The 72,089-nt window shown below is 39.6% G+C and overlaps 1 protein-coding gene and 1 long non-coding RNA gene across 3 annotated transcripts; both read left to right on the forward strand.

Moving 5' to 3' along the window:
• The first annotated feature begins 22,048 nt into the window (after nucleotides 1–22,048).
• Nucleotides 22,049–31,545, forward strand: UFM1 (ubiquitin fold modifier 1). 2 transcript variants are annotated; one of them, XM_075420775.1, is made up of 6 exons: nucleotides 22,049–22,152; nucleotides 22,232–22,288; nucleotides 22,457–22,514; nucleotides 27,764–27,803; nucleotides 28,212–28,244; nucleotides 30,199–31,545. In XM_075420775.1, coding segments are annotated over exons 1-6 (258 nt in total). In that variant the 5' UTR covers nucleotides 22,049–22,150; the 3' UTR covers nucleotides 30,267–31,545. The 2 variants fall into 2 exon arrangements, with proteins under 2 accessions (XP_075276890.1, XP_075276895.1); XM_075420780.1 differs by lacking the exons at nucleotides 22,049–22,152; nucleotides 22,232–22,288; nucleotides 22,457–22,514 and adding an exon at nucleotides 22,531–22,728.
• Nucleotides 31,546–40,517: 8,972 nt separating this feature from the next.
• Nucleotides 40,518–52,891, forward strand: LOC142361402 (uncharacterized). Its single transcript, XR_012763988.1, has 3 exons — nucleotides 40,518–40,603; nucleotides 51,899–52,018; nucleotides 52,789–52,891. It is a non-coding gene; the product is annotated as an uncharacterized LOC142361402 (long non-coding RNA).
• Nucleotides 52,892–72,089: the final 19,198 nt, after the last annotated feature.

Consider the following 72,089-nt stretch of genomic DNA (forward strand, 5'->3'; position numbering starts at 1 on the left):
CCCACCCTATAAGCTTTTTTTTCCCCTAATTATATATTTTTAAAAGACTTTGTGTATGCCTTATGTACCGAGTACTAAGTAGCCAAATTATGTTCAAATTATAGGCGACTTTTTTATTTCTTCACAAAAACTACATAAATATGGAGTGAAACATATCTGATGAGCATATAATTTCACACATTTCTCAGTATGCTCAGAGAAAAGATTTAAATTTCCCTATGACCCCTTCAATTGATGAGAAGGGAGAAGTTATGTGGGCTTTTCACTTGTATTTTTCATAACAGTACATTGCCAAAAATATTCCAGTCTCCCAAGGGCTCTAATGAAAGGCTATGTGTAGGTTAATGGATTATATTGAAAATCCAGCGTGTTCAAATGTGAAAGAAGGGGGTGTGGTTTTTCTCTTTCAAATTCTTCACATCTTTTATTCTCTCTGAACCTAATGGCTCACTAATGCATGTAGAACCCTCTCCTGTTAAAAACAGCTGTGGCTCTAGCTGTGAAACAGCCCAACCTACTCAACACAATGTGTGCCCTTCTCCCACCTACTACTTCTGCCACCCTTTCCTTCCCACCTGGCTGCACACAGAAGCCTGAAAGTGTTTGGGGCCGGTCTTTCTAGCCTTCCTGGCTAGAAAGATAAACAATAACCTACAGCCTCCCCAGAGGTCTGAAAGTGCAGAACAAAATTCCTGTCCTCAGTTTGCTTGTGTTTCATAGCAAAGAAGCAGGAAAAAGCCAAACCTCCTGCAAGTCAGGAGGATTTCTGAGGAAACTGAGGAAGGAAAAGGCAGTATTTAAATGCCAGCAAAATACAGAGGAAGACACAGAATCCTTTTCTGGAGGACTAATGCACCAGTCCAAATGCATACAGCCTCCCCAGGTCAGCTGTCCAACATACTGCAGAGCGAAATCATTTCTTCCAGAGCAGCTACGTGGTACTTCACCATTTCCGTGCAAGTTGTTCTAAGTAGGTTCAGACCCAATGCTCCTGAGGGGTCTTTCTTGAGGAATTAGCTGAAGATATAAACTACAGAGAGCATATATTCTTGAAAGGCTGCCTAAGCAATTTGGAAATCCCTTCTCAAGATTTTATCCTGACTACACCTTGAGGTAGCCAGTAAGATTCGTCTGAAGAAAAGCAGAAAGATTAACTTCTGAAAGACACTTTCAATGTTTGTTTATACCAATGATCAAAGCAGTAACTGTGGGATAAAACGATCTTTATGTATCTTCAGTAATACGCCCGTTAAATAAAATTATTATTTTCTAAGTGATGTGGAAATTTCAACCTAGTAATTTGAAGTATAATGTACCTATTTATCTCTCATTCCCTATGGCTTTTTGTCCAGGATTTACAATGTTTACTTGTGAAAACAGAAACTAAATTCCCACAAACACCCAGTCGAAACCTCTCCCTGGGAAGCTCTTTAAACAGATTGACAAACACTGCACTTGTGTTCCAAAACTTGGTTAAAACCAATCATCAGTGAAATGCTTCTCAGTGAGGCAGTTGCCTTCTTTGGTAATTTATCCTTCTCAAAGAACCACCTAATGAAGAAACTGCCTGACCGTGTCCTGGACATACTCCTTTCTAAATGCAAGCTTTTTCAAAGGGCTGTTATGTACCGGGGACCTGTGATCAGATCTGAACGAGGGCAAAACTATTTCCACAGAAAAGCATCTAAAATATAATGCTATGCAGACACTGACCTCCTTCTTGAGATCTGCCAGATTATTTGCCCTGAAGCATTCTCCACTTGCAAAATGAGTGAGTTGGAAGAGCCACACTGTAGCGTAAAAAGATACAATTCTTTATGAAAGGCATTGCATGTTTGTGAAGAACGGCATGTCGGAATGGTTTTAATAAATCACCTGACAATCCTGGAATTTGGGAGGTGGTAATTTTCAAAATACTGGAAGAAATATCTTAATGAGGTTCAAGAAAACAAATCCTGGACAGTTCTGAAATGGTAGATAACGTCCTATTTCAGCTGCCTTCTTTCCTTCTCCCCACAATCTCCTGCAAAGAAATAAAATGGAGTTGAAAAGTTTTGAGCCTGGGTATCTGTATATAGGGTAGATATTGAACTGACTGCTAAAAATAGCTTGCTAAAACACACTCTACTTGCACATACTTTAGATGCTGAGTAATTAATTGCTATTTGAAACCCCATTATCACGTTTAACAACAGAAGGAAAGCTGGACATTAAATCACTTAAGTAAAGACACTGTCAGTGATTCTATACAGGACTTAAAAAATGGACAATAATTAAAATGGGGGAAAAAATGAGTTGGGGAAATTATTTTCAAGGTGTGACCATGGGAAGAGTGCTGTATTCTCTGATGAAATTCAGTAACATATTTGGCGTGCTAGGATGACCCTTATATACATGTGAGCTTTCTCATTATGATTTGCAGTACTACAGGATATTTCAACATGCCAAGCTGTTATAGACAGGCCTGAAGAAATCCCAGCTATCATTTGAACATTAGGGCTATTTTCCCCCCACTAGCTGGATGACTGAGCATTCCCCTGCCCTTTTTTTCACATAAAATATTTTCAATGTAATGATCTTCAAGAAAACAAAACAAAACCAGGTTCCTTCTATAAAATGATTGCATTTATGTGCAAACTTTACTGCACTATAAACAGCATTTGATTTAACATTCATTCTGGTTGTTGTTATCCTTACTGTTCTATATAGCTACCTCACAAATTTTCACTTCCATCTGGACACACAACTCCAGTGTCTGTTAGATAAGTGATACTCCCCACAGAATACACTCAGAGGGGCTAAGTGTCTTCCCAGGTTCTAGCAACTTGGAAGGATTAACAGGCAAGGGATTAACAGGCAAGGATTAACAGGCAAATTTGCTGTCCCTGGAGATACGACTTTGGATGCGTTCCATCAGTTGTACCTTCAGCAGCATGTTTTGGAAGATGACATTTTAACAAAACAGTTGTTTTTTGGGTTTTTTTTTCTGATTCAGTCCTTCACAAACTTTCCCACTATGTTCTGGCTTTTTGAAACAAGTGATTCAAATCTTCTGTCATAAAGAATTCTTTTAAGTACTCCAAACTCACTGGTCCTTTGATTTAGTCTAACATTTCTCCCTAAAAATCGTGGTTGCTAAGATATGTCTGTCTAAAACACACACACTCAAGCTGCTCTCCCTTAGACTATATCCCTTACTGCAGTAGTTACCAGGAAGCCAGACAGAATCTAAAGAACCCATTTTGTTCTCTTCCTTATTCACTCTATTCCCCACGTCTTTCATTCCCTTCTGCCACTCAGGCATAATTCCAGTCTGCATAATATGCTCTATTGTATTTTGTTATTATACACGACATCGTGAATTTATCACAATGAATCTTGCATTTTACTAAGATCTGCTAGATTTTCTTGATTTTTAGAAAAGGTTGTCTACGGCTCAGTGACATATATTGTGATATTCATATAGAAGATATCCTATTCTATTCCTGTCGTAGTTGGTTCCTTGTGTTGTTAACACCAGTGGCAAAACCAGGCTCTGTGGGTCTCTCTACTGCCATTTCTTCATGATGAATCATTCGTTTGCAATAAAACAAAACCGTTCCACTCCTGCTTGGAAGATTTTGCCCTGTGAAAACTTTTTCATTAGATCAAAGGCTTTCTCTGAAATAAAAGAAACAGCTCTTGGTTCCTTTGAACAGAGAGATTTTTATTTTTTCAGTTGCACTTTATGTGGGATAAATCCAGTGGATTAGGTCAGAGAGAACTGGACTGCATTAATTTTTGACACAGACAATGATATAAACAGGATAATATCTTCAGATGTTTAACAACAGACACAAGAAGCTTGAATTTCAGGCTGGAAAAGAGCCCAAGAGTTGTGTATAAATTTCAGGTATGTTATTTTGACTAGACTCTAAAAAAAAAAAAACAACCGAAAAAAAGAAAAAAAGATCGGGCAAACAAGCCAGTAAAGAAAAGCTGATAGGTTCAGCTTAGCCTTGCATAAGTTACTCTGCAGCATCACATAACAACTGAAGTTGTAAAGAACTCTGCATGTCATCTGGTACAAAGCCCATGGAGAGCAGGGTCAGCTAGCTCAGAGAGCCCAGGACTTTGCCCCACTGAGTTTGGAGCATCTCCAATGACAGAGATTTCTCAGTCTTTCTGCATATGTGCCAGTAGTCAATCACCCTCGTGTTGAATTCTTTTTTTCCACTATCTGGTCAGAATTTCCCTTGTTGCAGCTTGTGGCTTTTGCCTTCTGTCCCATAGCCACACTCTTCCGAGAAGTCTGGGTCCATCTCCCCTACACCCTACCATTAGGTAGTCATAGGAAGAAACAAGGTCTCCTTTTCACCTTCTCACCTCATGGCTGAACAAACCCAGGTCTCTCAGCCTCTCCCTGTACATCAGGCGCTCCAGCCCCTAACCGTCTTGGCAGCTGTCCACTGGACTTGCTCCAGTGGTAAGTATTTTTCTTGTTCTAGGGAGCCCAAAAGCAAAATATTGCCATGTCACACATTGGACAGAGGGGAATGATCACTCCGCTCAACCTGCTGGCTATACTACTGCTCACACAGCCCCAACACTTCCCCTTCTCCCTTTCTATAAAATCGGTTTAATGATTATTCCTTTCCAAATTTCAAAAAAAAGTTCAAGTAACAGTTGTCTCATGATTTTAAGCATAGGATATACTTTTGCATTGAAATACCTGGCTATGATAAGTGAGTGATATACAGAGTTGATATATTCAAGATGGAACTGGACTAGCTTAATTTGTATCTTATTTTTTTTATATGAGGACATATGGAGAGGTGAAACTGGAAGGACGCTAATGGAAGACGAGCTTTGGTGGATAGAATGCCAAATCAAACATTTTTTAATAATGTAACATTTTTCTAATAGCACACAATTTGAAAAGAGTTCCAGTGCCAAATCATCCAGTGAATGAGAAAAATATGAGAAGAACCTTATTCATGCTTACTGCTACTAGGAATGTGACTTCTAATGTAGAATAATTTGTGAAATTGAAATATCTCAGAGAAGGTAGTTGTAACAAAAATCACAGTTCCATTGCATTGCGGAGACACTGTGTTTATGTACATTATCCACAATGCAACACAACTATAATTTTTGCTTTAATTGATCATTCAGGACATATACAGACTGATTTGATAATATTTGTGAGCTTAAAGAAACAAAGATATGATAGCAGTGCGAAACTTTGCAACCAGCACATGTTCTAGTGAAAAGTTTGACTTTCTACATACAAAAATAGTTACTAAAAAGATGTATTTTGCTTTGTCTAACACAACTAGTTTCAAAATGTAGCGTCTTACATGTAACTTCAGATGTGGTATCACCAAAATGAATAAGGTCATTTTAATTTCATTTTGGTAATAGACCACCTTTGTTCTCAGCTCCTTAACCTGTTAATTGCTACTCACATGATGAGTAAATAAAATTTCTAATCAGAATGACCTGAACATGCTTCACTTATATTTCAATAAATATTTCAACAGGAATGCAGGATTTAAATGCAGTTAAATTAATTAAGACACATTTATATTCACTCACAACAATATAGAGAAAGAAATAAATGTGTTGGTGCAGGTTTGAAAGAAATCACAGTCCCTTTTATGCAAATAGCTTGGAAAAAAATAAGCCACTACAGAAGAATGAGGCTTTTCATTTAACCTAACAAATTCAATATTGCCAATGGGAATGAAGAAATAAAAAATGATCAAGCAGCCTCTGCAATTTGCAAATGTGGATTTTTTTTTTAAAAAGCTCTGCAGAGAATGATGTACCACTCAGCCCAGAGTTTACCTTGGAACTATCTATGCTTAAAGCATCTAGGTTAAAATAAGGCAACGAGACAAAAGCTGGGAAGGTCTTTTCTTACTTTTAATGTATTAGAACAGAGGCTGAAGGTCCTGGAGCTAGACAACTCCAACTTTAAGTAGTTCAAGGAAGGACATGCTTAACTACCCAACTGTAATCCACAGACTCGCTGAACTGGCAGCACTCAGAGGCTGCAGGTTTTGGCGCCTAAGCCAGCTCTGCACACGTCAGGCTAGATCTGTACCCTAGTTGTCATTTTGTCTTCATGTCACGGAATCCCACTGAAGAGCAGGGCAGCTGATATTTCATCATATGACAAACGCATGCTTTCTGCATCAAACTGGAGTAAGAAGTTGATCTCAAAGGTGTTTCAAATTTCTCTGCCATTAAAAAAGAAGTAATTTTTATAAAGGCCATACAAAACTACCACTTTCAGGATTGCCAGTCTCAGATTTTAGAATAAATCTAAGTCTCAGCTCAGAGTAATTTTCTGATTCATAACAAGCAGCTATGGTGTTGATGTCAATTTTACTCCTTAGGTGACTTTGCTTAGAATAACTGCAGATATAAAATAACAAACGAACTTTAGTAAAACTAAGCCCTCCCTGTGGATTCATGATACTCCACCGTTATGTCTCAGTTTCTGTCCTCCATTCCATATTAGTATTCTCCAGCTCAGGGAAATAGCACTATAATGATTCTTGAGTTTTATTGTACTAAAATGTCGTATCTTGTTCTCTGTTTTGAGATTTCAGTGATCAATAATATGTCAATGAAAAAAAGACACTGCTATTTAACTTTCTGTATACAAAGAAAGAATATGAGCTGTTACTGGATTTCTCAAAGGCTAAACAGCAGGACATGAAGGAAGTAGCCCATGATTGTGGGGAGCCTTAGCGAGATCAAATGGGACAGACAAGGCAGAGATAACATACATTTGTAGATGAAGCAAGAAAATAAAGTTGAGGAAAATGTTCTTATCAGCTTAGGGCTTCTATGGATATTCAGAATGTTTTTCTCTCTTACATTTCAAGATGCAGTAAAAGAGGAGGCAGTTCTGGTCATATTGCTGTAACAACTAAGCTTTGATGCTTTCTTGCTTTTTACCTGGGTTGTCCATACCCAACTTTCCAAAAGTTTGGGACACAGGCAAAAACAACTGCCTAAATCTGCAGTTTATACAAGCTAGAGTTATCTGTCAATTCAAAGAAATATTGAATTCCTGTTCAAGAAGGCCATGTTATGATCCATGGTCCAAACATCCTCTTGGGTTTCTTTGCTGCTAGCATGATCAGGCAAAAGTCACATCCAGAGAACTTGCTTTTCCCATCTCTGTTCAGCCTGCCTTTGCTGGTGCAACAAAATGAAATTTCCATCTCTGATGCTTCCAATTGCATTGACATTAGAGCATCCCGTTTCTCTGTGAAGACCGCTCATGACAAAATCAACTGAGACTGTTGATTTTCAGGCAAAGAGCATTAAGGCATTTTATACGTACGCCTTCCAGTCTCTCGCTGTAAATCAGAATTTTGGGTTTGATCTTTAGAGTTAGGTTCTTTGCTACTTCAGATGTCAACAGTAAAATAAACCATGTGTGTGTGGCTCCGACAACCTGATGTCCCATTCCTTTGCTGTTACAGAAATATTGCATCACATGCTCGCCAAGGTCAGTGAGTCCTTGGGAAAGCAGCCAGTGAAACGGGGCCCTGGGAGAGGGAGAGACCTTTCCAACTCCATCCACAGAATAAAAAGGTAGCAGCAGAGCTCCTTTGTTACATGTTCACCACTGTAGCTTACAATGGAAACCTGGTTACACTTTTAAAATACGCAGCTTTGTGGGGATTTGCTTCTTTCCTTAAACAATAATTGCACCGTATCATTATTCACTCTTTTACGACGTTCTGGATGAGCCTTCTCCATTTCCATAGCAGATTTAGGGCATTATGCACGATAAGTCTGTTTTGTTCTAATTTTATTTACTTAAGATACTGTTTTCCATTAGAAATTTAAAGGAAAGCAAAATACACAGCATTCAACCAGAATTCTGTCACAAAATTGTTATGCTAACTGATATAAATGGTCTGAGTGTGTACACATGTATTGGTTAAATGATCCTGAGCACTGGCAAGTGGGGGAAGATTGGTGTTTGGAAATGGGCTGGGGAAATGAATTCAGCTCAAACACAAATCTGTGTTTCCTGTCTTTATTCTTACTTGGTTTCCATTTCTAATAGAGTAGGATGTGTTTCTTCATACAGCGTTTTCTTCTTCAGCTTCATAACGATGTTCTGCTCTTTTGACTACTGGCAAAGTTGATAAATTAAAACCTGTGAATAAACTTCATATCACAAGGTACATATAAATTTTAATTATTTTTCCACATGCCGAGAATATCTTCAGGGTGACTAGTATAATTTTGTTCCATATAAAATCAAGCTAATGAGAAATAATATCTTTCTCAGGCTTTCCACATGGAGAATGTAAGTCCTTACTAATAAAATGAGAAAAAAAGCTTTTACTTCAGAGTAGGATTACTAAACCGAATAAAAATCACAGCAGTTACATATATATCAGAATCCATTTGCACATTAAGAAACTTACAAATCCTAAATAAAACTGGAGCACGTAGCTACATCTAGATATTTCATATTGTCTTATAAAGAACAAGAAAAGTTGGGATATTGACTCCTCTCACACTCTTCTAGATTATTATGGTGGTTTTAGCTTTTAAATGCAGGTATCTTACACTCAGTTCTCTGGATCTAGAAATTTAACAGCTAAGATTCAGGTTCTTAATGTTTGGCATTTGAGCAAGGATTTTTCAATTTTTAATTTCTATTCTTCTTTACTTCTTTTTCAGTCCTCTTCAGCTAGAGGGAAGGGCTATTTTACTGGAACATCCACATTTACTTTATTATTATGCTGTACAATATCATAATTAAGGTGTGCTAAGTAATAATAGAAAAACATTATCAAAAAACCTGGAATTCTTTTAAATCCACAAAACATGCAGGTATGTTATGACAGACTCTCTTTTACTCATTATTTGGAAGACAATTAATTTGATATATCACGCAAGGGGAATTTGACAGTAAGATTGAATCCTTTCTATGCCAAAACCAGTCCGCATTGTTAAGCTGCACCACTGAGCCATCAAACACAAATGGGGTGGAATACACAGAACTCAGACACAGGTACCTGCATGTAGCATACATTTTAAGGATGTAACTCATCTTCAGGTAAACATTTCAAATAGTGCAAATGAATCTTACTTTACAAGAGTTGTCTTCTCTCTATTGACCATAATGGGAGTCTAGGCAACCACAGTGGGATTCAGCCAGAGATTATGACCACCTAAATCTAGACAGTCAAGCTGTTGTACTCTGCAGAGATCCAGACAGTATGCCAGGAGCCTAAAGAGTGGTTCAGCAGACCATCCACCAGGTACAGGATTCAGATGCGCAATGCTGTCAGTCAGGGCTATTTTAACTGCTGTTAGGTACCCTGGGTATCACACACTGAGAAGCAAGAAGGGTGCAAATCTCTCTGAAGTGTCTCATATTTGCCAGCCCCATTAGTTGGCTTAGATCAACAGTGAGTATTTCAAATGGCAGTATCAAAAATATTTTTAGGAAACTGAATCCTCTCCTATACGAACACCACTGCCCTGCAATGATCTATTTACATGAACAAGGACAGCACAGCAAAATCAGATGCTTCAGTGGCTGTCACATCCTTTTTACAGTGAGAAAGAAGTGTGTGTGCTAGACCATTCTGAGGAATTCTTTGACACTCCGGAAAAGGTCTGGAGCCACTTCCATAAGAAACACCACAGCTAAGAAATTTGGCTTTCCAAGCAGGGGTTTCAGAGTGACTGACCAGACATACCTGAGATCCACAAGAAGGAAGTCCGTGCAGACATGAGATGACATGAAGATGGCACACACCACACTTCTCCACGATAAAAGGCCCTTTGCCTCACTCTCCTTGCCTAATTCCTCCTTGCTAGGTAGCAAAGCAGGAGCTATTGCGTCCTAAAGAACACTTGATGAGAAAGTCATACCATTGCTATAAATCTTTATGATATTGGGGTACAGGATGAAAAAAATTCCCTGGGTTGATCAGGCAAGCGTTAATATAGGGTAAAACAAGTATTATTTGAACAAGTAAAGCAAATATTAAAAAATTGGTTATAAATATGCATTGCAGAATTGAAGTTCAAAAAAAAACCCCAAACCCTAACTGAACTGTTGCCAACAGCAAAAATAACTCTGCCCAACTAAGAAACCTGCAAATATTAAAAGTAGGATGTGTTCATTTTCAGCTTCTGTTAAACAGACTGGATGAAGAGCCTATTTGCTCAAGCATAATAATTTCCATGTCTTTTTAAATGAGTTCACTATTTCATGTGGATCAAAACTAATACTTTCCTTTTTAAATGGGTTTGTAGAAGCATGCCTCCTACTTCAGTAAATGTGACAAGTGAAGTATATATTTAGAAAATGCTTTTCTTTCTTTTTACAGAAACTTAGTAGCGTCTAGCTTGAGTATTAACCAAATAAATTTTCTGCTCCTGCGACTGTCTTTGGCTCTGCCAACTGTCGTTATATACCAGTGAGAAAACTGTCTCTCTCTTAATTAAGTTTTCCACCAATTTTTTTGATCTTCTACTTTCACTGTCTATTACACTGATCTTCATTATACTGAGGCAGTGAAGACATTCACATCTCCTTATTCTAATGTGCTGAAGGTTATCACATCTGCTGGACACTATTTACTGCAACCTCTTTGTCTCCAGTGAGATAGTTTAGGTGTAGACTCACATACAAAAACTGCCATAAATTGGCTGATATTCTCTTTCTTACACCAAGTGGTTCAGTGCTTAAATGTGTTTATATTCTTTAATGTGTGCATATCATTTTATCATCTGAATAGACTCTGTACACTTCTGATTGCATAAGTCTGGCCAAATAAAAGGTTTGCAAGCACTAAGCTACTCCTAGATAAAACCTCAGTTTCACAGATATCATCTCTTTTGGTCAGCTTCCTGACCACAAAATGCAAAATATCCATTCTTGGTCAGAAGGGGATCCTATGTACAGAATTGGTATGAATGGAGTCACATGAATTGGTTAACACTGACCCAATATAAAGTATAAAGATGTGCTGTCAATCAAAAAATGGAAATGAAGGTCACTTCCTATTTTTTCATAGATTCTGACAATTTATGGAAAAAAAGTGAGTTCTCTAACTTTCCAAGTTTTTAAATACAATTTCAATTCATATTAATTTTTTTCTCTAAAACTTTAGAACTAGTTTCAAAGAAATTTCTACACTTGATTCAAAGGTTATGTTCCAAATTTTATTAAGTCATAAATACCTTGAGTGAAATTTTGGGTCCATTGAAGTAAATTGCAAAAATCCCTTTGACTTTGAAAAGTTCAGGAATCTGAGCTCTATTCTCTTCCAACATTTTCTTAAAAATCTGTATTCTTTTACCACAGGCTTGGAATTTCTCTACATAAATATCAATCGATACATTTCTCTCTTTCATTATATATATGTGTACACAGGCAGTGAGGGAGAAGCAGAAATATGTATGTTAATGTACAGTGTCTAAGATGAAGGGTGTTTTTTTTAATAAAAAACTTTTGAGACAAAGATGGAGCTGAGGGAACTGGCCAGTGTCACTGCAAGGCTACACTATAATATCTTTGAAAGGTTGTGGCAGTCATGGGATGTTCCTGATGACTGGTAAAACACAAACATCAGACCGATCTTCAGGAAGGGTAAGCATGAGGCTCTGAGGAACCTCAGATCAGTCATTCTCATATCAGTCCCTGGGAAGGCTATGGAGCAAATCCTCCTGGATTCTTTGTCTAGGGCATATGATGGACTGGAAGTGACTGGGAGCAATCAGCATGGATTTACAAAGGACAAACCCTGCTTGAGCAACCTGATAGCTTTCTGTGATGAGATGATTGCTATGCAGCCGATGGGAAAGCAGTGAGTGTCATTTACTCTGCCTTTACTAAAATTTCCAGGATGGTCTCCCGTAGCATCCTTTAAGTAAAACAGTGATACAGTTTCAATAGATGGACTATAATATGGACAGAAAATTAGCTGGACTGCTGCACTTCAAGGGCTGTGATCGATGGTATGAAGTCCAGCTGGTAGTGGTGCTCCTTGGGGATCACTACTGGGGAAGGTTTCATTACTATTATTCTGGATAATGAGATAGAATGTACCATGAGGAAGCCTGTGGAAAACAGCAAAATCAGCATGCTCAAGGGCAGGGCTGCTGTTCAGGGGGACATCAAGACATCTTCTTCTTCCAGATCTTAATTTCATTTTACTTTCATGAATGGCATGACTGTTAACTGAGAATGTTTTTATTAAAGATTTATATAATCTGTTATGGTTTGTAGTATTTTAACTTTAAGAGTACCATATAAAGAGAAGGTCCCAGAAATAATGTATTTTTGGACCTACAAAAATCAGAACAACTCAGAAGAGCAATTCATACATGGGGTAGGTCACAACCTGAAGTTACCTGTCTCTCCCCATATTCTAACGAGAGAACCATGTAAAATTGAGTTGAGTTCAACTGGGTGCCTAAAGTTATATGAGAGGAAAAGTGGAACAGGGGCTCTGGTTTATGAAGCTTCAGAGCAGCTTAGCGGCATGAACATGGGATGCGAATCATCTCACCAAACCCTGTTGTTTGTATAAAGTAGATGTCAATATGAGAACTAGTCAGCCTAGCCTCTCTTGTCAACCTGGGAAGAAATAGGCACTTCGAGTGAACAGCTCATCTTTTCAGATATCTACTTCAGAACGATGCAAATTGTGCACTAGAAGTACCCTCTTTGCTTTGAATATAAAAGGAGCCCAATGGAACTAGCTTAGGTACAGATATTTACAAAGTTGGCACAAACATTTGCCCAGCTGAACCCTACCCCTTCTGTTGGTACTGTGGGTCTGTAGTTAAAATTTATTGCCACCAGGAGACTTTGATGCTGTGAAAAGCCAGAGATGAAGACTCAATAATCGGAAGACTATTTAGCAGGTATTCTTTATTCCGGCGCCGGGCGCCGGATCTCTCCTCCAAACATGTGTGCCAAACACCCTGTCATTTCATGTTAAATACAATATACATATTCATTATATTTCTGAGAAATGCTTAGCATATGCATGGCTTTTCTGATAACTAATTAGCATATGTTAATGCCTTTCACACATATTGGTTAGGGTCCTCAAGTGGTCTTCGGGGGTCTTGTACTATTCATCACAGTGTCCGCTGGTTGACCTTTGTTTCTGCGTAAACTCAGTTCTAAGATCACGTATACCGTGTCCTTCCAGGTTGTTTTGCTCTGGTCTTGTTGCCCTCTTGGTGCCTCTTGATCTCTGTGGCTTGGCACACCTGCCCTCCCAAGGCCGAGCTGTCTAAATAACATTATTTAGGAGTCTCTCTATCTTAGAGCTTTTCTGTCCCCCCCAAAACAGCAAATCAAGCTTGTCTAAGTAGCATTATTTTGGAGCCTCTTTATCTTAGAGCTTTCCTGTCTTCTCAAAACAGCAAGCATCTACTTTAGTTTAATTACAATCACTCTAGTAAATAGAAATTTTACATTTACGGGTATCAACTTCATGGTATTAATACATTTTCATAAGTCTTGCTAAACAGTAGTATTTAGGAGCATTTAGCATAAAGATATCCTCAAGAGATAATACACTGTATTAAAAAAAAACTGCAACGGAAAGCAAACAAAAAGTTACTGAACAGAATTACACACTACTCAGAAGATCACCCGGCACAACACAGCTCAAGTCTTCATCTGCTATTTAAGGGTCATTTTCTATTCTCTGCTTGTTTCTTGATTATTTCTAACAGTATTACACTTTAAAGCTTAAAAATCCTTTGTGCCAATATAATTTTGCACTTACTAGCATTAATTTTGCTTTACGGGTAATGGTCCAGAAACAAGAAGTTTCTCACCACGTGTAACAGAAAAGCATCTTAAATGTTCAGACAAACCTTCACCATTGTGCCACAGCAATTACCGAAGGAGGAGGCATATTTCCCAGGTCAGAACATTCCAGCTAAACCTCGGATCCATTAAGAAGCCCACAGGAAGGCGACATGCAGTGAGATTCTTGGCTTTGTACCCAAAGAAATTAGAAGGCAAAGCCTGACAAACAGAGTTAAGATTTGAAGGCTGGTGTCCTGAACCACAGCAGGTTAGAAAGGCTTGTTCTAGATGAAGAAAATTAAAGGTCATGTGTATCTTTTTGCCAAAGCTTTAGCATTTTAAAAGTCCAGACTTTGCAAACACAACATAAGTTTTTACTTCTCTTTCATTTCCACAGCGATGAACCACCTTCTGCCATCTCAGTAAATCTCTCTTCTAATCCCTTCAGACACTAAACTAGTGATCTGTGTAACCTCACCTCTGTGGCAGTGAACACTGTCCTCTTGCAGTAATACTTGCAGATTATATAAACTCTTTTCTGGGCTTGCCATCAAAGAACAAAAAGGAGAGGAGGAAAAAATACATGAGGTATCTTCATAACAAATGACTGCATAAAGAAAATATATACAAGACGACCTTGTTTAGAGAACTGTGAGGGATATCACAGTTGACATCTTGTACTAAGCCTGTCAGAATCACGTCTTCCTGGGCCTGAAATTAATTTCTTTAGTCTCCTTCTCTTTGCCACTTTTTACATTCAAAAACAGAAACATAATTTGGCTTAATTGCTTGCTTCTACTTCAGCAAGAATCTGTGCAGGTTTTTTTAGTTAAATGTTAACTGTGAAGCCACTAGAATAACCTCATTTATTTAAAGTTTTAAAAAAAGTATCCCTCATTAAAAAAATCTAATAAGCTAGGCGCTTTATGAATAATTAAATTGCGGTAGGAGCTGAATCAAGACGCTTACTGGGTTTTTTATCATGGCTGCACATAAAGGATGAAATTTTGGTCTCTCGCTGAATTTTCATGGTCTTAGTTACCATTTAATTTTGCACATAAAGCACAACCTGCTTAAGATGTGAAACAGAGCATAAGAAAACTATCCTGATTAGTATTGCAAAAAGCACCTCGGTTGGATTTGTATGTAAGCTCTACAGAAGAAAAGGATACTACAATAAAAACCTTCTTAGTCTGAATTTATGCCTCTGTACACTCTTGTGTTTCACTATGGGAGTCTGCAATACATTCGTATATGTTGTCCAATTCTCTGAATCATCTTGTAAACAAGGTGATTTTATCAACGGTAGCAAGCTATGTAGTACATAATGATAGCAAAAATAAATGATAGAACTGCACAGCCTGATGATGGATGCAAGGAAATCAATACACAGGAAAGCTTACTGGATAAAAGAATCTGCATAATTAGATGAATATACATATTGGGCCATCTCAGAGCAGCATGCTCAGATCACAGAATTTGCTGCTTGCAGCAAGCAAGTAATAAAGATACATGCTTTTTCTGAGACTGGTGACTAGCTGCCAGAATACAATCTTTTCACAATTCACCAAAACATAGTTAACAAAATATTCTATAAAACACTAAGATAACTGTGTTTTCTGCCTATACAAGCAAAAAGGATTTTGATACAGTTAACAATTATGGGAAAAGGTTAAATCTGCAGATCGGGACATGCTTTCTTTATATCTGTATCTTCCTGAAAAATATCTTCCTTTCCTCACCAGAGGGATGGGAGCCCTACAGATTTGAAGAACTACAGTTCATTAGATGTTCTTAAACCAAAAGATGGAATTTTGTTTCTTAGTGCTCAATTAAAATATAATTATGATGGATATGAATCTTATGGAAACTAAAAATTTTTCCTGCATATAAAAACGTCACATAAGCATTGCTATCGCTAACAAAAATGTTATCATTCTCATCATGACAAAAGATATATAAATCAAACTATTTTAAGAAGAATGGGATGCCTGGAAAACTACTGACCTGGAAATTATTCAAAGTTAAAGTGATTCGAAATAAATTCTCGAAAAGAGGACACAGTATATATATATACACAATGGTGTTATCCACCTGTTACATAAATCAAATTCCATGACAAAAGAATGTCAGATAGAAGAAGAAAGAATACCCACTTTTGTTTTATCCAGACACTTTTTCCTGATAAATGCTTATTATCCTTTTGTTTTAAAGATTTCTTAATAACTACTTTTTCAAAGCAATTAAAAACACAAAACCTTCAAATGTGGAAGGAGAAACACAATCTACACCTGACACATACATCCAGTGCTGGTGTTTCAGAAGACTAATCCTTGGTTTGGTGTACTGTTATCTGTACTATCTGACACACACTTAAAATGAAACTTCTGAAGTCTAAAGACCTAGCATTATGATTGCTATATGACTAATATGACATTTGTATGCAATCTTCTCATTTTGACACATTATTTTTGTAAAATGCTTTGACACGAGAACTGTAATAGGTTTTTAATTATTATTTTGTTAAAAGATTATGACTTGTTAACTTGTCTGATTATGAATTTTGAATTGCATTCCTAAAGTGTTATAATCTTCCTCTATCTCTGACTTAACAATGTTTTTTTAAAAATCCTATGTATGCCTATATTTTACAGAGAAATCCAGTGACACAGTATGTAATAGAAAACTGCTTTTCTCTCACATGGGCTGCAGGCTCATGAAGGTGGAAACTCCCAGTTAAAATGAGGTTGAAGTTTTCTTAATGGTAGGTACCAACAGGCTAGTTTAAACAGTCTAGATTTATGTTGTGTGTTACACCCCTATTTCTGTTTTTTAAAAAAAAAGGCAAAAACGTAGAATTTGTAATTGTTGGGGAGTAAGAAGTCAGGGCAACCCAACTACAGCTGATGTGCTCAGACAGAGCAGTCAATCTAGACTAATGCTGTAGCTCGGAGCCTTGCAGTGCAGAAACTCTGGCAAAGACAAGTGCAGAGACTCAGATTTTCAGATTCTGCAACAAAAACAACCTAGAGATCATGCAATGCTGTTGCTTCCTTTCCAGAGGGCTGAATTTCCTACAGAAAGATCCCAGCAGAGCAAGCAGGAGCAGACTCTATACCAGCAAGGCAGCTGACTCCTGCCGACACAGCAGGGCTCAGTGGCCGAGGAGGTGCCTCTGCCCACTGGGAAGAGTCACAGGGCTACCACCGATGAGTTTGACCTGGGTCAGGGGAAGAGCAGAGACACACCACCACCCTGAGCCAAAGGAGAGTTATGGAGATATACCCAGCAGAGAAGGACCCCAGCCCTATGACTGCAGGAAATGGTATCAAGAGGAAGCCTTATCCCACGCTTTCGTACCGACACAAGAGGAAGATCTCCTCAGCACCTCCACTGCGTCAGCTAAGACCTTTCCCTGAGCTGACTCAGTGCTTTGAGCCATGTCTTCTGCTGATCTGAACTGACTCACAGGTGTGTCCGCTAAGCAACAAAGCCAGAGCAAGGAACAGCAAGCAGGCAGGAGGCCAGGAACAGAGTGAGGCAGAAGGTGGGGAAAAAACAGGACCTCTCCTTTTTCGTGGGGTTTAGCACTACTCGGTCCATCGGGTGAAACCACAGACTTGCTAAGAGCAGAAGGAATCAGGCTGTTATCCATGCGCTCCATATGGAAGTGGTTCATTGGAGAAACACTGTGTTTCCTTCGCCTCACTCTCTCCCTCCTATCACACGTTGCTTGGCAATGCTCATTTGTTTAATTCATTGCTTGCGAACATAGAAGAAAAGTTTGCAGAGCGCCAAGATTTAATATTCTGGGTACCTGCTAAAAGGCTTCGGTGCTTTTGCAGCAAATATTCTTGGAAGTTAAACGTTCCTTATTCAGCCCAAAACTGACAAGGCTAAAAACATGCTTTGCAGCTGGGAGATATTTTCTACATTTCTTAAAATTTCAGATTTGACACTTCCCTAGAGTTCTTAGGCTGGATGCTTGTGTGATAACCTTTCGCCACATGGGCACTTGTTTTGTAGCATAAAAACTGCTGTTCTCCAAATGACACATGAACTCAGGAATGTAAGATATGCATACGAAGGTTAAAAGCTTTAAAGACGCACCGTGTGCTTCAGAAGCAAAAGAGAAATCTTTCAAAAACACAAACACTGCAGCTTAATTTTACGGCCAGACTCTGAACTGTGGCCATCTTTACTTGCTACTGGATGAGCAGGAAATTGTGATTCCCAGTTCCATATCACGGGGCTACTCTTAATTGAATGCTCACCAATATATTGTATATAACAGAGACTACAAGGGAGAATAAGAAACAAAGAGGCAAGAAAAACGAGGCTAAACAACCTTGCTTTAAACACAGTTCTCCAGTATACTGCACTCTAAGTTGTCCTTTACTCCTTTGAAAGCGGCTAGAAAACACTACCAAGGAGCCTTTTTCCCCCATGTTGCATACAGGTATAATAATTATGGTAATTAACTAAGACAACTCAGAAAAATCTTTATTAGGAAATTGTATTCCAGCTACAGGCAAGGAAATGCCTCCATATAGGATTAAATACTTAAGAAACAAATACCTCCCTCCACCCCCCACTGATTTCGCATGTTCCATCTTCTTTCAAGAAACAGCTGCACCTTCTAGAACAATTCTACCATTTGGTGCAAAAAGCGATCATCTTGCTGAGGCAGTTAAATGCTGATCAATAGATCTTGGTAATATCTTTGTACTTTTTACATTCCACTTCCTTTCTTATTGTTCTGTTTATTGTCTCTTCACCCAACTAAATGAGGTCCAGCCAGGTGGCTGCCTATATAATACATGCATGTGGGATGAATAGCTCCTATGCCTTGCAGTACTTTTCTCTCTTGCAATGCTATTTACAACCAGAGGGACTTCCCTGAAGCGTTGTCAAGAGATATTTTGATTCACCTGTCACATCTTAGCATCCAGAGGGATACATTTTTTTTTTTATTTTCTGGTTTGGGGTTTTTTTTAATTTTATTTTCCTGTTTCCAGTTTCTTCTCTGGTTTCACTCATGGGAAAGAAGGACAGACTTTGTCGGGAATGGGGAATGAACCAGTTTCTCTGGAGTTGAGGAGAATGCTGTTGTGTATAAAGCCATTAGTGAGATACAGTCACCTCGAATCCATCCCTGCCTTGTTTGCGGACAGGACACCAAGTCCCATTAACTCTTCCAGCTGAAAGAGAAAAATCATGCATATTCTCCCTTCCTTTATTCATTGTAAATTCTCAGAAAGAACCCCAATTCTGCTAGCTTTCAAAAAAGGTTTAGACAACATAGTCAAATTAAACATTTCCAGCACCGGAGAATTCTTATTTTTATGAAATCACTTGGATTCCTGAATCTGCATTCTAACATCCTGACCCTGACATAACCAGCAGGTAAGGATACCACCACACTCCTGATGCCTGCTCAGGATACACCACTGCACGTGGTGTCAATCCAGATTTAACCAAGTAAATTTGCGTACTAAAAGCAATCCAGCTTCAACAGCATGAACATTTGGGTGTGCTTATTTCCTCAGAGGGAAAGTCCTGTCCCGGTTTCGGGCAGAACAATTTTCTGGTAGCTGGTGCAGAGCTGTTATGGATTTGGGATGAAAATAATGTCAATAACATACTGATATTTTTAGTTGTTGCTAGGCAGTCAAGGATTTTTAGCTGTCCTGGCCTGCCAGGTGCACAGGAACCTGGGAGGGGAGACAGCCAGGACAGCTGACCCAAAGTGGCCCGAGGGGGCATTCCATACCATGGGACATCATGACATCATGCTCAGTATGTAAGCTGGGGGAGTGGGCCAGGGACGCAGCGATCGCTGCTCGGGGATGGGCTGGGAATTATTCATCAGGCCGCAAGCAATTGCATTTGTGCATCACATGTTTTGTATATGTATTATTATTACTATTATCTCTTCCTTTGCTTTCCTATTAAACTGCCTTTATCTCAATCCATGAGTTTTTACTTCTTCCCATTCTCCTCCCCACCCCATGGCGGAGAAGAGGCGGAGCAAGCGAGCAAGCAGCTGTCTGGTGCTTAGTTACCAGTTGCCAGGTTAAACCATGACAGTCCTTAGAGTGAAAGGCAAGAAATCAAGTTCTAAAAGTATCAGCCTTTTATTTCACCTCTGCATTAATGACCTTGGCACAGAAAACGGCAATGCATTAACGAGAGCTGTGGATGACAGAGACTTGTATAAATCAAAGACATAACATCATATAAAAGTAACTGATTTTGAAGAGGGCAAGAACAACTATGGGATGACATTTAGCTACACAAAATGCAAGGTCGCATGCTCAGAGACGACTATTAATTATTTCTAATTTAAGGTGTGATCTTTTAGAAGCAGGGGGATGAAAAAGCCATGAGATCATAATGGATTACAAAATGAGCACCAACCATCAACGTGATATGGCTGCTGAAGACAGACACAGTAACATAATGGTAAATGCAGGAGATACAGGGAAACATTAATGTCACCGTACAAGCTGCCAGTGAATTTCTTCTCCTTGTTCTTTTTTGAAATTTTTTCAGTTTTGCTCAAATGAAAGCAATACAAGGGTGAAATGCTGAATTTCATGGCTGGGCACAGAGCCAGTTTTTAGATTAGTAATTAGTGACTCCAATGTGTCAGTTCCCTTTTGTACGGCATTTCTTCTACCTTAACTTTAATGAGACCCCAATTAAAGTGAACACAATAAAGTGCTTTGCCATAACCAGTCTGGCAAGCAGTGTACCGTAACAAGCACCTCAGCCCACAGTGACAGCTTTCCTTCCTACAGACAGTAGAGACTGGAGAATCACAGAACCACAGAATGGTAGGGGTTGGAAGGGACCTCTGTGGGTCATCTAGTCCAACCCCCCTGCCGAAGCAGGGTCACCTACAGCAGGCTGCACAGGCTCTTGTCCAGGCGGGTCTTGAATATCTCCAGAGAAGGAGACTCCACAACCTCCCTGGGCAGCCCGTTCCAGGGCTCCGTCACCCTCAGAGGGAAGAAATTCTTCCTCACGTTCAGACGGAACTTCCTGTGCTTCAGTTTGTGCCCATTGCCCCTTGTCCTGTCACTGGGCACCACTGAAAAGAGCTTGGCCCCATCCTTCTGACACTTACCCTTCACATATTTGTAAGCATTTATTAGGTCCCCTCGCAGCCTTCTCTTCTTCAGGCTGAACAAGCCCAGCTCCCTCAGCCTCTCCTCATAGGAGAGATGCTCCAGTCCCCTCACCATCCTTGTAGCCCTCCGCTGGACGCTCTCCAGTAGCTCCCTATCTTTCTTGAACTGGGGAGCCCAGAACTGGACAGAGTGCTCCAGACGGGGCCTCACTAGGGCAGTGTAGAGGGAAAGGAGAACCTCCCTCGACCTGCTGGCCACACTCCTCCTAATGCACCTCAGAATGCCATTGGCCTTCTTGGCAGCCAGAACGCAGTCTAATAAAAAAACTTCTACAATGGTAATATTAATGTACCATTACAGGAAGTGAGAACTGCTGTATACCCCTGTGTAACTTCCAACAAGCAGAAGCAAAACATTTCGGTTTGGGAGCGACAGAGGGACTCGAAACCTCTGGTAACCAAACCCAACGATGAACATACACTCCTCGCCCCCCTCCCCCCCGCATGACACGTATACATTTGCATACATATACACACACACACGTACCTATAGATACACACACGCACGTACACCCGCAGCCATACAAAAGCACACATTTAAATCCAGCAGTCCCTTGCTGACATATGTTCGGAAGAAGGGGGGACTCCTCTTCGGCTAACGGCCCCACACAGCCGGCCCGGTGCCAGGCGCGTAGGCCGCAACCCGCGGCGCCCCTCAGCCGTGCCCGGCGCGGAGCGCGCCGCCCGCCAAGCCCTCCGTCCCCTTCGGTCCCGCTCGGCCCAGCGCGGGGCACGCCGCCCGCCAAGCCCTCCGTCCCGCCGTGCCCGACCCTGCTCCCTCCACTTCCTCTCCGGGGCCGCCCGGACGCCACTCCACGAGGCCTACGGAAACGCTGGGGTCCCACTATCCGGGTCCTACCAACGCCGAGGGACGGCCAGTGCTATTGCCTCATTAAAAATCCCCACCGCCGTTCTCCGATGCCCCTCGTCCACCCTCAGCCTCTCCCCTCCCCGCGCCAGCCGGGCGCCGCGACAGAACGCCCCCGCTCCCCCCACCCCGTAGCCGTCGGCGAGGCATGTTTAGTTTTTCCTTCGTGGGCAGGCGCGCCGCGGGCAGCTCAGGAGGCGGAAGGGGCAGCCAAGGCCCCCTGGGGCGCCGGCTGACGTGTCGGTGGGGAGCGGCGGCGCTCGGCGGTATCATGTGAGTGAGGGGCCGGGAGCGGGGCCGGGGTCCGCTGCCCGCCGGCCCTGATCCGGTGCTTTCTCCTCGCTCTCCGCAGGTCGAAGGTCACCTTTAAAGTGACGCTCACCTCGGACCCGCGGCTGCCCTACAAAGTGTGAGTGGCGCGGCGGGCCGGGCGCGAGGAGGCCGTGGAAGCCGGCGGCAGCGCCAGCGGGCGCGCCCGGAGCCGCGTGGCTTCTGACGGGCGTCCTGGCGGGTGGAAAGGGCGCTTTTCTGTCGGTCTGTCTCGGCGGTCGCGTGTTTACCGGCACTGTCGTTCCAGGTTGAGTGTGCCTGAAAGCACGCCTTTCACCGCGGTCCTGAAGTTTGCTGCGGAAGAAGTGAGTAGGCGGTGGTGACGCTGCCCTTTAACTTTTTTGGACATTCCGGAAAGCAAAAGGTTTTTAACCGTAAAATGCAACGGTTCGTTCAGTACGAAGCATGGTCTCATTAGATACGCGTGGACACAAGCTTTACTGGTGTCAGTGGCGGCCTGCCAAAACTTTCAAAAACCTAAACTTAGCAATTCTTGCACAAGTTACACATCAGCAGCAGGTATTGACACTCTTCCTGTTCTTTGGAATTAAATTAGACTATTTTATATCAGTAGCATATGGATTTGTGATAGTGGACATAATTAAAAGATACTGCTATAAAATATTTAATATACTAAATTGTAGAATACTCGGAAAATTCTTTAGAACTATTCAGGAAATTCTTAAACATTCCTCTCACATCCAGTTCCAGTAATCTCTGATTGTGGAAGACATACGGCTTTTGATTGTAGAAGGTATTGAGGTTAGGCATATGAGCTAGTCTCACAAAACGAGCTTAAGTGAATAAGATGTGGGTAATGTGTTCTTTGGCTTCTGGGTGCTTGATCTTTCACATGGAATCCAAAACCAGCAGGTGCCTCAAGTACCTATATAATGTATTTGAAGAGATGCATCTTGTTTGTTTCAGATGAAGTGTATAAACATTAACAGATGTTCATCAGGGTGTAAACAGTAAAATAAAGTACTCAAAAGCATGATGCTCAAAAGTGCCATTTAGTCAGCAGACAGATTCAGCTGGGAATCTGTTCTTGCAATTCTCCTTCTGTCTTTTTGGGAAAACTTGGGAAATGCTGGGTTATTGAAAATTTCATTTTCTTCAAGCCTTAGAATTATAGTAAAATAAATAATTAGGAGAATGGACTACATGTTTTGAGTCTCCTTATGTTGCCAGTGTTATACCACTATGTGACAGAAGTTCTTAGTGGAAACACAGCTCGTGGGAGGAGATTGTAGATTGTTTGTTGCAACTTTGCGTGAACAGAACAATATACAGAATAATAAATGCAGTTGAAGATATTTGCTGGTTTAATTGCTTTTTTTACTATGTTTTTTCTCAATTATTTTTAATCTAAACTAAAGCAGCTGTGTCCACAGAACACGTACATAGAGACCTAGACTGAAAAGTCTAATAGACTAGTATAAGGCACCAGGAAGGACTGGGGTGGGACTGAATAGTCGTAGACACAAGGAGTGAGGGGCCATTTCTGGTGGGAGGGTTGCCATCAAACCTGTTAACTTTACTTACTCCAGGAACCATAGTGTTAGTTGTGATAGGGTCCTCTTTGAAATGGATTTAGAGAAGAATTAGTTGCTTAAGTATTCACATTTAGCAAACCATTCTTTTAGTTGATGTGAGTGTTTTGAACATCTATGGGAGTTTTGCTGTTTGGCCTCGGACCGCTCTGAATCGGCACTGAAGCTCTTTATGTCACTATGAGACCAGGCTAAACTAAGTGCATTGTACATACAGAGCGAAAGAGTGTTAGGCTCTTCCCCAGGAATGAAGCTCCTTTGATGGTTTGTGAACTGGCACTGAAAACAATGAAAGGGATTTTTTTTCATATATAAATGTTTTTTGTTCCTTGAACTGCATAGCTTAACATTAACTCATGCTCTGTGTTGTGATTCAGATACCGATTTCATAGGATCTTGTATGAAACATAAGATCAGACTGCAGCCCTGGATTTTGGACAAAGATGTTAGTTGGTCTCCGGGCGAAGTGCGTTACCCTCTCAGTGATTAAAGCTCTTGGAGCAGAGAAGGCTTTAAGTTTCAGCTGTTTAGCCTTAGCAAGTTTCTACTGAGTTGTTTTTCAGAGTCTTGAACTTTGGCCAGATAGTAACCAGAATTCCCCTGGAACAGCAGAACTGTAGCCATGATGTAGAACGGTCATCTTGATATATCAAGTTTCAGTCACAGTGCTTTGTCAGAGATTACAGTTTTTCCAAGTAGAGTTTTCTGAATTATTTTCGTTGGCACAGAACGAGATGTGTTCCTTCCTTTTTTTTTTTTCCTTAGAAGTAATTGAAATACATAACAGATTTTTTCTGTCATCTCTAGCACATCTTGTAATGTTCATTGTACACAATTCATAATTGGCAGAGCTGGAAGTGAAAGAAAACTGTATCATTAAATGGGGAGGTTTCAGGAATTCTCAATCGCTTTCAGCATCCTCAGCCCTTTCTAATATATACATTTGGCAGTGATAATTTGGACAATGCAAACTGAACTCTTTATTTTTTATTTTCTGTGTGTCTTACAAACTAGATACAAAAATGTAAATGGAAATGTAGAGTATTGGAAACAGTGCTCTCTTCAGTTTTTTATCTATTTATAGTTCTTTCCACAGCTGTCACAGTTTATTGTGACAGTGTTAATGTTCCAATTTATAATGTATGGTATCTATTGAACTTTTTCCTTCGTCTGTTAGAGCTACTTGGTACATACCTCAAGTGTACATTTGCACAATACTTACAAAAAAACTCCCTTACATTTGTAGGATTGTTACTAAAATTCTAATCCGTTTCCATTAAAGTTAAATTTTATTCTTTCATAAATTAATATATTTGAAACTATTCTTTTGTCTTTCTAATGTTACTCTTGATAGATTGGTGTTAAAATACTCTGGTTTAATTCACTTAATCTCCTGTTCTTGGCACCAAAAGGAGATAGTTTATTGCTGTAGAGGATTTTTCTCATCATTGTAAAAAGTGAGAAGGGGATATAATTGTTGCTATGATTGTCATCTTGTCCTTATAGTTTGACTGTAGATACAATTGTATTTCCTAACATTGGAGAAGAGAAGTTGTGTGGCAGCCTCAGTTATCAATTTATAAGACATTTAAAGCAAATAATCCTTTTTTTTTTTTCATTTAAAGTGTGTGAGTTTGGGGCTGGATGTTACCCAATTTGGTTTCAAAGCAAGCCAGGAATTATCTACAGAATACAGAACTCCTTAGCTACATTAGTATCCATTTGACTTGGTATCATGGAAAGCTTGTATATTTTCAGCATGGGAAACATATGCTTCGCATCCACAGGAAGGATTTTTTATTTTAGTGAACCATATTGTACTGAAGTATGTGCAATTATTTCCAACGGTAGCTTCCCTTGCTGTATTGTACTTGTGATGATTTTCATGTGCTGAGTATATAACTGACAACTGTTGCAGTATTTTGGGCTAAGAGAACAAAGTATTTTATTCTTTTCTAACACAATACAGTATGAAGCAGTAAGAGAATCTTAACTAGTGCTTCACTGACTGGTTGGCACACAGTCCTCATGTGCATCTAGTGTATAGGCATCGGATAGATTCATCTACTGAAAAGGAACCTGACACGAAATGAGTGGAGACGTCCATCCTCTTGTGAATGATCCATCCCTTCTGTGCATTGCTGTGTATCAGAAGAGACAGAGAAGAAATAAGAAGAGGCAGTGAATGTTCCAGAAGTTACATTTTTGTTTTGGTTTTTTTTTCAGAGGATGTAGGATGAAAAATCCATGGTATTGGCTAGTTATGAAAAAAAAAAGACAAAAAAAAAAAAAAAGACAAAAAAAAAAAAAAAAAAACCAGAAAAACACCCAAAACAGCATAAAACCCAAGCCTGTCAAAAGATTTCTCCTTAGACTGCTAAGTCAAGATGCCCAAATTTAGTGAACTTGAGAATGAAGGCTGCTTTCTTCAGCCTATGATACGTACACATTAGCTGTTACGGCATTTTTTTTACATTCTTACTGTTAAATATGTGGCTTCTATTTTATCAACTTTGTTATTCAAATCTTGCTCTGAAGACAAATTGTTGCTTTCCTCATGGTCTTTCTACAGTGACACTAGTATCCAACTTGTCTTTTGCAGAAATTACTGTTGTCATGTCACCCTGCAAGATGAGGAGGTGACATGATTTGCCTGCTATGGATAAAAAGCTAAGAGAAAATAAGTTTTTAAAAAATGCTAATTTTGTGTGTCTGGGGATAAGAAGAGCTGTTTTTTCAGTATATTAAGTACTGTATTCGAGCATGGTTTCTTTGAGCTTTACTTTTTGTTGTTAATCCACAGAGTTTCTGCAGATCAGACCTGGAAATCTTAACTTGAGCAATCATAAAATGGGGAAGGCACAACTAGGGAATGCTGTTGAAAGGCATGGCTGAAGTGACTTGTTCAGCAAGTGGGAGAGCTCTGCAGTTCTTCCAGGGAAGCACTTGGTGTTAGCATTCATAGTTAGCTGCGCTTTTCCTTATGTGATACAGAGCATGAAGTGCTTTGTGAGGAGGTTCCACTGATACTTGCTCGTTGCTGAGCAGCAGTCTTTTACCTTAGGGGTTGTTCATTGTGCTAAATAAAGGAAGCTCAAGGAGCAACCTTTGGTCCTCAGACCAGCCAAGTAACACTGATTGACTTGCACCCACACTGCCTACCTCTTCTGCTCTGTGTGGTCCAGCCATATTATACAGTGCAGGACTTTTCTCTGGCCCCGTCTGGCTCCCGCTAGTCCTGAGAAATAATTATTTTTGGCTTCCCCATCTCTGTTCAGATCTTCTGAAATAGTTTGAAGCCTGTATGCAATGCAACCCCACCTGAGTAGGGCTTTTTGTGTTGTAAAACTGACCTCATAGGATGCACATGGAGGTGCAGTGGGAGCGTGTAGTGGTGGTTGAGGGTACAAAGTCTGCTTAGGCGGGTGTCAGAAATCTGAGGAGGGAGCCTGATCTGACTCAGTGCTTCCTTTTGTAAGCAAATCCTGGAGTGAACTCTTCTCTTGGAGCAGTGCAGTTGGAGAGGTCCCAGGAGAGCCAGGGAGAAAGCTAGGACATCAGTCAAAATTAACCAAGATTAGTTCAAGCTAATTATTGTTTAACTGTTAGACATAACAGGTATGCTTCTTAGAAGTTCATATCCGTACATGTTTTAGGTATTCCTTTATTTAGTATAATAAGAACTAATATTTCTTAACTTTGCGGGTACTTGACTTTTACATTTTATCCAAGGAGTAATAATAATTGGATTTAATTAGTTGTTTAGTACTGCAAATTTCGCATTCTATATTGAGGTGTCTAATCATCTTTGACTTTAAAAATTTATGTTGCTGTATCTGTAAATCTGAGGGGAATCATTGCTGATAATTTCTTTGTACCTGAACCAGCTAAAATTATAACTGCTTTGAGTATTCCTCATGTATTTTCTGCTTGAACTATGTCTCATGTTATTTTGTCCTATTTCCTTTAGTCTTACTTCCCTTATGTCTTGTTTCCTTTAGTTCAAAGTTCCTGCAGCAACAAGTGCTATTATAACAAATGGTAAGAATATAGTTTATGTATTTTTTTACAATTTCTGTATTATTTTTTCAGTGAAGAGTTATTGATAAAAGCAAAAGTGTATTTTCTTTCGCAACCTCTACAGACTGCAGACTGAATTTAATAATATTGCAGCATTATTTAAATTGCTTATGCATGGGATGAAGGTATTAAACCACTATTATTATTAATTTGGCTTTGTCCTAACATATAGCATGGATTTTCTGTGCTGAAGGTTTCTTTTAGCTCCTGTGATAAGACTAGTTTTGGTTGTAGGAAATAGCTGCTTGAAGGCCTGATGTAATAATTATATCTTGTTGCTGTATTATATTTTTGAGCTTCAAGTTTTGTGTAGTAAATTGTAATATGTCTGTTTCACCTTTCTCTTTTTAATTTTTTTTTTTCCCCTAGACGGAATAGGAATAAACCCTGCACAGACAGCAGGTAAGTTATTATTTATGAAGCCCAGTATTAAAAACCTCAGTTACTTTTCTTTTAAACTAGTGCATAGCACTTGGGGTTGAGTTCTTAAATGGGAGAAGCGTTACACAGTAGTTTGAAACTATGGTCAGCATAGTGTGTAAAAGGTTAAATCCACAGAACTATAGCTCAACATTTGTTTATTTAGGTCTGAAAAAATGAGGCACTTCTGATCTTCAGGGCTTAACTAGTGAAGTGTGCAGTTTAAAAGAGCAGTACTGTATTACATGTTACTGACATAACAAGTAATAACTATATTTTTTCCCCACTGTACCTAGTCCAGTAGTATTTGTTATTTTAGCATCACTTGTCACATGTTTAAAAAATAGATTGAATAGTTACTTTAGTCTTCAAAAACTTCCCAAAATAAGATGATCTAGGAATAAAGTCTTAACAATCATTGGGTAGTTCAGAGGTTTTGTACTGTTCCACTATTTCCCCACATTTCTGAATAAAAGTACTCCTCAGGTATGACTTTCATTCTCCCTACATGATTCCCTGGAGGAGGGGAAATTAAAGATGAAAAAGCTAGGCTTAGCACTTAATTCCTGTATTGATTTCAATTTTACATCCTTGATAGTTCTGGGAGTAGTATGCCATAATTTTAATAAACCACTGTGATACTGATGATGGAAACAAACTGAGAGGTGGGGTGAACTGCTGCCTGTATAAGATGCAGCTGTTTTAAAATTTTAGAGTTTTATGATGGCCATTGCAATATGGGTACTTTTCATCTAAGCTTAGTTCTCTGGTTTGCTGGGGTGACAGATTTGTGTTCAGTGGCTTTTATAGTTCACTTCAGTATATGGTCTTGGCAGATCTCTAAAAACAGAACGTCTTCTGATAACATGTTCTTTTGAACTGCTTTTCTAATACTGGTTCTGTTGAATAAGTAGAATGGTTTCAGTCCTGATCCATGTGCCGGAAAAGGGAAGTTTGAAAAAAGATAGCTTTGTTCCAATACGCTAATAATTTGAACAAATGCTAAATATCTTAATCTTTTTTATGAGAGCACTCTCATGAAATGGTGTGCTTTGGAGGGAAATACAGTTATTCTGGTTTTACAAGTCAACACAAAGATGAGTTACAATAGGTAGATATTATTAAAACCTGGTATTGCAGAATTGCAAATAATCTATTTCATGCAGTAGCAGTATGAAGTAAAAAAAAAGTTCCATATAGTAACTAAATAATGCATCATTTTTAGTAATATGGTTTAATTTTCAAACGTTACATTTAATAGAAGAAAAGAGCAAGACAAAAAAAAGAACAACAGTCTTGAATACATGCAGAAAATATTCTAGACGATATTAGAAACTTCTATTTTTTATACTATACCTCTTGAAAAGACTGTTGTGATTAAGACTATGCAGTAATAAATATGAAGTTCAAGATTTTTTTATGATAAAATGAGACTGTTTTATGCTTGGATATGTATCTCCTTGGAGAAGGAGAACCCTCCTAAAAGAAAAGTACAGTTAAGGTTCTGGAATTAGAAGCAGGTAAGTACTGAACCAAGGAGAGAATTAAAAATGAGTATATGCATGAATGACCTCAAGATAAAAAAAATAATTACGGCAAAGTAAAACTTAATTTCCTGGTCTTGAAATTATTATGGCTTATCAATTTAATCAGGCATTCAAGTATGGAACTATAAAGTTTGAAAGGTGATAGCTTTCAAGTCTTAGTAGATGACTTTGGGTCTGGTATTTTTGTTTAAAAACAAGAGCTCTTTGGAGTAAAAGGAATTAGATGGAATTCCATGGGAACAAAAAATATATTTCTGATGTATTAGAGGAATTACTATGAAGATGTTAAACACTGACATAACATTATTGTTCTTTAAATGTGTATGCTTTTTTAGGTCACATTTTATTTGGTTGGTTAGTAACACATTCTGTTTTGTTTGTTTGTGTAGGAAATGTATTTCTAAAGCATGGTTCAGATCTACGGATTATTCCCAGAGATCGAGTTGGGAGTTCTTAACGTCCACGGAAAGCTTTAGAATAAGTGACATTGCCACACAGGAAAGGTCTATTTATTTGGGATCTCAAAAAATGCAACTAATGAATTGGCCTTTTTTAAAGCTAGCAAAAATTGCTTCCCAGGATTTTATCTTTTTTTTTAAACAGAGCTAAGTTTCCATTTCTTGTTAAAATATATTAACTCATGGACTGATTCTTCCTTGACTAGTAGAATGGGCTGAGTCCATGTTGCGTTCCTGAAAGAAAGATGGACTTCTCTGTAGGTGTTACTGACACCATGAGGGTAAACACACAGCCATGATCAATAGATATTTAAAATATTGGATACTGTTGAGCCTACTTTGTGGAAGGGGGAACTGTGTTATGATTTTGCTACAAAGAAACTGTTCCTACTGAGTGATGAAACTTTTTTTTTCTTTATTTTTTGTTCTAAACTTTGAAACCACGTTCAGAGGAACGGTTTTCACGTGGTTCAAGTATTAAGCTCAAATAGAGGGGAAATTTCAGGTGTTTATTGCTCAAATAAGTCAATAACTGCCAAATGTTCCAAAGTAATTGTAAGATTTAATTGCTGCAAATATTTTAGAAACCTCTGTTCTCTTATCTCTGTGTTAAAACTTCATTTGACATATTGTGAAGTTAAATGCAGTTTCAGAGAGTTTGTGAGACCTAATCTCGCATGAAGTGCCATCAGCTGAGAAGGATTGCAGTGTAATTTCGGAATGTTTAGGTGCTGGTCAAATAAGTCATTCCTTTTTCGGTAAACTAATACTAGTTCTTTCTAAATGTCTTGTTTTGGTACTGCAGGTTAACTGGGAAACAGTGTAGCATTCACTGAAATGTTTGTGTTCAGATTATATGCTTCTTGTTTATAAATTTCTGGGGTGAACTATCAGTTGTGTATTTTAATTAGAGAAATTGCTGCTTTTCTTGAAGTGGTAATCTACTTTGTGACTTAATGTGTTTGGCAAAATGCTACACTATTGCATTTTTTTCTGTCCCACTGAGTGTAACAGAAAGAACAGCGGGCAATGTAGCACTTGGTTGAATGAGCATTGTCAGATACAACTGTCCTGTGCAATAATCGTGCTCTAGAAAGATGTTCAGATAATGTGTCAGAGAGTGTGGAAGTACAAAATGTCCTTCTGTGGCTGTAAATTGAGTATAAAGAGGCAAACTGTTCTGAAAGTGATATTTGACTATAAACACTTTCCAACTCTAAGATGAATTGTAAAATTCTGGATTTTCCTTTCTTTTAATAAAGAATTATATGAAAAAAGTGCAAACTTTGTTCCTTTCTCATGTTCTTAATTAGATTTTTACAATAATTAAAAACTGTGCCCTTCAGCCGTCTAATCAACATGCTTTGAGATTCATTTCAAGCCAAAAGATTCTTATTATGCAGAATTCTAAGGAACACTGCCCTTAAAGGGCAGAGTGCGTAGTTTCTATTAATCTAATGCCACAATATAATTAAGATGACCCAAAGTAATTGCTTGTAATTTTTGTCTGCAAATCTCTTGACTAAATACCTGAAAAACCACCTGGTACTGGGATATAACAAACAGGAACCTCCCCCTCCCCCCCTCATTTAAAGTTGCAATATGAAACCAAGATGCTATGATATTTATTTAAAGGAGGATTATGTAAAAATGATTTGAGATGGGGGCTAACATTTCTTACTCTGTTACTTAGGTAGTAACGTAGCCTAAAGTATTTGTTTGACATACTGCATTGCAAGTAGTTTATGTAACGTGCCAAGGCTTTGTTCGTTTGGAACAATATCTGATCTTTATAATATGTTCTGTATTCATTACACCTTTGTCTCAATATGGTCTCTGAAATCTGAAAACAACTTTTCTGTTTGGTGAAGAGGCTTGATTTCAGTGGTAAAATGTACTTAACAGGTGTTTGCAAGTTGATCTGAGGTTAGCAAGCTCAGCTTGTTTAAGTCATGTTTGACATGGTTGTACAGGAAAAATTTAAGTTCAGGACCAGACTTTCAAGGGCTTGGGAGTTGTCATAAGAGCGTGAAAAATGCTGTCCCCTCAGAATTCTGCTGGTTTGTCTAACCATACTTTAAGGCATGCTTTGGAAATCAACTCTACTTGGAGTTTGCGTTGTCTCTGGCTTTGCTTATAATTTGGCTGATCTTAAATGATCTTAAACCACAAACATTGTTTGTGGTTAGCTTTGTCACACCTTTGCTGAAGTCTGTTTAAAGGAAGACTTGGGAAATGGCCCTGATAATAGTTCCGTCAGTGATATGGCTTTCTTCCTTATGTTCCTAAGCCACAAAATCCAACTTTATTCTGTGTTTGAGGTTAAAAGACCATTTTCCTCTCTTGTTGCTACTAAATAATAACCACAAAATTGTTGACAGCAGGTTTTAAAAGTTGAGAATTTTTCTGCTTTGCGTTTAGGTTGATGGTGAAAACCCACCTCCCGGTGCTGCTCCAGCGATACAATGAGCAGTCGGAGTGAGAGAAGGAGCTGTGCTGGTACGAGTGCAGAATGCTAGTGGGTTCTGAAGGTGCTGGGGGCAGAGCAGCCCTTTCTATGGCAGCACGTGGGTGGCCATCAAACAGAGCACTTTAATGGGCCAGTGGAAAAAAAGAAATCCTGCAGTCATCCTAGCAGCGCTGTGGAGACTGTTTCAGTGATCCTGGTGGGAGTGCTAAGCTCCGGCTGAGTAAAACTCAGTCCTTGTGCAATACTTAGCGTTCAGATTTAAATTCAGTGTACCCAGCTATACATCTCAGCAGTGAATTTCAGCCACCGTTCCTACTGATAGAAGGTAAGTACCGGGCAGTGTTCACAAAGGCTAGCAAGATCTTTTTGAGGCTCATCTCTGCAGGCTGTTTCTGAAGTTAATGGAGGTTAGAGTCCTCCAGAGAGAGATTCAGAGTAGCTAAATGAATCTTCGGTTCTGAATCGCCCTCTGGAGGAGCATTTCTCTTTACTGACTGGAGAAAGCCATTGAGGCATTAGCCTGCAGTGTCTGATGTTAACCTTTGTGAATACTTGCCCCAACAGGCACTTCCCCCTCCTGTCAGTATTATAGCATTGTAGTAGCTACTCACTGTTGTTTTATTTTGATATTCAGCACATGATAAAAAGTTCCCAGGGACTTGTTCAAAACCAAAATTACAAGAACTTGTTTGCATGAAAACAAACCTGCTTTTTTATGTAATATAATTAGTTGAATGCATCTTTTTTTTTTTTTTTTTTTTTTTACAGTAGGTTCAGCAGCCTTGGTAGGAGTGGGGAATGCTTGTTGTTCTTTACAGAAAGCTTTGTCAGGTTAAAATTAGTTCTGTCCACAAACGAAGAAAATGTGTGTACTGAAGAAAATCAAAGATTCTACTACTACATTTTTTTAGAGTGTAGAATTGGTCTCCTTAATCTCCCTGAAAACATTAAATGTTTCCTGAGAAGCTGCTTTTAAAGGATTTGGAATGCATACAGGTATTCCTGTTTATGAAGAAAATCCTGTGGCTGTGAGTGGGAACTGTCAGTGTCTTTCATTGATGAGAAATGCCAGATGTTGCCTGTAAAAACTGTGCCAACCTTAGAGGCTTTTGATCATTTCAATGGAGAAAATTGCTCTTTGGTTTTTGAACAATAGATCGTGTTTGTCCTACAATCAAGTTCTATTAATATACCTTGAAAGTAATCTTCATGTTGTGGGAGTGAGGTGATGACTTTCCACAACCCCTTTCACTGCTTATGAGATCTGACAAGAAATAAGTCTGGGACAGTCTGGGCATTAAAACACTTCAGGATTTGTCCCTATGGAATTCTGTCTCAAAGTTGAAGTGCCAGCTGAGAAGTGCAACATTTTTATCTTCAGAAGACTTGGCTGTGGTAAAGATTCATTGCTGTTTAATGAAAAGTCTAAAATAAATAAAAAAAAGTGGAGGATATGCTTTGTCTTATCTGTTGTATTACATGGTCATTTTGCAATTCCCAGCTCACGTTGTATGTCTTCTCATAGCAAAAGCCACAAGATTTTAGTAGATGTGGACTACTCTGTTTGCTATTACGAACTACTTATAAATTCAACTAAGGACCTGTGGGCTGTTTGTAAGACAGTAAATGTGAGGGGAAACAGACATATGAAGAATATCATCCATATCTAGTGAACATTCTTGCTGTGGATGATCAGAAATAGCTTGGTATTGATACTGATTTATGCTCCTAATGCTTTATAAGCATCAGGCATTACTTTGAACTGCTTTTCATGCCTTTTTTTTCCTGAAGTCATTCATAATACTGTAGATTGCACGCTAGCTTTGCCAAAGCAGACCTTAGATATATACATGTATGTAAGTAACTGACCTGTGCAGCTCTCTAACTCCTTCCCTGAGGAAGCAGGACCTTGATACCATTACTAGTTGACCAGAATAAGTGACCTGCAGTGGAATGTGGAGTAGTAAGTTGTGGCTGATGAATGCCAGTAATAATGGCAACTTCCTTTAAAAATGGCAAAATGACAGGACTACAAAGAAGAATAATTCCATATGAGTATGGCGTCTTTGTGATTCTCTCTGGGCAACAAAGTTGTTGTCCCACCTTCCGTTCACCGTTCAAGGGAGAGCTAAAGTCAAGTCTGATCTTAAGGGCGCATCTTGCGCTCATGCAAGTTATTTTGGAAGTACTGTTGATATGGAGGGACTTCTCACCCAGGGAAGAGTGGTGTGATCAGGCTCTTGGGATTTTCACAGGCACCATGCTGACCAACTTATTCACCTGAAATAGCTGTTAGAATTACCCACTGGTTTCAGCTGTTGTACCGGTTCTTCACCAGTGCTGCTTTAAAAGATTTAGGTTTGTTTCCTGTGTATATTTTTATATATGACTTGAAGTCTAAATACAGGAGTCAAGAAAGGAGCAGATGTTAGTTATTTTTTAATTCAAATTAATTGCATACAGAGTCGTTCATAGTTTTCCCCAATAATTTGCCACTATTTGTCTGCAAAAGAAACCTTTTCAGTATGGTAAAATAAAGTGCAGTACCCATTTGCTGCTCACTTACCAAAAGGAGATCAAAGGTGTAGTCACTAAGTGATAGTCACGTCTTCTGATAATGTAGACTTGAATATATGTCCTGACACAAAACAATTGTTAAAGGCTGTTTCAAAATATCATTGACTGTTAGCCAATTACTACGAGCCAATGAAGAAAGCAATGAGCTTGCTCACTGTCTGTCTTGGGGAATGACCAGTGAGAATTCTGCAAACTTATGGTAAGAACTGTGCAAACTAAGCAAGTAACCGTCAGCAGGTTGCTATGCAAGAGTGGCTTGAATTGTTCTCGTAGCCACTGAAGTGTGTCCGCTGCTAATTTAGTTTTCTATTTCTTGAAAATAATATTGTGTAGAGCTAGGCAAAAGAGCTATTTCAAAGCTCTGCCACAAAAGCGCATTGATTTCTTGCCCCACATTCATTGCTTTCAACTGACTGTTCAGGGTACTGTTACTGTCACATAGTTACGTTAAGCACATATTCTTACAACTGCTACAGTTTCAGCAGAAGCAGTCAGCATTGGAACGACCGACCTGTTCAGGTTAGTGACTTCCAGAAAAGTGATGTTCCCCGCTGTGGAGTCTGTTGAGTCACCTTTGGATGTTGCCAGCTAGTAAATTACCAACTCTTTAGTTGGTAATTCTTTAGGGAGCATTAAAATAAAAACTGGGAAATGTGGTCTGCTGCTCTAATATCACAGAATCTCAGAATGTTAGGGGTTGGAAGGGACCTCTGTGGGTCATCTAGGCCAATCCCCCTGCCGAAGCAGGGTCACCTACAGTAGGCTGCACAGGACCTTGTCCAGGCGGATCTTGAATATCTCCAGAGAAGGAGACTCCACAACCTCCCCGGGCATCCTGTTCCAGTGCTCCATCACCCTCAGAGGGAAGAAGTTCTTCCTCATGTTCAGATGGAACTTCCTATGCTTCAGTTTGGGCCCATTGCCCCTTGTCCTGTCGCTTCTATGTCAATATGCATGACAGAACTGTATCACAGGAAAGATGCTGCTGAAAGGAAGGGGACTGCTGTTGCAGTGGAAGGGACTGGTCCCAACAACTATACAGTTTTGCCTATGGAACCAGATTCATACCTCAAATTCGACTTGTGGGTGTTTTTTGCTGAACTGATGAATTCCTTATGAAAGTATTTTTTTCTGTGCTGTCTTTATGGCCTCTTGCACGATAAGGACGGAATCCAGAATGATGTCTGGGTTGACAACCCAGTGCCTCGAACCAGACAGAACGGGATTCCAGCCCTTGTTCTGGGAATGGTGTCTGTATTGTACATCCAACAGCCAGCAGTTAAACCAAGGAAGAGGTCATGAGTAGACGGAGAAGAATACTGTCTGCCCAAGGTAAATCTGGAGAGAGAGCACCGAACACTGAGATTTATCTGTGTTTGCTCCTTTTCTCTGGGTTGTACACACCTTTCTTTACTGTTGCCTATGTATGAGTGCAGACTGCCCTCTGGTCGTGATAGCATGTAGCCTACTGTTTTCAGTATTCCCTGAGAAATAAGAGAGGTTGATCTTCAGGATAAGGAGAAAACTGGATCTTTATGTTAATACTGTAGGTGAGCCTAGACAGCCAAACTCTTGGGAGCTAGCGGGGATACCCTGGCTCCCAACTGGCAGCATCAGAGTGAGGTCTTCATGCTTAGCAGGGTTTTGGAAGGCTTACAGTACAAAAGAATGGCATTGACAAACTGGAGCAAGTCCAGTAGAGGACTGCCAGGATAGTTAGGGAACTGAAGCGCGTAGTGTAGCAGGAGAGAGTGATGGAGCTAGCTTTATTCAGCCTGTAGCAGAGGGAGGTAAGGGGGAATCTTTCAGACATCTAAGGGGTCGTTGTAGAGAAGATGAAGACAAAATTGAATTAGAGGTGGACAGTGGAAGCAGTGGACATAGACTGCAGCATAGAAATTTCTGATTAATGCTAAGGAAAGAAGTATTCATAGAATGCTTGGACACTGGAACTGATTGCTGAGAGGGGCTGTGGAGTCTCCACCTTTGGTGATACTCAAGAGATGATTGGACAAGGCACTGAGAACCAATGTAACTGAGGCTGGCCCAGGTCCGAGTGGGGCTTGGACCAGATAAACCCCGGAGATCCTTTACAACCTAAGCTAGTCTCTGGCCATTTCTTTCCTTAATCCCTCTCTCCCAACTTTTTCTTGATAGAGAAAGAGCTACATCTTGCTTTACCTTAGATATCTACCTAGATAGTGGAGACATGGCAGAGCCACAGCTCTTCCTACTTGACCACTGTTTGGCCTCCACGCACCTATACTTTGTTGGGATACCTTTAAAGTGTAACAGTCTTTGGCTTCCTGCTGGAGTGGCAGTTTGACTAGAGGGAGCAGTCAAAATCTTAGTATCCTCTACTGTCGTGTAGAAACTGTAATACTGTGACAGTTAGTTGCATGAGAAGTTTGGAGGCTGATAGATGAAACATAAATGCATGTGTATTCATTAAGATGTTAGTATCAGCCATTTTGTAAATTAGATTTTTTATGTTTAAATTTAAAACAAAAAAGACAATGTTGGATGTAGTTAATCAGCTAATGTTTATTGCAGTAGCTTTCTAAACCACATTTTCCTCACAGGGGCGGGGGAGGGAATGTAAATAGCATTACTGTAATAAAATGCTGTCAGAGGATCCATGTTGCTTGAAAAATTAACATCTTTCAATTCATTTTTACATTGACTTTTCCAGTTAGCAGTAGTGATTTAGCAGTAGAGAACCATTAACTTGTGACAAGGTTCTGTTCTATTGCTATGGGCTCTTGAGTAGGATACAAATAATACTGGCTAACAATAAAAGCAGCTAGGCATCTTTACCCCCAGCATGAATAGTTAAAGATTGTGCAAGCACTCAATGTCAATAAGAACCACCCATGCAGAGCAGATCATTAGTACATGAACAAGGGCACAGCACGTCTTGCCAACTGTACAGTGGTCGATGTTATCCATTATAGGTGACAATGAAATCAAAATGGTCCAATTATTTATGTCAGATTCATTGAATTCCCACTTCTTGACTAAATACTGTTCCAGATTAATACATCTGCGGCATGAAGTAAGGGTGGCCGGAGTGAGCTCTGGTGCTGATTATTCTTATTTCATGGCTCTGTTTCCGACAACTCCAACTCTCCAAGACAAATCGCTCCTGTTCCGGAGAGGGACTGCAGGACAGTCAGTGTCATGTGGCTGCAGGTCCAGGAATCTGTGGTTTAAAAGCTGATCTCAAGATTACCCATTTCATTTTTATTTTAATCTTGTGGCCATAGAAACTTAGGATGGATGTCCTCCATTGATTTTCAACCTTTAGGGTTGGGGATTGCTGAAGATTTAAGCACCACATCTAAACATCTGCAAATGACAGAGGAGAGCAATTTTAACCATGTGCTTTTATGAATTAGCCTATGACTTTTTAATTTCTTCTGTCCTACGACATGCCAGAGGAACTTAATAATTCCAGAAAAATTTGCAGCCACAGAAAATGTTTAGGGAGAGTTGAAAAAAATCCCTAGAGGATCTTAAAAATGAGACCACTTGGGTATTGCAGAGACTGATGAGACTGGACATCCATTTCATTGCTGTGATTCTCTCCAAACTTTCATCAGTGACCACTGCCCTGTGGTTATTCCATAGCCCTGATTCCAAACACTTCCAGATGTGAACTGAAGGGATGATTAGTCTCTGGGCATCTCTAAAACTCTTCTTTCAGTTCTGACCGTTCAAGACAGTCATCTGTCTGATATCAGTGATAAATCCATAGGAGACATCATGTATTTGTCATCAAAGTAGTGTACACTATTTTATCTCTAAATTATTAAGGTAATGCAGTTTACACTGGGAACCCTCACTGCTAAGGAGACATAGCAAATACATTTTACAGTTGGACTTCGTGATCTTAAAGGTCTTTTCCAACCTAAATGCTTCTATTAGTCTATTCTATGATTCTATGTTTTGTCTTGGGCCCTCCTCTAAAAACAGTTAGACTTATCAGGTAGTTTTAGCTCTCTGAAATAAAATGAGAATAAAACCTCTCACTTTACCACTTTATACTGAAAGTGCCAGCTATCAAAGTAATATATGCATTCATTTTTTCATATTGTGCCTTAAATGCAAATTTTATTTTCAGTTTGAACAGTGAGATCACCTGGAAAACAAAGCTTTATTAAATTGCTGTTGTGATAAGCTTGCATTGCTTGATGACCTCAAATTAGAATAGAAAGGAAAGTCTGTAACAGATTCCAGTGTTCGTCACAAAAAGATGTTTGTTAAGATGTTTTAACTCAAGGTTTTTCTAGTTAATGGAAATGATTTTCATGAAACCCTTGACAGCTTTTGTCTGAAGATGAATTGACATTTGATGATGCTAAATGCAAAATAAATTCCTGCTTATTATTGCTCAAATACTGTTTTTAGCTATGCTTCCCTGATATGAGTGAGGTGTATTGCTGTATACTAAATCTTCTGCCTTGTACTGCAATTCATGTTCCAGTGTAAAAGCTAAATGAAGACAAATAATTACTTCCATTATGCAGTGATGGTGGAATGAAACATCAATTCTGCCCAAAAAAAGAAAGAACAACAACTGTGAGGTGACAAATACATAGTTATGACATAAATAATATGTATAATCATCCACCTAAGTTCATGTGAACTTTTAGTATTAAAAAATGAAATATCGTTATAAGATGGATAGGGAAGATCTGCAATTGAAATGCACTGACTCTGTTTCATTTTGGTTGCCGGGAACAGTGTCAGCATCATTTTATTTGATTTAATGCAGAAGACTGTAAGTACAAAGTACTGTAACTTGTTTAACACAATAATTCTTCAGCTAGTCAGCGGGCTGGCATGAATTACGTGCAGTCAACATAGGTGGAATTTCCAAAGGGATCTACAACTGTTCTAGAAAACTGTTAGGGGTCTAAAATTGAAAAAGGCTGAATACAATTGATCTGGTTTATCCTGCAGTAGTTAAATAATAAGGCAAGAGTAAGTCCAACTGTACTCGAAACCGTTTCTGAAAACATGTTCTTCTTTTAAAGTACTGGTAAAAAAAGATTCTGCAGTCTCTGGAGGTTTTCTAGTCCAGTGTTTTACTACACTTATGTTTAGAAAGTTTCTCCCAAACTCCATTTTAATTTGTGAAAGTTAAGCCTGCTTCTTCTTCTGTTTTTTCCCAGTGTACAACTTGGAAAAATTCATGGGACCAGTGACTGTCCACAGGCACCTATTTCTACAGACTATAGGAGAAGCCTACTCAATAAATTTAGGCTAAGTGGACTACTAGCACAGGTAAGATGGATTCCAGTCAGGGAGGCTTTTACAGAAAACAAATGTCCTTAATGCATCTAATGAACAGTGCAGATGTGGGAGATGATGTTTCCTGTTCTCTGCAGACCATTGCTTTTATTAGCTTCCTAGCTACCCACAGTATTACTGGTCATAAACTTAGGCAGCTTAAAAAGCTGTTTGAAACTAAGCTGAAAAAAACCCTGTAGATTCTGCTTTAATTAAACTCCTGTCAGAGGTATTCAGGCAATAAATTAATTTGGAACCTTATAAATAGCTCTGTCAATTCAATTAATTTCTTGAATCATATATTTAAAGATGTTAATCTTTCCTGGCTAAGGTGCTTTTTTCACTTTAGTTAATGCTGCCATTTTCACACCTCATTCTTCTTTTTTTTTTTTTCCAGAATTCTATTCCCATCTACCTTTTTAAAATTTCCTTCTTCCTTTGTTTTAATCCAGTTTAGATTGTCTGTCATTAGCTTGAGCCTTGTTCCATCCCAGCTCTTTGAATTCCATTTTTCCCTTCTTTTCATGAGACCTTTCCACAGTCCATTTCTGTTACTTAATGTAGCACAATTAAAGTGTTCTGTGTTGCGGCTTATTCTGAATTGCTGAACAACCCTCATGTCTGTTTTGCTCTCTTAATCCCCAGTCTTGCTGATGCCTTGACTGTATTTTTTTTCTCTTCATGGCCCCAGGGCTAATTTGGTGTGTGAGGAGGTGCTGGAATGTTAATATATGTAGCTGGGAAAGTCTCCTCTACACCAAACAGAGGTTTGCCAAAAAAGAAAAAAAATCTGGCTTGCAGAACACAGGCTCCAGTATTTTGGAAACATAGTATGTCTGGACAACTCAGTTATGAAATTAGCTTTGTGCTTTTGCTTTAATGCTTGCCACTTTTTTCTTGCTCTCCCTATTGCTTCAGCAGAACTCAGTTTGTGTTACTGAAAAGATTCAGAGCTGAAAGGCAGTTGTGTGAGGTAGGAAAGTAGTTTGAGGTAGAAGAGCTTCCTTTTGAGCATCTGGCAAACAGCTTAGCCCAAAGGGAGCTTTCCATCCCATTGCAGGATGGCTTACTGCTTGCTTTCTTGAGAATCCTGTTGTTTCGGGTCTTTGATTACCCACTGCTCACCCCCATCTTAGACCAGAGATCTGGGAAATGTGTATTCTTCTAAACACTGATTCTTTTCACATCTGTAATGAAGTGTACTTTTTTAAAAAAAAAAAAAAGTTCTGAAAAATAGATATGTATTCAACCACATCAGTTTACTGCTTATAAAAGTCCAAGGACGGACTCTTCTGTTGAGCTGGTTGAGCTTTGAATCAGGCATTTGTATGATACAGACCAAGAGTCCTGCAGATAGTTGACAGGGAGCCAAAGGAATAGTAGTCTTTTCTGGCCAAAGCACTAACACTCAGGTGTTATTGTCTAATTGAATTGTCTAATTCTTGAATCTGCTTTTGAGCTACTTTTGAGCGAGCCATACACTGGCAAGCCAAAGCTACTTCGAGTGACTGAGCAAGCCATCAACTGCTTTTGTGCCTTATTTTTCCTCTGTAGTTTTCTTTTTGTTCTTTGTTTTTAGCTTTTTGGTCTGGTTATCTTCTCATTTTTCTTTCTATTTTTTTTTTTTTCTGGAATAGTTCTGAAGACATACTGTAATCCCATTATCCTACAAATTCGCCATACGCTATTATTTCCTTGCTAACTATAGCAGCTGATAATCAGTACAACCAGCTCATGCAGAGCGATGAGAAAGACAATAAACAGAGCATGAGAAACTGGTTGAGGCATTTTAAAATAAGCCTAACTGCAGCAAGAGACTGTAAAGAATTATGTTGGTTGGGGAATTAGTTTAGTTAAAAAATAGTCTTTACTCAATTAAGTAACATAGGATGTTTTGTTAATGGAGCTTATGAAAAAAGCTCAAAGCTCTTCTCAGGAGCTGAAAGCTTCTCTTGGGAGACGATGCACAGAACTGCCCACTTCCATGGAGGGAGGGAGGCTCATATGAATGTTTCTGATTGATTGTAAATGGGACATGGGCTGGGTAAAATGAGCTGATCTAGGTAAAATGAGGAGGTGAAAATACAAGGGGACTCATCTTCCAGGTGTCTGCATGTCTTGAAATAGGATACTGGTATCTCTGAACATGTGTGCATGAACTCCTGACATTCTTGCTGCTGTGCCCCCATGGCCATACACTGCCTTTCCTCCTGCTAATTAGCATCTCCATGTACTAATTGCTGAGTAAAGTTCCACTGATCTTGAATAAGGGGAGCAGAATCTGGTAGATTGGCACCGTCCCACCTCAAATGCAGTGCAAATCTGCCTTCCCTTCAAAACTCTGGAAGCTAATACAGGGTTTGTATTGTTGGAGGGCACAGCTCATGCATTTCATCCAGTGTGCACCTTGCAGGGGGGCACAAATTGCTGGATTCTTACGATATTGTATCCTGCCACTTTGCAGCACACTCACATTATTGTTAAACAAAACACTTTGCAAAGCTGTGTAGTGTGTTGAACAGCAGCATTCCTCTTATTAGTGGATTGTGGAAAGCAACCTTTGATAGTATTAACTCTTAGTTTTGTGGCTGACTGGTTCAAACTCAGAGTGGCTGATGTGTTGCAGGAAAATCCCTAGGAATTAAACTACCACCAAGAAATGCTAACTTAACATTTTGATCCACCTTACAGGAAAGTGAATTAACACACAAGTCTTCTCTTCAGTTATGGTTGCTTTCTATCTGTCACACCTGGAATACCTGCCCTTGTCTCATGCATAAACCAAACACGCATAAGCTGGGATAAGGAAAGAGAGAGAAGGAGACAGTAGAGCTGATTCTTCTCCAGCTCTGTGCCTTTCATCTGTAGTATTCCCAATACAGGTCCCTTCTTCCATCACAGAGGGACTGTAAACTGTAAAACTTCCCCCCTGCCCCCAAAAGGATATGTGCTTCCCCAGAAAATGGGGTAAATGTGATACAAGGGCTCTCTGACTCCAAAGATGTGAGAACACCAGAAGATTTCCTCTGTTATTTCTTGGCATGCCTCCTTCCAAGGACTGAACTGAGCTACAGCCAAATACTTTTGTTCTAGAAACGGGAGCTAGATTATTCTGGCAAAATGTCTATTGCCAGTACTGGAAGCCCTAGGAACTTGTTATATTGGGAGATATAATTATAGACAGTAGGTAGTAATATCAAGTAGGAGAGCCTGCAATAATAGAAGCATAGATGTCATTTATGTACAGTTGAGAAACCAGACAGAACAGCATATGTATGGAGCTGATATAAACTGCCTTTCTGGTGTGATCTGTACATCAGTCAACAAGACCACAGTAATACTCAGTTTCTGATTCCTCAGTGAGCACCTCCTGTCAGCTCATACATTTTTAACGTGAGATTTGGGAGCAGTCTGGTTTTTGATTATATTTTTTTTTCATCATGAAAGTACAAAGAGGATGAAATGGAAAGACCTTTTTCTTAAAATCTCAGCATAGGGGAAAAAGAAAATAAAATCACCCCACAGAACGAAATGCTTCAGATAACAAAACCTGGTGTGTCTGCGCTTGTGTATGGAAGGTATGGCATGTTATTGTAAGATGGAAGGTAGCTGAGGAAGAGCTTGTTTTATTCCTCTGGAAATATTAGGATTTATTTGTACAGATCTATGACTCCAGAAGAGGATAAAAGTGCATTCACTACATTCCTAAGAAAAAGCAAGACAGAAGAATTTAATTAATCAAATTTTATTGATATATTTATGCCTGCTTTCTAAATGCAGTTCTTTATGTAGCAGAGGGCAGGTGAGAGTTTAAACGAATTCTTCATGATGTAGCTTTCTGTGAAGGAAATTGCCTTAAAAGGCTACAAACTCAGTATACCTCTTCTACTTCATTTGTCTCTTAAAAACATAAATTTTACATTTTGGCATTTTGTAAAATAACAGTTCTAAGCAAGACAGACATAGCAAGAATCACAAAATGTGCATATGTATGGACCAGGCAAATCTTTCTGATAGAGTATTATTAGTTATAGCTGCCTGGCAAATTTGATTTCTATCTGAAAATCCAAAATAATTTAATTTTGTTTACAGAAATTAATTCCTGAAGTTGTTAAAAGCACAGGGCTTGCTATGAACTCTTGCTGGCAGAAGCATTAAACAAGGGAAAGAGTTTTCTTAAAACTGTGGAGGGAGCCCTCTGCCAGCCTCCATAGGCAATAAGATGGCATCATTGTTTGACCAAGGCCTCATCTTGCATGTCTGCTATGTGATAGTCCATGAGATAAGTGACAGTAAATTTCTTCTGTCACATCTGTTAGGTTATACGATGCGTTCGTGCATGCCATGAGACCTTCCTGTTATCCTTTCCTTCTGAGGAGCTGCCCTGAACAGATCAGTCTGTCCCAGATGTATAGTGAAATCCAGACAAAAACAGAGAAAGCAAGGAAAAAAGCAAGACCTCTGTTATGCACATCATCCACGATGACAAATGTTTAGGGTGAGGAACAGGCTGGGGTGGTGGGACGAGCCCTGCCTGCCCTACCCTGCCCCGACAGACCCTGGGGGAGCCCTCCCCAGTTCCTGGCTCCCCATCCTTCAGGGAGCCACTGGCCCTCGCTGCTCCCTGACAAAATCTACACAGGATATAGTCTACTCCACAGACTGACACTTCTGTCAAATATTACAATATTTTTTCAGTTATTGAAAAAATTTTCATATATAAATTAGTTTATACTGCTATGGAATCCTATTGACTTGACATAATTCTTAGGTTGGGCTGTAGATTTGTACTTTAAGCTGTTAACAGTAAGGGATCCAAATCAATACGCCTTTAGTATTTCTAATACAGCACTACAGTAATTCTAAACGTTATTCAATGTATTGTTTCATTGTAAATATTAGTTCAATTAATTTCCTGGTGGATATCTAATCAGTGTAGAAAGTACCATAATTAATACCATAATAATCCACATCCAACTAGATTTCTTATGCTGGTCAGATTTTTTAATCGGTGTTTGAAATATTTACAAATTTTATTTTAAAATGATCCAGCATTTGATTTGTGTTCTTTTTAGTTATTTTTAGTTCTTCAGTGGCTCTAATGCTTTTGAAATATGTCAAAACAGTAATGGTGGGCAAAGAAAACTTCCATTTAGTTTTAGGGTCTGTGAAGTCCTGATAACCTTCCACAATGAAGTGACTGGCTTGGTAGGTGAGAGGAGAGCAGTTGATATTTCCTAACCTGATTTCAGCAGGGCTTTCTGTGTTGTCTCCTGTAAGATCCTCATGGAGAAGCTGATGAAGTACGGGCTGGATGAGCAGAGAGGGAGCTGGATTGAAAACTGTATGAATGGCCATGCCCATAGGGTGGTGATCTGTGGCACGAAGTCTATTTGGAGGCCAATCAGACTAGTACAGTACACCGGGGGTCTGTACCTTTGGCTCCAGTCCTGTTTGACAACTTCATCAATGATCTGGATGATGGGACAGAGCGTACCCTTAGAAAGGTTGCAGTCAACACCAAATTGGGAGGAGTGGCTGATACTCCAGAAGGTCATACTGCCATCCAAAGAGTGCTCAACAGGCTGGAGAAATGGGCCAAGAGGAGACTCATGAAGTTCAACTGCAAGAAGTGCAAGATTTTTTTGTAAAGAAAGAGCACGGACAGTCTCACACACACTGATACTTTGATCCAGGACACCAGCAGACCTGTCCCAGACCAGATGCTCTACTCTCATAGTTACCCAGGATGAGGGCTGTAATTTCTAGAACATAGAGCTGATCAGGCACAACACGATGTATTTCCTATTGTGACCCAACTGTATGACTGAGGAAAAATCAAGAACAATTCTTGTGGTTTTGTTTTTATGTGCTTTGTGTTACGACCTGGAGCTAGGAAAACATTCCTAGTTAGTGCTTGTGTAATAGTCAAACAAGAGGGAGTAGAGCCTTCCTCTTTCTGCAGTCTGTTTTGATGCACTGCTGCTAAGATGGAGAACATTTCTTGATCATTGTAGTTAAATATGATTACTCATACAGTTGGGCTTTATATTGCACACAGACTGCTTGGCAATAAACTTGCAAAATAATATCGTATTTCTAATATCCTGCTTCAGTTTTCTTTGGAAACAAAGTCTGTATAATCACAAAACTAAATTCAGCCACGTAGCTATATTTCTTTTTGTCCTGTGATATTAGTAGGAGCAGCACTATGACCATGTGATGTGTTTCTACAATCAGGAAAGAAAACGGCATGCAAACCCGGTTAGAGGCAAATGCAGGTTAAAAGTCACAACAGATTCAAAGAAATTTTCCTCTCCCACTCTCAGTAGCTATAAAGCTTCAAAGCCACAACCACAATTCACAACTGGCTGAATGGCAGAGTTCAGAGGGTTGTGATCCACGGCACAGAGTCTAGTTGGAGGCCTGTAACTAGTGGTGTCACTCAGGGGTCAATACTTGGCCCAGTCTTGTTCAGCTGCTTCATCAATGACCTGGATGAAGGGACAGAGCGTACCCTCAGCAAGTTTGCTGATGACACAAAACTGGGAGGAGTGGTGGATACACCAGAAAGCTGTGCTGCCATCCAGCGAGTCGTGGACAGGCTAGAGAGTTGGGCGCAGAGGAACCTGATGAAATTCAACAAGGACAATGTCACTCCAATCTTCAAAAAGGGCAAGAAGGAGGACCCAGGGAACTACAGGCCAGTCAGCCTCACCTCCATCCCGGGAAAGGTGATGGAACAGCTTATCCTGGAGGTCGTCATCAAGCAAGTAGAAGAAAAGAAGGTTATCAGGAGTAGTCAGCATGGATTCACCAAGGGGACATCATGCCTGACCAATCTGATAGCTTTCTATGATGGCATGACTGGCTGGGTAGATGAGGGGAGAACAGTGGATGTTGTCTACCTCAACTTCAGCAAGGCTTTCGACACAGACTCCCATGACATCCTCCTAGGGAAGCTGAGGAAGTATGGGCTGGATGAGTGGTCAGTGAGGTGGATTGAGAACTGGCTGAATGGAAGAACTCAGAGGGTTGTCATCAGCGGCTCCGAGTCTAGTTGGAGGCCGGTAAATAGTGGTGTCCCCCAGGGGTCAGTACTGGGCCCAGCCTTGTTTAACTTCTTCATCAATGATCTGTATGAAGAGTTAGAATGTACCCTCAGCAAGTCTGCCGATGACACCAAACTGGGAGGTGTGGTAGACACACCAGAAGGCTGTGCTGACATTCAGTGTGACCTGGATAGGCTGGAAAGTTGGGCAGAGAGGAACCTGATGAGGTTCAACAAAGGCAAATGCAAGGTCCTGCACCTGGGGAGGAACAACCCCATGCATCAGTACAGGATTGGGGCGGACCTGCTGGAGAGCAGCTCTGTGGAGAGGGACCTGGGTGTCCTGGTGCACAACAGGTTGACCATGAGCCAGCAGTGTGCCCTGGTTGCCAAGAAAGCTAATGGGATCCTGGGATGCATTAGGAGGAGTGTGTCCAGTAGGTCGAGGGAGGTTCTCCTTCCCCTCTACACTGCCCTAGTGAGGCCCCATCTGGAGTACTGTGTCCAGTTCTGGGCTCCCCAGTTCAAGAAAGATGAGGAGCTGCTGGAGAGAGTCCTCCGTAGCGGAGGGCTACAAGGATGATGAGGGAACTGGAGCATCTCTCCTATGAGGAGAGGCTGAGGGAGCTGGGCTTGTTCAGCCTGAAGAAGAGAGGGCTGCGAGGGGACCTAATAAATGCTTATAAATATCTTAAGGGTGGGTGTCAAGAGGGCAGGGCCAGACTCTCTTTAGTGGTGCCCAGCGACAGGACAAGGGGCAATGGGCACAAGCTGAAGCAGAGCACTGGAACAGGTTGCCCAGGGTTGTTCATGGCTATCTCCTACAAAAGGCTCCCTGCAGCCTCCTGCTGGTGAAACCTTCACAGCTGTGCCCGCACACCTCTCTTCAAGACCTGATGATCTTAGAGGTCTGTTCCAACCTATGATTCTAAGACGTTAGTCATTCTAGCAAAAAATCTACACTCTTTCAGCTATAAGAAGGAACTCCTATGGTCTTCAGTGCCGTAGGTGGGTGGTTTCATGGTTTAAATGGCACTGCAACAAAGGAAGATGTCTGCAGATGGAGAGAGCAGAAACTGTGGTGTAAACAGGCACTGGTCTCCGCTGTACATCAGCACAACCTTCATGTTTTCCCCTCCATGGTCTGAGGGCCTGAAGCAGAAAAGGTTGTTTTGATCTAAGGTCCTGTGTTAGGTTTTATAGGTACTTAAAAATGTTGCATTTTATGTCCATGGGTTTCTGCTAAGTGTTTTCTGTGTTTGTGCTTTGGCTTGACATATCTTGACGAGAGAAAGACAGGTTGGAAAGAGCTGAAGGTGTTTCAAGATAATCTACAGACAACATTAAGCACTCCAAGGTGCTAAAATCTCTCCTCTCTTACCAGCTCACATTTTTAGTAAAGCGCTTAGAGAGTGGAAGACAGCTATTCGAATATACTTCTGAGAAGTGCTGGTTTACGGACATTAAAAGCTATCCAAAACATTATTGGTTTCTGCTGTGTTGAGGGGTTCTATTTACATTTTGGGAGTGATTTATTTATTTATGTATATTGAGAGAGGTGAGAGATGAGTGAATGAAAGAAATATTTTTCACTGTTATTAAAAGGATATGACAAAAAGAAGAGAAAATCTGTCTTACTGAGGAAGAGCTGCAGGGAGAATTGACATCCAGGCAGTTTCTATTCACATGTAATACTAGTAAATCACTACAATGATAGAAGTGTCACTGCTAGGCTTTGCTACAGAAATTAAAAACAAGATAGATCAGTTGAATCTCCCAGAAGGAAGCCAAAAGAATAAGAAAAAAAATCCTTGAAGAGAACAGTTAATATTGTAATTATTCAAGAACAAAAGAAGTTCAAGTGAAAGGAAGTTAGTTACATGGTTAGCTAGTTCCATGAAATCATTCACAGCTGTTCACAGCTTCTCTGTCATTACAGAATCACAGAATCACAGAATAGTAGGGGTTGGAAGGGACCTCTGTGGGTCATCTAGTGCAACCCTCCTGCCGAAGCAGGGTCACCTACAGCAGGCTGCACAGGACCTTGTCCAGGCGGGTCTTGAGTATCTCCGGAGAAGGAGACTCCACAACCTCCCTGGAAAGCCTGTTCCAGTGCTCCGTCACCCTCAGAGGGAAGAACTTCTTCCTCACGTTCAGATGGAACTTCCTATGCTTCAGTTTGTGCCCATTGCCCCTTGTCGTGTCGCTGGGCACCACTGAAAAGAGTTTGGCCCCATCCTCCTGACACCCACCCTTCAGATATTTATAAGCATTTATTAGGTCCCCTTGCAGCCTTCTCTTCTTCAGGCTGAACAAGCCCAGCTGCCTCATCCTCTCCTCATAGGAGAGATGCTCCTGTCCCCTCATCATCCTTGTAGCCCTCCGCTGGACTCTCTCCAGTAGCTCTTCATCTTTCTTGAACTGGGGAGCCCAGAACTGGACGCAGTCCTCCAGATGGGGCCTCACTAGGGCAGTGTAGAGGGGAAGGAGAACCTCCCTCATCCTGCTGGCCACACTCTTCTTGATGCACCCCAGGATCCCATTAGCTTTCTTGGCAGCCAGGGCACACTGCTGGCTCATGGTTAACCTGTCGTCCACCAGGACACCCAGGTCCCTCTCCGCAGAGCTGCTCTCCAGCAGGTCCACCCCAAACATGTACTGGTACATGGGGTTGTTCCTCCCCAGGTGCAGGACCCTGCATTTGCCTTTGTTGAACCTCATCAGGTTCCTCTCTGCCCAACTTTCCAGCCTATCCAGGTCACGCTGAATGTCAGCACAGCCTTCTGGTGTGTCTACCACACCTCCCAGTTTGGTGTCATCAGCAAACTTGCTGAGGATACATTCTAACTCTTCATCCAGGTCGTTGATGAAGAAGTTAAACAAGACTGGGCCCAGTACTGACCCCTGGGGGACACCACTTGTTACCAGCCTCCAACTAGACTCAGAGCCGCTGATGACAACCTTCTGAGTTCTGCCATTCAGCCAGTTCTCTATCCACTTCACCGACCACTCATCCAGCCCACACTTCCTGAGCTTCCCTAGCAGGATATAATGGGAGACTGTGTCGAAAGCCTTGCTGAAGTCAAGGTAGACAACATCCACGGCTCTCCCTTTGTTTACCCAGCCAGTCATGTCATCGTAGAAAGCTATCAGATTGGTCAGGCACGATTTCCCCTTGGTGAATCCATGCTGACTACTCCTGATAACCTTCTTTTCTTCCACTTGCTTCATGATGGCCTCCAGGATAAGCTGCTCCATCACCTTTCCCGGGATGGAGGTGAGGCTGACTGGCCTGTAGTTCCCTGGGTCCTCCTTCTTGCCCTTTTTGAAGATTGGAGTGACATTGGCCTTTCTCCAGTCCTCTTCTTCCTCCTCCTTTCTCTACTGGTCCTGCTCCAGCTCACATCCCATGCCCCCCCATCCCACTGTGGCCATCCTGCCTTCCTCACCCTGCCTTCTCTCTTCTCCGTCATCTCTTCTTGCTTTCATTTCCTCAGGTACCAGGTAGAGGAATGGAGCAGCTGAGGGAGGTGTAGGCTCTCCAGAGGGTTGAATCTTCTGTTGGAGGAGCCTGAGGTTGAGGGTGTTTTCCTGTGTCTTCAGGGGATGTGGGGTAGCTCCGGATTAAATCCTGGGCACTGAGCTATAAAGGAAAACCTTTAAGGTGTTGCAAACTGAGTACATACTTCAATAGAAGTGTGCTGAGGATGGGGAAAGTGATATTCTAGAGGAAGCTAGGGGAAGTGCTCCATTGTGTGCAATGGTCTCCTTGGAGCAGTTTTGCAATGATGTAAGTTAATAGCAGACTTTCCAAAAATATCTGGGAAAGCAAACATATCTGTGCCCTCAAAAAAGAAAATGTTCCTTATCTACGAATCAGAGGAGATCTGGAGGTCAGAAGTGGAAACACATTTCCTTAAAGAAGAAAAAAACTGTTAGAAGCAAGAGAAAAAATAAGTGGGTATTTTAAAACATAGTATGGAAATTATGCTCTCTTTGGAAAGCGCTTTGAGATCAGTAAGTAAGCATTGTGTACATAACCACTATCTTATATTCAACCATAAATCACACCTTTTTGAACAAGCTGTCAGAGCTACTGTCACGTTATCAATAATTGTTCTTGCATTGTTTACTCCTGAGAGGAAAAGATAGGCAGAATCAAGCTCCCCTTAAAATTAATTATTGTAAATTTTAAAATGAAAAGTCAGAGTCTGATTATGAAACCACTTACTGTTCAGAATGAAGACTGAAGTTCAAGAAGGTGCAGATGGGAACTGCAGAAGGCCTTAGATATTGGAGGAAAAGAGTGAAAGATGATGAACGTGATCTGCTTTAAAAAAATGAGGATACATCTAGCTGTAAGTAAAACAAAAATAGTATATAATTGGACAGAGTAAAATTCAAGTAATAAAAGAATCACTCAACATTGAAGGGTCAGACCTAGGATCAGCATTTACTTGTATAGAGGAGGAGTCTTGTATAGACTTGCCAAATTACCAGTTTCATTCTTCTGCAAATGTTGAATTGGTTTTACAGGATTTTGAGGTTTCATCTAACCTGGTATTAAATATCTCAAGAGAGGGGACTTTAATCATTCATTTTGGGAGATTGTTGCATAGACTGATAGACCTAATTTCAAGGAAACATTATTTAGACTGTCCTCTGCAGTTACTTGTAGCGATTCAGAATTACTTCGTTTCTACATTAGTTTGTATGATTTGGGACTTCTTATTTTATTTTTGGTTCAATAGAAACATCCTAAATAAGATAATGCCAGCAGAAGTCTGATTCCAGCTGCCCAACCAGAGATATTTCTGAAGTGTGATAAAAGTATCATACAAGTATGCCAAATACAGAAGAAGAGGAGACAATGTGCACATGGGAAAGAGAAATAGATCTGCAGCTCATAACGAGCTATGGCTGTAGACTGGCTCAGCTGGGCTCAGAGGTGGCTTTTTTCAAATCTTGGCTTAAATCCCGCAGATGAAAAGCATAGTAAGACTAAGATAAGACAAAGGAACATATCCCTGCTTTTGTACCAAATCCATTTCTGCTTCCTCTGACTGCTCTGGGGCTTGGAGGTACTAAGGTCAATACATGCTTACAGAGGTCTCCTTGTACTTCTCAGGGTATCAGAAATGAGCTGGAAAGATCCCTGCATAGTTCCATAGACCGTAATGTCCATAAGGAGTATGATCTTCGTTGCTGTCATGACACCACTATATTTCTACATGAGAGAGGAAGAACAGTAAGTAAGCTCTGTAAGAGTTATTCTAGTCACCGTTTTTGCTGCAATGATTTTTAAAAAAATTTTTTTCCGCATCCTACAACCTACATTTTGTTCTGTGCCAACACAAAAAGCAGAATGGAATTTAAAAGCTAATTTTCTTTATTTATATTATACAATAAAAGAGCAGCTCGTAGGAAAAAAAAATCCTGAAATTTTAATATTTATTAGTCTAAAAATCCACAGAATTCTTTTCATACATTTATTTTCATTTATCAAACATAGTTATGTTACAAGATATGATTTCTTTGTAGTTAATAGAATATTTCTGTCAATACTTTATCCTGCTTCATCTTACCCTTCGTTTTATCATTTTATTGGTAAGCAGAGGGCTATGGGCTTTTCAGAGGAGTCTGAAGGCGTTGAACCTTTCCAGTGTTCTAGGATCCTGAATTTGACCACGTAATCACCCTTTTATCCAGTGATGGTGCGGATAGTTAATATCTGCCTGCCAAAGACAACAGGTATTGTGACTCATCCGTCTACTGACGCGAATCATAGGATGTTGCATTATACTCTACACACTGGTAGTTTAACCTAGCCCTAAGTGTGCCTAACTCATTTAGATGCCAAGGAATAGTTACTAATGTGAAAGCCTGGAATCTGGATTTACGCTTAGTGGCTACAGTGGTGGGCCATACCATTGTAGGATATTGCACCTCAGCCTCCCCTTACCCATTACCCAGATTTGCCTTAGCTCCCTGTCAAATATTTGAGCCTCGGTTAGCTTGGGGAACATGTCAGCTGACTAAATATACATCATTTTAAGATGAGTTTAGTCACTTTCTGAGCTCTGTTGACTGTATGTGTTAGATATTTAGGAGTATGGGAGACCTTTTGCAGCTGGAATCTTGATAAAATACCTTGTAGCACCTCAGATGATGCCAGATGCCTATATTTATGCAATTAAATTCTGCCCTAGATCTCCACTAATTATAGTAGGTGCTCCCATATAAACACTATGCTTAAACTATGGTTATCCACGTTTAGTTATACAAATGTAGCAGAAGAGTGTACTGAGGAAGGTGTTACACAAAAAGCTTGATGACCAGTATATCATAGTCAGAGCTTAGGGCTATACCAACAGAAATCTTAGTTTTAGAAATTCTAGCAATATTGTGTAGTTTCAAACCCAAATGAACAACAGCCTCAGATATTTTGATAAAAAGAAGATGGACGTCACTGCTTTTAAGATTTAATTTATGTCATAATACTGTCCAGGTAGACACCATTTGCAAGATTAAGTAACTGTAGGAGTCATCAGCATAATAAGATGCTATTATCTCTTTTAGTATTAGGAAACAAGTTCATGATTGAAATGTTCGATAAATTTGCCCATTTATTTTCAATATATATGTGTAGGGAAAATAAGAGAAAGTTGTATGTTCATTAAATCTACAGGTGACTTTTAGTGGTGCTTTTTCTCATCTTGGATAACCTTATTAACAGAGTAAATAATTTCCTGTGTTTTTCAGGTAATTGAAACTAAAAACTTTTGTCAGATATAAATGATTTGTTTACAATCTCATCACTGTGGGTGGGATTCACCTTCTCTAACTTCAGCCATCTACCACATATAACATCTGAGTTAATCGATGCTTATGGAAGTTCATTTTTATTTTCCTTTATTATAGAAGGACTTTGTAGTGACTAGCTCAGCTGTAGTCATCTACATTATAAACATCTAAGATCTTTGTAGCTAATAAGGCACGTTCCCACCAGGACTGAAAGGAGATGCCTTTCGGGAAACCTCAGCATGTGGGAAGAAAATGTGGTCTGTCAGGAGTTCAGTCAACATATAGGTGATTTCCTGATGTTGTTTCAGGACCAAAGTGCTCTCCTGTCAAGACAAAAGGTAATTTCTTTTAGCTGAGCCAAGATATGTAGCAGGTGCTCTTGAATTACTGTAAATTTATCTGGAGTACTCTGTCCAGTTCTGGGCTCCCCAGTTCAAGAAAGATGAGGAGCTGCTGGAGAGTGTCCAGCGGAGGGCTACGAGGATGGTGAGGGGACTGGAGCATCTCTCCTACGAGGAGAGGCTGAGGGAGCTGGGCTTGTTCAGCCTGAAGAAGAGAAGGCTGCAAGGGGACCTAATAAATGCTTATAAATATCTGAAGGGTGGGTGTCAGGAGGATGGGGCCAAACTCTTTTCAGTGGTGCCCAGCGACACGACAAGGGGCAATGGGAACAAGCTGAAGCATAGGAAGTTCCATCTGAACATGAGGAAGAACTTCTTCCCTCTGAGAGTGATGGAGCACTGGAACAGGCTGCCCAGGGAGGTTGTGGAGTCTCCTTCTCTGGAGATATTCAAGACTCGCCTGGACAAGTTCCTGTGCAGCCTGCTGTAGGTGACCGTGCTTCGGCAGGATGGTTGGACTAGATGACCCACAGAGGTCCCTTCCAACCCCTACCATTCTGTGATTCTGTGATAACCATAATTAAGAAATTTGGAGATTAAACTAGCACACTGGGTAGTTCTGCATCATTGGCTGGTCAAGGAGCTGTGGGAGCATGTCAGGGAAGGCTCGAAGCTTTACTATGTTTATTGACTTGCAGGTAAAAATTGATTTTCTTTTGCCGTCATTACAGTTTTCCATAGTGATAGCTAACCTGAATTAGATGTTTCAAAATCGGTGTGTGTTTTTGTCTACTGATGACACAGATTAAATATAAGGTGACAGCTATTATGTACTCAGGCGAGTTGTATGCATTAATAATACATTTACCATTAACAGATAGCACTTGCACTCTCTCACGCCTGCATGAGTGATCTGACTACACTAATAGCTGTTTTGTTGTAATGTAAAAGCCTTGATTTTTAAATAATTTAAATTTTTCTTAGTAAACTGAGTGTTAGAGTTAATGTGCTTCTGATGTTCACATCCATTATTTTGTGGCAGCACAGAATGAAACCGTGGAGGAGGAGCCCAGTTCTCCTCTTACTTTCATACATGTCACCATGGAATAACTCCATATCCAAATCAAGTGCCGCTGCAACAGTATAAAATGGGAAAAACATAAGGAGGCCAGAAGTGTCCAGCTCAGTGTGCAGTTGCTTTCTGTATCTCTTTATGCAGTGCTCTGTCACAAAGGATTCCAGCTTCCTGTCTTGAGATGGAATCAGTAAATGCAAAAAGGTCATTTAAAAGAAAAAAAAAAGAGAAAGGCAGTTTCTACTTTGTGTAACAAACCACATTATTTTAACGGTTACTTTCAGTATTAGAAAAGTAATGGAAATGGAGATTCCCTCCCTAAGAAAACAGAAAATTTGTAGCAAATCTTTTCTGTGGGATGCAGCTTTCTCTGCATATAATTAGCATACATTCACACACTATGTGCATAAAATGAAAATGTCACCAGAAAACTTTGTTATATGTCATTCATAAAGATTATTTTTTTTCTTAGCTGGGTGTTTGAAAATCACGGTTCACACCTGATCAAGAGAAACACATTTTAGTAGTTAAATCTCCAAAGGATCAATCCTCTAGCTTAATTACTCCCAGCATTAACCAGACCTTCCTGGTGCTACTATTGAAAAGTATTATAATCCTAGGCTCTTCCATAATGCGCATGACAAGTTCTGGGCAAGTCATTTCACCTAAACTTTTAATGGAAAACTACAAACTGCATGTTTCGTATTTCTGTATATCAATGTGAGACATTAAGGCCTGATTTTCAGGTAGAGTAGGTCAACGGCAACCGCAAATGAAGTCATATCGTGTATATAATGTGTCGTACAAGCTCATATGCTCTGAAGAATGAGCTTCTAATTATTTCCAAATTGTCATTCGAAATTAGTGAAAACATTGCATCTCATTTTCTTCATACCTTAGTTCCAGAGCCATAAAACTGAGGTTAATGTCACCTCTTACTGCTCTGAAGTTTTCAAAATGTATTGTACTAGGGCATGGGGCTATATACACAACAATAAGAAGAAAATAGGCATAACTACTCATTAATTTGAATATAGTAACTATTCACTCTTGTGCAAGAAATGAAGGCTGGTGACTTTTCGATAATATGCAGTCATATACTTGCAGACAAAATTGTTAAAAAGAAAATTCTGGCAGTCTTCATTCTGTCACTTCCCTGCATATGAATACTCGGCTTTGTGATTCTAATCTTGTTCTTTTGATGTGGGTGTTGGGTTTTTTTTTTTTGTTCTGCAGTTTCAGCTGCTAAGACAATAGACTCTACTTAGTGTGAAGCCTCTGTTTCGTATGATGACGTACAGAAGTTTTCTGTCCTCTTAGGACACGGTCTTAGTAAGGGACAAAGAGAGAAAAAGGGGTCACTCCAATATTCATGCAGACCGGATCATGTCTTCTGCATTGTCTGAATGAGTGGCAGTTTTTGGGGGAACACAGTTCTGTCCTCACAGGACAAGGGTTTCTTCCCCATGTGGTTAAACCTTTGGTGAGCACAAGTTCAAGAACGTTGGTGGTTGGAGTTTTTTGCTTGGGTTTTTTTTCCCTCTTAGTTCAAGCACTGTACAAATTTGCGAGCATGGAACTTGCCACTCTTTATCTATTTTTTAATAACGTGATTGTGCCATAATTTGTAATGTATAATGTGATCAGAAAAACAAAATACAGTGCTATTCTCTCCCAGGTGACTGCTCAAACCAGCAGGGTGCAGCTCAAGCTACCTTTCATTTGTTCTCAAGTTCAAAAGGATAGTTCTGAATTTATGAACTAAATTATGATTTCAACTCAAGTATCCCACTGCTTGGGTCAGGGCTGTGATATAAACAATGAGTTTTATGTCTTCCTTCAGTTTTAAAAGAAAAAGAGTCTGCTGCTATTTCCACTGCAGACCTTGATCCTGCCACTCCACGTAAAGAGTCTTTAGAAATCATCTGGTGGATTAAGACATTAAATGAATAAGGAGGATTTGGTTTGAAAGTGAGCTAGGACTAAGGAGCTCAGATGGGCCAGTTCTGAACAGGCTTGTAGCCTCAGACGAACATCAAAGCATAGCACAGATGCCTCTAGCATTCAGCTGAGACGCATATTTAAGATATATATAAGGTATTACCTAGACCCAAATATTTAAATTCGCCCCCAACATTTCTCTCTCCATCTGTTTTGGGTTTATTGTTCTCTGCTTTGTGCCATGAATGTGCAATGTTGCACCCAGGCTTGTCAGCTGTAGGTGAAGTTGGCTGGAGACAAAACATCAGATCTTCTGCAACCTCTGCTGACTTCGTTGGCTCCACTAATGTAGCAAGCTGGAGAGTGGACTGCGTATCAAGGAGCCAGGGGTTATTGTCACAGCCTCTAAGCAAAGAATTCTGTCTTTGTATTAACTTATTTCTTGTCGGTTGGTCTCATCTAGTCTAAGTCACTATAGTTTATGAAGAAGATACAGCTGTCTTAGTCCAGCAGTAGAATAGTTTCGACTACCTACTTTAAAAAGTATTTGTCTTCACTACTTTACAGTGGTCTTTAGCAAACAGTAAAAAAAATCAACCATTGCTGAGATAGATACATCTTTAAATCTTACTGAGTCTGTTAGAACTGCTTGCAGCTCTGAAGAAACGCATTATTTTGCATGTGGTAGTAGTGTTTTTGGCCCATCCTTCCTACCTGTCATGTAAAATACTACACTGATGAGTTGCAGGCTGGATTTAGGAGAGTCCAATGTAGCTAACTGGAATCTAAATGTATACCCGCATAAATAATTAACTGAATTTTGTTCAGGATAGTGAGTACTTTCAGTCGCATATATTTAGGATGTAGTGGTATCCTAGATAAGAGAGGGGCTTAATGATGCAAATCTCAGTTCATATTGAATCTTTCCATATAAACCCCACACAAACAAAAATAAAAATCCTATATTCTCCAGGCCCATTTCAGAAAGAAAATAGTCATATAATGGCACTGAAAAAAATGTTCCAGAAAAAGCAGCCAAAGGCATAATTTCTTCAAATTAATGGCATTCAACTTTGTTCCTTGTGGAGGGTTTTAGATCTTACTCTCAAATAAGTCATTGTACTAAAATTTCAAGTCATTGAGAAACCATTGCTTTTATATCTGTTAGCTTCAATCCCACACATGAACCCCATCAGTCTTAGTTGCTTGTTAGGTATAATTAATTTTGAAAATGCACCAGGCTGAATAAATTGTATGACGTGTTGCACCCTTTACAGTTATTTGTATCCATCTTCCATTCACTCTTTTTTTTCTTTTTTTGTAGAGCAGTGTGTTAATCCATACTAAGGAAAGAAGAAAAGGTTGAGAAAAACATCAGTGACTGCAAAATAAAATTGGCTTGTTAAAATAAAAGGCAGCAATCAGAGATATTCGACAGTGGAGCCTGAGAGGGAGAGGTCCAGGCACTTGAAAACAGGCCAAAGAACACAGAAGGGGTGAAACAAGCAGTCCTGATGCAAGCTATTACTGAATATATGCTAAGAGAGGTTGCACGTAAGAAGTCAGTAGCATTTATTAAGGAAACGATGAGCTTGTTAAACAGTCCATGTTTAATTATAAAAGCACATTTTTAGGTATTCTTAAGCTGGGGTCAGCCTTACAAGCCTTTGACAAACTTGTCTCTTCTCAATGCCCCAAATGACATCAAATCCAGATCCTTACAAAAATTGAAAGGTACTTGGAGTTAAAATTTCAGCTCACATTCAGATCAAATTTGTCTTCAACATGATAAAAATAGCTTTGGGGCATTTCTCTCAGACGAACACCATATGAAAACCTGCACTTCTCTATGATTCTGGGTCAAGGAACAAATTATTTGCAGTGATCCACACTGGTTTGTTAGGTCTGCAAGCTATGAAAAGCATGTGATGCCTCTGTAATGATGCAACATCTCTGCCATTACATGACCAGACACTGCAGCAAGTGATGTTAGCAGTGGTAAAGGAAATAAAACCCCTGTATATCCCAAAGTTTATTGACCCTGCCTCCTGCAAGCATACTGGTAATAGTACTTCTACTCATTCTTTACAGAAGTCCCCCATCCACATACGCGCACAAAACTATCCCTTCTTCTAAAAAGAGCTGCAAAAAGTTTGTGACTCATAGAAATTGTTTAGTTTACAGTTTTCTTACAAAGCAGAAATTTAAACAAGCCGCAAGCCTGCAGATTTATGTATATCTTTACAAACCACTGTGCATTCCACTGAAATTGAGATTAAATGCTGTGTGTACAGTGAAGTACATGTATAAAGTCTTTGTTATGTTAAAACCTTATTTATAATTACAAATTATTCTCTTGCTTTTTGAAGAAGTAAGAAGTAGAGGTTTAAACAGGGGTTTTAAATGGGTTTAAAAGGGACACACATGAAACTGAGTTTTGCTTTGAAATTTTGAACGTCGTAAGATTCCTGTCTACATATCCACACAGTTTGAAGTAAAATAAAATTGTCTCCTAAATTCCTGTGAACTGGAACTGCAGACCTTTGCAGATCTTGGATGAGGTCTTTATACCCCATCAGAAGTGGGATAAAAGGTGGTCCTCTCACTGTTTCTCGGTAAAAGGAATAAAGCAGTATTTATGGTATCTGTTTACCTGGAGACAAGAATTACTAGGCTTCATTGGAGACAGCTGTCAGAGAAACCTTCAAAGCTCACATACTTATACGTGGCTTAAAAAATGTGCTGGAGACACAGACTAGATAAGGAAGAGAGACGTTTTGGAGAGAAGATCCCAGGCCATGCATGAAAGAGACTACTACAGTTTATAGCTTACATAAATACAGGTAGCTTGACCTTCTGTCAGACTTCACATCCTTGCTTAATATGCCATATCCTCACAGGCAGATGTCTCTAGCTGGCTTAAAAATTGACTCCAATATTTGATTTCCAGCCTCCAGGCAGCAATCACAGCAGCAGTGGAAGCAGCTCCATCGCAGCATTGCTAGTAGCCTAGCTGTTCACACCTAAGCTGGTCAGGAGAGGAGCTGGTTTTCCGCCTCCCTTCCTCTCACTTTTCTTAGCGCGGAGCTTGGGACATAGCCAAGCAGTGAGCCAGCTCCCATCCCCAAGCTCTCCTGAGCTTCCCACCACGCTGATGTCCCTCTTGCTTGCGGTGGGTGAGGATTCCTGCAAATAGCACAGTTTCCCAGTGGTGAAACACTGCAGAACATTGCAGGCTCTTTACATTTTTTTTCTCCTGTGTGTTTGTTTTCTTACAGCATGTGATATGTATTTGCACATAGTTAACCTCTCTTTGTTTTCTTGCAATGTGTGAAATGTGTCCATGTTTGAACCCTCTGCTTCTCCATGGGGGATCTGCTGGCAGATAGAAGGGGGCAGAGAACTGCTAATGCCGAATTTTTTCCTGCACTTGGAAAGCAGCTGATTCACAGAAAAAAGGTCTGGATGCTGGACAAATTTGAAGCTTAATTGATTAATGTCTAATTGGTGTAGATAAACCTATATAGGACTCTACCACCAACTAAACAATATCAGGAAGAAGTGGGACTGGTGGTCAAAGACTACCCTGGGACATTTAACAGCTGAGGTTTAATAGGGTGCCAGAGTGGTTTAGAAGCCACATTGACCCCTCTCCACAGCTGCACTTTGCTACAAGTCTAAATGTGGCTCATATTCCAAGGCCTCTGCTCTGGCATGTTCTGATATCTGTTGTGTTTTTTTCCAGTTGTCCCCATCTTTTAAAGCTCAAAGCTGTTTGGTTTCACTTGTAGTGGAAGAAGTGAGTGGCTGAAAAAAACAGGCAAGAACATTGAATTGAAATTACTTTCCTTTATGATAATATTTAAATTGATCTTCAAGGATCTACTGCAGAAAGGGACAATTTTCCCCACATAAATGTCAGAATCACTTAATACATTTTCAGGATTATGATGCACTTAACTTTGTTCATGTTCCTATTGAATAAGAGAATGTCTGCAAAGCAAGCAATCAATAGGGACTGACCTCAATATGTCTAAAATGCACTGGAAATAATAAAATTATTTAAGTTACTGCTACTAGAGTTACAGCTACTGGTTTGGGCAGTGTGTTTGGGGGTGATTCTATTCTCAGGACAAGCAATTTATCTGAAGAAAGGTTTATGTTCCCAGATAAGGACACAACATTAAAGTCAGAGAAAGAAGAATGGACATTGCCTTTAAAAGACATTCTGGAGGAAAGAATAAGTAACAGAGAGGAAAAGAAGTGTTTGAGTGGGGGGGTGGGATTTCTGTTGTCAGTAAAATGCTGCACAGATAATAACATTGACAGCTGCATTGAGACAGTGTCTCTGCTTGCATAGAAATACTCCCAAGCACAAAAATGCATCTACTTTTCTTACTAATCTGAATAAAATTGTTGTGTTTAGAGGGGAATATGCAGTCTCTTCAGCTGCTGCTGGTTTGAGTCAGTCATAGTGTCTCTAGAGATTCCTCCTGCCACATAATCCCACTGCAGCCTTGCTCTGGAACAGAGATCTTTGCATAAGAGCTGAAGCACAGTTATTCTTTTATATTTTTTGATGCAAATTTTAAGGAAATGTGCATAAACAGCTGGGCAAGTAATAACCTCTCACACCTACATCGAGTAATGAAGAAGCTACTTTCCACTGTTAACAACTCAGTGCACACCTTTATAAAGAAATAACTAAATCAAGTACAGGTCTTCAGTCTTGTATCTCGTGATGTATAATTACATGCCAAAGGTATATACACTGTTTGCAAAAAAAAAAAAAAAGAGAGAAGAAAGTATGTATCTTCAAAGGAGGACAGACACAGAGTGGGAAGAAAAAATACTTCTGAAAAGCAGCTAGTCCTGTGGGCTGGGGGACTGAAGCTTGGTTTCCTGAATTTTTGTGACCTGTGGTTGTAGTAGCCAATACTCAACTAAATGTAAATTCCAAGCCAGCTTACTCCTGGCACTGTGTGAGCCCCAGGGTCTCTTTCCTGAGGTATCTGATGTCTAATGTAGCTAATCTGACACTACAAACTTCCTTCAGCAAGCCAAAGTCTTTCTCTTCTTCCGTCTTCTTCTCTGTTTATCTCCTGAAACATGTGAACTCTGTGCCCCATACCACCCCTCATACTGCTGCTCAGATTTGGCTAAGCAGACAGTTACATATCATGACTGCACATATACTATTTCCTTGAGAAAAAGCCAGAACAATGTTGTAATTTTAATGACTTCTGGAAAAGGAATGTAATATGCACTTTGTAGTCCCTATATGATTCATACTTTTTTTAGCCCAACACACAACCCTACATGATTTACTTACATTTAAGGGACTCTTTCTCAGAGTTAGGTTTGGATAGCTGACCTGAGACAGAATTCTGGATGATCTGTTGTTGTACTTCTGGGGTTCCAAACATTAAGCTGAATGCATGTATATGAAATAAGTGGATAGATTTTAATAAAAAATATTAATTTTCTCTGACAGGGAAAGGAATGGCATCTATCTCCTCACATTGCATAGATAAATTATGGAAGTTACACAAATCTGACCTTAAAGGTAGTTTATTCCCTTGCATAATAAAGAGGCTTATTCAAGCACACTTAGTGAGATAATCCCCAGGTTTTCTTAGATGACTGAAAGGTTTAATAGATGACTTATGGAAGCCAAATGAAATTATAAGTAATTTATCATGTATAATATGCCACTATAACTGTTTTATGCATCTTTAAATGGGCAAACTGAAAAATGTTTGTGCTTAATCTTCAAAATATGACTTCTCTCTAAGAAGCACATATTCCTGTTTTTTTTGGTTATTCACAACAAGAGCTCCTAGGCATTTCCATATGCTCTTCATTCAACGTTCTGTATTCAGCTATGGCCTATGCCAGATAATTAGCTGGTCTGTCCCTGTCATGTCATCTACCCACCAGCAACAAGGTTTACATAAGTGTTACCAGCCGTAATTCTTCTGACACTTCACAAAGTCTTCTATTAGCTTTCCTACCCCCATCCCTCAATGTACGATCGGTTTATTTGGTTTCATCGTTTGTCCTTCATCTTTGAAGACATTCAGCTGTCTGCCTTTCTGCACAAATGTCTAGATCTCAGACTCATAATTCACCAGACTCAGGCTTCGTCATTCGGGCATTGAATTCTGAGGTGTGGTGGGCTCCTTGCAGAACAGAACGCAACTCAGCATTGCTGTGATCCATGAACATCAAAGCGCATTTGTCAATTTTTTTTTGATCTCATAAAAGCACACAGAAAGTAGCCAAGTGCAGTGCTGAATCAGAGCCATAGATAGTACGTCAATTAAATGAAAACCAAAATGCTTTACAACAAAGTATTTAATTCCCATATTCCTCAAGGGACTTGTTGAAGGTGCACACAAATCTTTGACAGTCACTCTTTGCTCTGATTATCTGTCTGCTTTACTATTTAAAGAGTTCCCACTATTCTATCAGCTGTAGCTAGCATTATCTTCACAGTCCACAAGTCAGTGAAGGCATTAGTAAAAACTTCACTCAAAGCAATAACCATAACCGGCCCTCTTTCTTAATAGCTGTTTTTTCTATGCTGTTATAGAATTGCAGTCCTAATGAGGCTGGTATTGAATTCTGAGCTGCTTCAAGTTTTTCCTCCTTTTTTTTTTTTTTTCTGGAAGGAAGAATGCTGTGGCAAGATATAGAGAGAACTTTGAAAGATTAAGACTGTTTTTGAGGTTTGAAAAAAAAACCCCACTATTCTGGACATTTGAAAGAAAAAAAAAATGTCTTTTTTTTCTCTAGAAAATAAGCGGGTTTAAACTTTGATTTGTCAAAACTCCCTGTCATTTAGAACAGAAAATTCACGAATCCATTCTGTATTAATAAATTGTAACAATTGCATCAGCTAAAGATCCAGAAAGAACATGCATCTTCTCAGCTTTTCTCAGAATTTGTATTTCTTTCAGATAACCCACACTCAGCTGTTGTGTGGCTATCCTGTTCTGCATGATGGCACTTTCACTTCACTTTTAACCCTGATATGTCCACTTTTCACTGAACATCTTTGGTTCCCTAAGGAGAATCAGAGTGGGCTAGGATCCTGTGACCGTGCCCTTTGCTGTACTCCCTGTGCACCTTGTAAGCAGCAAACAGCAAACAGGTGATGAACGTGGCAATGAGGGGCTCACTGAGAATTAATAATGGAAGAGTTTTGGGGGGAAGCACCTAGTCTAAGACAAAGCAATTGGAGAATGGATGGTTAAGAAAGGAAGAAGAGGGATAAGGGATGAATCAGAAGGGGGATCAAACCCTGGCATGAAGGAGGGATAAGAAATGGTTGAGCTGACCGCTGAGTTAGTGTTTGGAGGACAGAGTTAAACGCCCTTGCATTCAGCTTTAAATTCATATTTGAAAGATTGAGATCAAAGCCAAATATTGATTCAAAGCCAAATGTTCACATCCACTGTGTTTATCAACGAGTAAAGGCTTTAGACAATATAGCAAAGGTCTTCCAATAAATGCTTAATAGAGAATGAAAGATAGGCTGGCTCAATTCTGGTCTCACTTTCACAGAAGACTAGTCAAAAATCCAGAGAGAAAATGTAATCCCCAGCATGACATTACCTCTTCCCATGAAGTGTATAACATACATTTAAGCATCAGGATAAATTACTCTAAAATAAAAAAAGCTATGGAGACATGAAGAAAGGCTGGATTACATTTTAATTTAATTTAAATTAACCATGTTTTTATTAGATATGTGTGGAGTAATCCAAAATGAAGTATCCCAAACCAGTGATATATTACTTTATTTTTTAGCTGATATCCTCTCTCCCACTGATTCAAAAAAGATCATTAAAAAGGAGACATTTATCTTGAAATGTCAAATATCAATGTTAATTACTAATTTATGTCTACAGTTGAATATATGAAACATATTTGGGAATTCAGTTCAAATGCTGTTACAGTGCCATCTGCTGAAAAACAGCTAAGGCTAAAAAGCATTTGGCAATTCATTCTTGCTAAGAGATCTGTAAATTCTTGGTCCGTCCTGGGTACTTTTCAGTCTCTTTGCCCTACAATGTCACAACACAAGATCTGTAGCCACAGTACATGAGGAGCTATAAAGACTGTATTTACCCTTGAGTGTAAATGGTGTCACTGAAAGGTAAGCATGCACCTTAAAGTCTCAAAGACAATGCTAGAGACACTTGAGGGTTAAACTGGTTTACGTATGTGCACAGTTTAAGGGCTGGATATCCGCATCAAGATTTTTATCCTCTGTCAGTTTGCCTCTGATAAAGCAGCCTAAATTTATTAAACGCTGTTATGTTTAAGAAAAAGTAAGCTGATATGTGTTGGCTAATACATTTTTAAATTGACTTCATTTCCCATATCTAGAAATGCTTCTCAACCATGTGACTAGTTCTTTTAAAACAAACAAGACAGACTGCATGGATTAAGGTAAGATTTTGTAGCAGCCTGAATCTGGGGCTTGTGATAACAGCACACTTGTCTGAACTAAAAGATTTCTTTATTTTCCTTTTTTTGATCAATTGATGTGGGTTTCAGATTGGTTCTTAAATACAGCTGAATATTTTTGTGCTGCCTGCAGTGTTAAGAAGACTCATTCTTCATTTCTTCTATATTTGTTTATAAATTCCTCTGGCTTCTCAGTCCACAGTGAACAAATTTTCAACAGGTGTCACCTCAGATCTGATCAATAAGCTCAAAGCCATGTACATGCATCTCCACTGGAAATGCAGAGATTTTTTGGTGTACATATATGTGTATGCTCTCCTGTCAGTGACAATCAATCAGATGATTTTTTCCCTACTGCACCCCTAAGTCATGTTTGGAAATGCAGTGTATTTGACATTATCTTCCTGCTTGAAAAGTTTGTGGTGGTAATTTTGAGAAGAGAAGTAACAAAAGCTGTTCAGGCAATTAATCACAAACTGCACACTGTCACAGTGGACATTTCATAAATAATCGAGAGGCTGAAATTAATTTTCATAGGTTTTTCCATGAATAATTTAGACTTGTAAAAGCAAAGTCAATCAGTAACTCACCGAAAGAGAAAAAGACTGAATTTCAATTAACTCTGTAAACCAGCACAACTAATTCTACCCACAGTTCAATGGATGTAGGACATGCGCAAGTTTTGCTCATAAGTACTGAGCACTGTCTCAGGATTTGGTAGGTGACAGTGTTCAAAGGTCTTTGTATGGTTTTTTGCTAATAAGTGATATTAGGTGTGAATTGCCCAAGCTAAGCAAAAATTACAAAGAAGCACGGATTTAAGCCTGTGTCTTCCTACTTTGCTTTTTGGGGATTTAAACTTATATGTAATTGACTTCAGTCACCTGAGCTAATCTCCCTAAACTCCTTCTGTGGCTACTGTAGTAAGAGGCATTTACTCAGTGGGTAAGTCAAAACAAATCAATTTCAACTCTATTTCTGACCTGTGCTCTGGGAAGCCTCTTTCTCTCTTCTCTCTTCATTGTTTCTTTAATTTGGAAGAAATATAGGTAGATTAGCTTCTGGAAGCTCTGTGAATGCACCTTCAAACTCTTTCTATGCCTGTGCCTTTCTCTGTGTAAAGCTCTAGTAAACAGCATAAACCAGATTAAACAGCCCTCGGTAAGGTACAAAGAAGGTCTGGGGCAAATGCACTTTATTTGCCTCATTAAAGACTCTTTCAGTAGCTATCAAATTCCATATTAAAAAAAAAAACAGAAAAAAATATCTTGGGACAAGATATTCAAAAGATGTGTGTGATTCTTGAAAAATCTGTCAGACGCCTGTGTCTGTAGGCACCTAGCTTAGTTGGAAGTTTGAATTCCGTTTTCATAAAATCATTCTCAGTCAAGAAATACTGTGCATTTTGCTGAACACAACACTGTCTTCAATACATAGAAAGATATCAGCAAAGGGACTTTGGGTCACATTAATCTTTTTACTAGAAATGGTAGGTATCCCAGGGGTTCTGGTTGTTAAAGTTTTTTTAATTGGACCACTCTGTTTATTAACCATACTCTAAAAGGAAGGCTGACTAACTTCTAAGAAAGAAGTTAATTGACAACTGCTGTATATTCTGGGAGCTTTCTAAGGACTGTGAATTAACTACATGGTTACAGCCAGCCTGATCCTGTTTTATCCTTCTCTGCTTGAAAAATGGATGATTTCCAATGGGCTTTGTTTTGAAAAATGCCCTAACTTTTGTATTATTGTTACAATAATAGTGACAAGAGTAAGCCTGGCTGCCTATTTTGGCTCAGAGAAACAACAGAATTATAAATGCAGCTGATGGATAAAAAGAAGCATTACGTCAGCACACTCTGAAATCTCCCAGGACACTGCAGTATTTAAAGAAAAATAAAAAACACCCCACATATACTTCCCTAGTTGTAAGCACCGCTTAGCATGGTGTCAGAGCCTTGCCATTTGTTTTCATTTAGATTCAACAACTTTCACACAATTTTAGGGCAAGATCTAAAGTCCACTGAAATTGTTTGGACCAGCTGCTGTTTTACTCAATTATAACTCTACAATGAACAAAGAGCTCTGTGTTTGGTTGTGGTCTACAAAACAATTGGAAGTTTTGATTTTGGGTGCCTACTGTGAGGCACTGCAGAAGATTTTGAATTTCACCCAGCAATTGTCTCTTAAGAAAAGATGCTCAGGTTGTTAAATTATTGGTTTGAGAGCTGTTTTCTCCGTGGGGTGCCTGCTTGGTTTGCTCAACTCATACACTAAAAATGTGCTACTTTTGTAAAATCTTTTGACTCCAGACTATGTAGGCTGATGAGGAATTCAGTGTTTCTTACAAATAACTGCTTATACATACTACAAAGAAATATCTGCGATCATTGGAATAAGAAGTTCCTTAGTGGATATATTTCTATGTGCAGTGAAGGTCAGTATGGATCTTTGGGCATCACTGGCCACAAATGTTCTTTAACAGATAATTGATCTCCAACTGTACTTCTACAGATTGACACAGCCCAATCTACAAATAGGTAGGAAATAAGTCTTTCATTTTAAATCTCATCAGAATTTACTGTTCTATAAACAGAAAATTATAGCAGTATTCTTTTATGAAGTGCCATGGAGATACTCTCCCTGCAGTTCACAAGCCACGTCAGCTTTGTTTCTATAGGATATAGGTTTCCTGAATAAACAAGCGATTTCTTCATTGTTTTTGGAACTGTATGCAGTGCTGCTGTGCACTGCACCAGAGCCCAGCCATTGTTTATGTACACTCTATCAACTGTCTTCAAGATGCTCAATGTTCTTATGCTCTTCAGTCAGCTCCTGCCCTAAATTAGATATTTACAACCCTAATGGCTTCAGGGAGATGAAAACTCCAGGCTGAAACCTCCCCGGCCATGTTCCAAAGAGGCTGCTTTAATCCCCATCTTGGAATTTCAGGCACTTGCACTCCATCCAGCAGTTTTAGAAAAAACAGCTCAGTTCATCAAAACATCATCCTCCCCTCAGCATTTTGGACGACAGGTTACTAGAAGTCAGGGAAACAGAGTGCTTTAAAAAATCACTTGATAGCTCACCAAATTACACTGCTGATTGTACTTATGAAATTAGAACTCCGTTACTGTTCTAAGTATCACAGCCACTGAGATTTCCTAGGGCTGCATGGAATTATCAGGAGTCAGAAGAAAGTGGGAAATGATGGAAGCATGATGGGGTTCTGTAGGACACTGCCTGCTGTGCCCGCAGGCTACGCAGCAGGCCGGAGAAAGAGAAGAAAAGCACAGACAAAATGTACTTGTATTTTCTGCTTAGAAGGTATGGTGCATCCTCTTTTGAATAACATAATAACATGTTCAGAAAAAAATGTGCAGAAGCAAGGGCATTGGGTACATGTGTAAGAACTCAACATCTGTAATCTCTACAACCATCCTTGTGAAGCTTGTCACTCTCTTCTCTTTACTTGCTCTTACTTGTCTTTCCAGAGAGGCTTTACTGATATTTTGCCTAAGGCAGGGTTTAGCAGGAACTGCAATGTCTTTTTAAAAACTTAACACAATAGGAAGAAAAGATAAGCTTTCAGGTATGCAAACCCTTCCTTGACTATGTGCCCAAAAGTCTGTGTATCCTTGTGCTAACTGGAGGGTTTTGTTTAAAGATATATTTCTCCAGTTTAATAGGGAAAAGACGTGGATCATTAGCAGAAGCAGGTGAAATGGGGATTTTTACAACCTGCTTTGGGGCTCATTTACATCTTTGTTGATAACACAGGTCAGATTTACTAAAATTCTTAGTTGATGGGGATTTATACCAAGCTGCTAAACAAGAAATATCTGAAGACCTTGGGCCTTCACTCTGGCAGTGTTGTTGGGGATGTTACTGGCCTGGGATTCAGCTGGGCTTTGGGAAGTGTCCATGGCTCCTCATGACACAAAGTGTGAATATGTTAAGGACCCACGTTTGGAAAGGCTAAAAGGAATACTAAGTCTATGATTGGGTCTTTTACTTGATGTCTGTGAATTTTCATAAACCTAAACCCCTAATTCTTATTATTTTTTCATTTTTTAATGCAAGAGTTACCTTGGCTAAGATTTCCCAGAAAAGCCAGAGGACTTCAGCCTCCCCATCAAGAGCCAGCCTGCTGTGTCCTCTGATGTAATGTCCTTACGTTACAGTCTCAGACTGTATCTCTTCCTGGTCATCTTCATTTATCTTATACAACATACAACCACAGCATGCCTAAATAAAATACTGCTTCCTGTTCCAGTGCAAAAAGAGTAGAATTTAACTAAGAGATCATGTAGAATTTATTTTTAATATTAGTACTCAGTCTTAAAATTGAGCTCTCTGCTAAGGCACTGAAGAAAATGTTACACCTCTATATCATCACAGACTTAATTAAAAACAAATTTAAAGTCATAGTAGTGAATATTCAGCCCTGCTTACTGTCTTGTCTCAAGTCCTCTTGTACTGGCTTCAGTGCAGTTTAATGGCATTTCATTGCTAACCAGACACTTAAATATTTTGCAGAAGCAAGACCTCAACTTCAGTTGCAGAATCTGCATTTAGAGATGACAAAGCCAGATTCCTTCTTAAATTATAGGATATGTAGACTCAGTTTGGATATTCAGTTTTAGAAGTAAGAAAGAAAGGGGACTGAGGGGTTGTGGGAAATGTGTTTTTTAAAATAGGACAGAAGTGGTCTGTCTAATTCCAGTTCCTAAACAAGGAATATGTCTTTGGCATGTTTGCATAAGAAATTTCATATTAAAACATGTTTAGCAAAAACAGTGTTTCCCAGGCTTCACAGGCATATTAAGCAAGTCCTGCATTTTATACTATGCTTTGCTCTCTGTATTAACCTAAAGAGATGTATATCAACAGAAAGAAAATGGTAAGATCTGGTCATTACTGGCCGATGCGATTGAATTGGAATGATGGGCCTATATAGCAAGATTTAACAACTTGTTGCCAGACATCTAAATTAATTAATAGAAAAAAAATTCTAGTGTATATGTTTTTGAACCTTTTGAAAATGATTAATTTTCCCCTTTGTTTTTCAGAATTCTATTTCAGTGTATTGTCCAGCTCCTCATACGTTTTCATAATAGCAGTACGTAGCACTGCCATCGCAGTTTATATTTTCCTGGCTGCATGCAAACAATTACTGATGTGCATCCATATTGACACAAAATAGGCCCACGTGTAGCTTTATCATGCACACACAATTTCTTCGTCATTTAATCTCAGTCAGAAATGACAACTTTGAAAGTCTCTGCCTCTCTAAAGCTGCATTTCTCATTGAATTTAAATGGATCTCAAATCTATAAATAACTGCATTAATCCTGAATATTCCATTAAATTACTTTGAGTTTGCTGTTGTTCACATGGTATTCATGCTGGTCTTTCATGCTGTTTACATTAGCAAACCTCTTCGTTCTAAAACAACCTCCTGTTTTCATGATTAACAACTCAATCTGAGGTTGAATTTTTTAAGCTTTTTCTCTGACTTTTTAAAAAGGTATGACTGGTTATCTGAGGCTAACAGCTCGGCCATTGTTCTTTTAAACAAGACTTCATTTGGATCCACAATGGTTAGAACTGGGTTTGAACAAAAATAGTTGGTCCATGCTGCAGAAAGCAAACTGAAAAGTAGCGCAGAATTATAGTGAGAATAATAGCATCTCATTACAAGCAGACAATGCCTGTGGGTGCCCAGTAAGAGAGGGTCAGGCTGTGAAATGCTCATTTCAGACAGCTGCTACTCCCCGCTGATAGCAA

This window comes from Opisthocomus hoazin, chromosome 1 (assembly GCF_030867145.1).
Source record: "Opisthocomus hoazin isolate bOpiHoa1 chromosome 1, bOpiHoa1.hap1, whole genome shotgun sequence".
Classification (NCBI taxonomy): domain Eukaryota; kingdom Metazoa; phylum Chordata; class Aves; order Opisthocomiformes; family Opisthocomidae; genus Opisthocomus; species Opisthocomus hoazin.

Excerpts from the sequence above, each read along its gene's own strand:
- UFM1 (XM_075420775.1), top strand. Across the intron at positions 22,289-22,456 it reads CCGCGGCTGCCCTACAAAGT|GTTGAGTGTGCCTGAAAGCA; the intron begins GTGAGTGGCGCG and ends CTGTCGTTCCAG. Across the intron at positions 22,515-27,763 it reads TGAAGTTTGCTGCGGAAGAA|TTCAAAGTTCCTGCAGCAAC; the intron begins GTGAGTAGGCGG and ends TGTTTCCTTTAG.